This window comes from Carcharodon carcharias, chromosome 8 (genome assembly GCF_017639515.1).
Source record: "Carcharodon carcharias isolate sCarCar2 chromosome 8, sCarCar2.pri, whole genome shotgun sequence".
Lineage (NCBI taxonomy): Eukaryota > Metazoa > Chordata > Chondrichthyes > Lamniformes > Lamnidae > Carcharodon > Carcharodon carcharias.
Window position 1 is genome coordinate 146,917,824 of NC_054474.1, and position 72,089 is coordinate 146,989,912.

The window sequence follows — 72,089 nt, forward strand, 5'->3', positions numbered from 1 at the left end:
CAGCGAAACACCTGAAACTCCGAGACTCTGAAACACTAAGACTGTGAAACACGGAGACAGTGAAACACCTGAAACTCCGAGACTCTGAAAGACTGAGACAGTGAAACACAGAGACAGCGAAACACTGAGACAGCGAAACAATGAGACTCTGCAATACTGAGACAGTGAAACACTGAGACTGCGAAACAGTGAAACACCGAGGCAGCGACACACTGAGACTGCTAAACAGCGAAAAACTGAGACAGCGATACACAAAGACTCTGAAATACTGAGACAGCGAAGCACTGAGACAGCAATACACCGAGACTCTGAAACACTGAGACAGCGAAGCACTGAGACTGCGAAACACTGAGACTCTGAAACACTGAGACAGTGAAACACTGAGACAGTGAAACAAATGGAACAGCGAGACTCTGAAACACTGAGACAGCGAAACATTGAGACAAAGGAACACTGAGACAGCGAAACACCTGAAACTCCGAGACTCTGAAACACTGAGCCTGCGAAACACTGAGACAGTGAAACACCTGAAACTCCGAGACTCTGAAACACTAAGACTGCGAAACACTGAGACAGTGAAACACCTGAAACTCCGCGACTCTGAAACACAGAGACTGTGAAACACTGAGTCAGTGAAACACCTGAATCTCCGAGACTCTGAAACACTGAGACAGTGAAACACTGAGACAGCGCAACAATGAGACTGCGAAACACTGAGAGAGTGAAGCACTGAGACAGCGAAACAATGAGACTCTGAAACACTGAGACAGTGAAACACTGAGACTGCGAAACAGCGAAACACCGAGGCAGCGACACACTGAGACTGCGAAACAGCGAAACACTGAGACAGCGATACACCAAGACTCTGAAACACTCAGACAGCGAAGCACTGAGACAGCGAAACACCTGAAACACCGAGACTCTGAAACACTGAGACAGTGAAACACTGAGACAGCGAAACAATGAGACTCTGAAACACTGAGACAGAGAAACAATGAGACTGTGAAACACTGAGACAGCGAAACACCGAATCTCTGAAACACTGAGTCTGCGAAACACTGAGACTGCGAAACATCGAGACAGCAAAACACCTGAAACTCCGAGACTCTGAAACACTGAGACTGCGAAACACTGAGACAGTGAAACACCTAAAACTCCGAGACTCTGAAACACTGAGACAGTGAAACACTGAGACAGCGAAACACTGAGACTGCGAAACAATGAGAATCTGAAACACTGAGACAGTGAAACACCGAGTCTTTGAAACACTGAGACAGTGAAACACTGAGACAGCGAAACAATGAGACTCTGAAAAACTGAGACAGTAAAACACTGAGACAGCGAAACAATTAGACAGTGAAACAAAGAGAAGTGAGACAGTGAAACACTGAGACAGTGAAACAACGAGACTCTGAAACACTGAGACAGTGAAACACTGAGACAGCGAAACACTGAGACAGTGAAACACCGAGACTCTGAAACAGTGAGACAGTCAGACAGTGAAACACTGAGACAGTGAAACAACGAGACTCTGAAACACTGAGACACTGAAACATTGAGACAGTGAAACACTGGGACAGCGAAACAATGAGACTGCGAAACACTGAGAGAGTGAAACACTGAGACAGCAGAACAGTGAAAAACCGAGACTGTGAGACACTGAGACAGGGAAACAGTGAAACAGAGATACACCGAAACTCTGAAACACTAAGACAGTGAAACACCGAGACTTTGAATCACTGAGACAGTAAAACACTGAGACAGCGAAACAATGAGACTCTGAAACGCTGAGACAGTGAAACACTGAGACAGCGAAACACTGAGACAGCAAAACAATTAGACAGTGAAACACTGAGAAGTGAGACAGTGAAACACTGAGACAGTGAAACATTGAGACAGCGAAACACTGAGACAGTGAAACACCGAGACTCAGAAACACTGAGACAGTGAAACACTGAGACAGCGAAACACTGAGACAGCGAAACACTGAGGCAGTGAAACAATGACACTGCGAAACACTGAGACAGTGAAACACTGAGACAGTGAAACACTGAGACAGCGAAACACTGAGACAGTGAAACACTGAGACTGCAAACACTGAGACAGTGAAACACCTGAAACACCGAGACTCTGAAACACTGAGACAGCGAAACATCGAGACAACGAAACACTGAGACAGTGAAGCCTGAGACTGCGAAACACTGAGACAGCGAAACACTGAGACAGCGAAACACCTGAAAAACAGAGACTCTGAAACACTGAGACAGTGAAACACTGAGACAGCGAAACACCTGAAACTCAGAGGCTCTGAAACACTGAGACTGCGAAACACTGAGACAGTGAAACACCTCAAACTCCGAGACTCTGAAACACTAAGACTGTGAAACACGGAGACAGTGAAACACCTGAAACTCCGAGACTCTGAAAGACTGAGACAGTGAAACACAGAGACAGCGAAACACTGAGACAGCGAAAGAATGACACTCTGAAACACTGAGGCAGCGCAACAATGAGACTGCGAAACACTGAGAGAGTGAAGCACTGAGACAGCGAAACAATGAGACTCTGCAATACTGAGACAGTGAAACACTGAGACTGCGAAACAGCGAAACACCGAGGCAGCGACACACTGAGACTGCTAAACAGCGAAACACTGAGACAGCGATACACCAAGACTCTGAAATACTGCTAAACAGCGAAGCACTGAGACAGCGATACACCGAAACTCTGAAACACTGAGACAGCGAAGCACTGAGACTGCGAAACACCGAGACTCTGAAACACTGAGACAGTGAACCACTGAGACAGTGAAACACATGAAACACCGAGACTCTGAAACACTGAGACAGCGAAACATTGCGAAAAAGAAACACTGAGACAGCGAAACACTGAGACTACGAAACAACGAGAATCTGAAACACTGAGAGAGTGAAACACTGAGACAGCGAAACAATGAGACTCTGCAACACTGAGACAGTAAAACACTGAGACAGCGAAACAATTAGACAGTGAAACAAAGAGAAATGAGACAGTGAAACAATGAGACAGTGAAACAATGAGACTCTGAAACACTGAGACAGTAAAACACTGAGACAGCGAAACAATGAGACTCTGAAACACTGAGACAGTGAAACAATGAGACAGCGAAACACTGAGACAGCGAAACAATTGGACAGTGAAACACTGAGAAGTGAGACAGTGAAACACTGAGACAGTGAAACACCGAGACTCTGAAATACTGAGACAGTGAAACACTGAGACAGCGAAACACTGAGACAGTGAAACACCGAGACTCAGAAACACTGAGACAGTGAAACACTGAGATAGCGAAACACTGAGACAGCGAAACACTGAGGCAGCGAAACAATGACACTGCGAAACACTGAGACAGTGAAACACTGAGACAGTGAAACACTGAGACAGCGAAACACTGAGACAGTGAAACACTGAGACTGCAAACACTGAGACAGTGAAATACCTGAAACACCGAGACTCTGAAACACTGAGACAGCGGAACATCGAGACAACGAAGCACTGAGACAGAGAAGCACTGAGACTGCGAAACACTGAGACAGTGAAGCAGTGAGACAGCGAAACACCTGAAACTCCGAGACTCTGAAACACTGAGCCTGCGAAACACTGAGACAGTGAAACTCCTGAAACTCCGAGACTCTGAAACACTGAGACTGCGAAACACTGAGACAGTGAAACACCTGAAACTCCGCGACTCTGAAACACAGAGACTGTGAAACACTGAGTCAGTGAAACACCTGAATCTCCGAGACTCTGAAACACTGAGACAGTGAAACACTGAGACAGTGAAACAACGAGACTCTGAAACACTGAGACAGTGAAACACTGAGACAGCGAAACACTGAGACAGTGAAACACCGAGACTCTGAAACACTGAGACAATCAGACAGTGAAACACTGAGACACTGAAACATTGAGACAGTGAAACACTGGGACAGCGAAACAATGAGACTGCGAAACACTGAGAGAGTGAAACACTGAGACAGCAGAACAGTGAAAAACCGATACTGTGAGACACTGAGACAGGGATACAGTGAAACAGAGATACACCGAAACTCTGAAACACTAAGACAGTGAAACACCGAGACTTTGAATCACTGAGACAGTAAAACACTGAGACAGCGAAACAATGAGACTCTGAAACACTGAGACAGTGAAACACTGAGACTGCAAACACTGAGACAGTGAAACACCTGAAACACCGAGACTCTGAAACACTGAGACAGTGAAACATCGAGACAACGAAACACTGAGACAGTGAAGCCTGAGACTGCGAAACACTGAGACAGCGAAACACCTGAAACACAGAGACTCTGAAACACTGAGACAGTGAAACATCGAGACAGCGAAACACCTGAAACTCAGAGGCTCTGAAACACTGAGAGTGCGAAACACTGAGACAGTGAAACACCTGAAACTCCGAGACTCTGAAAAACTGAGACTGCGAAACACTGAGACAGTGAAACACCTGAAACTCCGAGACTCTGAAACACTAAGACTGTGAAACACGGAGACAGTGAAACACCTGAAACTCCGAGACTCTGAAAGACTGAGACAGTGAAACACAGAGACAGCGAAACACTGAGACAGCGAAAGAATGACACTCTGAAACACTGAGGCAGCGCAACAATGAGACTGCGAATCACTGAGAGAGTGAAGCACTGAGACAGCGAAACAATGAGACTCTGCAATACTGAGACAGTGAAACACTGAGACTGCGAAACCGCGAAACACCGAGGCAGCGACACACTGAGACTGCTAAACAGCGAAAAACTGAGACAGCGATACACCAAGACTCTGAAATACTGAGACAGCGAAGCACTGAGACAGCGATACAACGAGACTCTGAAACACTGAGACAGCGAAGCACTGAGACTGCGAAACACTGAGACTCTGAAACACTGAGACAGTGAAACACTGAGACAGTGAAACAAATGGAACAGCGAGACTCTGAAACACTGAGACAGCGAAACATTGCGACAAAGGAACACTGAGACAGCTAAACACCTGAAACTCCGAGACTCTGAAACACTGAGCCTGCGAAACACTGAGACAGTGAAAAACCTGAAATTCCGAGACTCTGAAACACTAAGACTGCGAAACACTGAGACAGTGAAACACCTGAAACTCCGAGACTCTGAAACACAGAGACTGTGAAACACTGAGTCAGTGAAACACCTGAATCTCCGAGACTCTGAAACACTGAGACAGTGAAACACTGAGACAGAGAAACAATGAGACTCTGAAACACTGAGACAGCGCAACAATGAGACTGCGAAACACTGAGAGAGTGAAGCACTGAGACAGCGAAACAATGAGACTCTGCAAACTGAGACAGTGAAACACTGAGACTGCGAAACAGCGAAACACCGAGGCAGCGACACACTGAGACTGCTAAACAGCGAAACACTGAGACAGCGATACACCAAGACTCTGAAATACTGCTAAACAGCGAAGCACTGAGACAGCGATACACCGAAACTCTGAAACACTGAGACAGCGAAGCACTGAGACTGCGAAACACCGAGACTCTGAAACACTGAGACAGTGAACCACTGAGACAGTGAAACACATGAAACACCGAGACTCTGAAACACTGAGACAGCGAAACATTGCGAAAAAGAAACACTGAGACAGCGAAATACTGAGACTACGAAACAACGAGAATCTGAAACACTGAGAGAGTGAAACACTGAGACAGCGAAACAATGAGACTCTGAAACACTGAGACAGTAAAACACTGAGACAGCGAAACAATTAGACAGTGAAACAAAGAGAAATGAGACAGTGAAACAATGAGACAGTGAAACAATGAGACTCTGAAACACTGAGACAGTAAAACACTGAGACAGCGAAACAATGAGACTCTGAAACACTGAGACAGTGAAACACTGAGACAGCGAAACACTGAGACAGCGAAACAATTGGACAGTGAAACACTGAGAAGTGAGACAGTGAAACACTGAGACAGTGAAACACCGAGACTCTGAAATACTGAGACAGTGAAACACTGAGACAGTGAAACACTGAGACAGTGAAACACCGAGACTCAGAAACACTGAGACAGTGAAACACTGAGACAGTGAAACACTGAGATAGCGAAACAATGAGACAGCGAAACACTGAGGCAGCGAAACAATGAGACTGCGAAACACTGAGACAGTGAAACACTGAGACAGTGAAACACTGAGACAGCGAAACACTGAGACAGTGAAACACTGAGACTGCAAACACTGAGACAGTGAAATACCTGAAACACCGAGACTCTGAAACGCTGAGACAGCGGAACATCGAGACAACGAAGCACTGAGACAGAGAAGCACTGAGACTGCGAAACACTGAGACAGTGAAGCAGTGAGACAGCGAAACACCTGAAACTCCGAGACTCTGAAACACTGAGCCTGCGAAACACTGAGACAGTGAAACTCCTGAAACTCCGAGACTCTGAAACACTGAGACTGCGAAACACTGAGACAGTGAAACACCTGAAACTCCGCGACTCTGAAACACAGAGACTGTGAAACACTGAGTCAGTGAAACACCTGAATCTCCGAGACTCTGAAACACTGAGACAGTGAAACACTAAGACAGTGAAACAACGAGACTCTGAAACACTGAGACAGTGAAACACTGAGACAGCGAAACACTGAGACAGTGAAACACCGAGACTCTGAAACACTGAGACAATCAGACAGTGAAACACTGAGACACTGAAACATTGAGACAGTGAAACACTGGGACAGCGAAACAATGAGACTGCGAAACACTGAGAGAGTGAAACACTGACACAGCAGAACAGTGAAAAACCGAGACTGTGAGACACTGAGACAGGGAAACAGTGAAACAGAGATACACCGAAACTCTGAAACACTAAGACAGTGAAACACCGAGACTTTGAATCACTGAGACAGTAAAACACTGAGACAGCGAAACAATGAGACTCTGAAACACTGAGACAGTGAAACACTGAGACAGCGAAACACTGAGACAGCAAAACAATTAGACAGTGAAACACTGAGAAGTGAGACAGTGAAACACTGAGACAGTGAAACACTGAGACAGCGAAACACTGAGACAGTGAAACACCGAGACTCAGAAACACTGAGACAGTGAAACACTGAGACAGCGAAACACTGAGACAGCGAAACACTGAGGCAGTGAAACAATGACACTGCGAAACACTGAGACAGTGAAACACTGAGACAGTGAAACACTGAGACAGCGAAACACTGAGACAGTGAAACACTGAGACTGCAAACACTGAGACAGTGAAACACCTGAAACACCGAGACTCTGAAACACTGAGACAGCGAAACATCGAGACAACGAAACACTGAGACAGTGAAGCCTGAGACTGCGAAACACTGAGACAGCGAAACACCTGAAACACAGAGACTCTGAAACACTGAGACAGTGAAACATCGAGACAGCGAAACACCTGAAACTCAGAGGCTCTGAAACACTGAGAGTGCGAAACACTGAGACAGTGAAACACCTGAAACTCCGAGACTCTGAAAAACTGAGACTGCGAAACACTGAGACAGTGAAACACCTGAAACTCCGAGACTCTGAAACACTAAGACTGTGAAACACGGAGACAGTGAAACACCTGAAACTCCGAGACTCTGAAAGACTGAGACAGTGAAACACAGAGACAGCGAAACACTGAGACAGCGAAAGAATGACACTCTGAAACACTGAGGCAGCGCAACAATGAGACTGCGAATCACTGAGAGAGTGAAGCACTGAGACAGCGAAACAATGAGACTCTGCAATACTGAGACAGTGAAACACTGAGACTGCGAAACAGCGAAACACCGAGGCAGCGACACACTGAGACTGCTAAACAGCGAAAAACTGAGACAGCGATACACCAAGACTCTGAAATACTGAGACAGCGAAGCACTGAGACAGCGATACAACGAGACTCTGAAACACTGAGACAGCGAAGCACTGAGACTGCGAAACACTGAGACTCTGAAACACTGAGACAGTGAAACACTGAGACAGTGAAACAAATGGAACAGCGAGACTCTGAAACACTGAGACAGCGAAACATTGCGACAAAGGAACACTGAGACAGCTAAACACCTGAAATTCCGAGACTCTGAAACACTAAGACTGCGAAACACTGAGACAGTGAAACACCTGAAACTCCGAGACTCTGAAACACAGAGACTGTGAAACACTGAGTCAGTGAAACACCTGAATCTCCGAGACTCTGAAACACTGAGACAGTGAAACACTGAGACAGAGAAACAATGAGACTCTGAAACACTGAGACAGCGCAACAATGAGACTGCGAAACACTGAGAGAGTGAAGCACTGAGACAGCGAAACAATGAGACTCTGCAATACTGAGACAGTGAAACACTGAGACTGCGAAACAGCGAAACACCGAGGCAGCGACACACTGAGACTGCTAAACAGCGAAACACTGAGACAGCGATACACCAAGACTCTGAAATACTGCTAAACAGCGAAGCACTGAGACAGCGATACACCGAAACTCTGAAACACTGAGACAGCGAAGCACTGAGACTGCGAAACACAGAGACTCTGAAACACTGAGACAGTGAACCACTGAGACAGTGAAACACATGAAACACCGAGACTCTGAAACACTGAGACAGCGAAACATTGCGAAAAAGAAACACTGAGACAGCGAAATACTGAGACTACGAAACAACGAGAATCTGAAACACTGAGAGAGTGAAACACTGAGACAGCGAAACAATGAGACACTGAAACACTGAGACAGTAAAACACTGAGACAGCGAAACAATTAGACAGTGAAACAAAGAGAAATGAGACAGTGAAACAATGAGACAGTGAAACAATGAGACTCTGAAACACTGAGACAGTAAAACACTGAGACAGCGAAACAATGAGACTCTGAAACACTGAGACAGTGAAACACTGAGACAGCGAAACACTGAGACAGCGAAACAATTGGACAGTGAAACACTGAGAAGTGAGACAGTGAAACACTGAGACAGTGAAACACCGAGACTCTGAAATACTGAGACAGTGAAACACTGAGACAGTGAAACACTGAGACAGTGAAACACCGAGACTCAGAAACACTGAGACAGTGAAACACTGAGACAGTGAAACACTGAGATAGCGAAACAATGAGACAGCGAAACACTGAGGCAGCGAAACAATGAGACTGCGAAACACTGAGACAGTGAAACACTGAGACAGTGAAACACTGAGACAGCGAAACACTGAGACAGTGAAACACTGAGACTGCAAACACTGAGACAGTGAAATACCTGAAACACCGAGACTCTGAAACGCTGAGACAGCGGAACATCGAGACAACGAAGCACTGAGACAGAGAAGCACTGAGACTGCGAAACACTGAGACAGTGAAGCAGTGAGACAGCGAAACACCTGAAACTCCGAGACTCTGAAACACTGAGCCTGCGAAACACTGAGACAGTGAAACTCCTGAAACTCCGAGACTCTGAAACACTGAGACTGCGAAACACTGAGACAGTGAAACACCTGAAACTCCGCGACTCTGAAACACAGAGACTGTGAAACACTGAGTCAGTGAAACACCTGAATCTCCGAGACTCTGAAACACTGAGACAGTGAAACACTAAGACAGTGAAACAACGAGACTCTGAAACACTGAGACAGTGAAACACTGAGACAGCGAAACACTGAGACAGTGAAACACCGAGACTCTGAAACACTGAGACAATCAGACAGTGAAACACTGAGACACTGAAACATTGAGACAGTGAAACACTGGGACAGCGAAACAATGAGACTGCGAAACACTGAGAGAGTGAAACACTGACACAGCAGAACAGTGAAAAACCGAGACTGTGAGACACTGAGACAGGGAAACAGTGAAACAGAGATACACCGAAACTCTGAAACACTAAGACAGTGAAACACCGAGACTTTGAATCACTGAGACAGTAAAACACTGAGACAGCGAAACAATGAGACTCTGAAACACTGAGACAGTGAAACACTGAGACAGCGAAACACTGAGACAGCAAAACAATTAGACAGTGAAACACTGAGAAGTGAGACAGTGAAACACTGAGACAGTGAAACACTGAGACAGCGAAACACTGAGACAGTGAAACACCGAGACTCAGAAACACTGAGACAGTGAAACACTGAGACAGCGAAACACTGAGACAGCGAAACACTGAGGCAGTGAAACAATGACACTGCGAAACACTGAGACAGTGAAACACTGAGACAGTGAAACACTGAGACAGCGAAACACTGAGACAGTGAAACACTGAGACTGCAAACACTGAGACAGTGAAACACCTGAAACACCGAGACTCTGAAACACTGAGACAGCGAAACATCGAGACAACGAAACACTGAGACAGTGAAGCCTGAGACTGCGAAACACTGAGACAGCGAAACACCTGAAACACAGAGACTCTGAAACACTGAGACAGTGAAACACTGAGACAGCGAAACACCTGAAACTCAGAGGCTCTGAAACACTGAGACTGCGAAACACTGAGAGAGTGAAACACTGAGACAGCGAAACACTGAGGCAGCGAAACAATGACACTGCGAAACACTGAGACAGTGAAACACTGAGACTGCAAACACTGAGACAGTGAAACACCTAAAACACCGAGACTCTGAAACACTGAGACAGCGAAACATCGAGACAACGAAACACTGAGACAGTGAAGCCTGAGACTGCGAAACACTGAGACAGCGAAACACTGAGACAGCGAAACACCTGAAACACAGAGACTCTGAAACACTGAGACAGTGAAACACTGAGACAGCGAAACACCTGAAACTCAGAGGCTCTGAAACACTGAGACTGCGAAACACTGAGACAGTGAAACACCTGAAACTCCGAGACTCTGAAACACTAAGACTGTGAAACACGGAGACAGTGAAACACCTGAAACTCCGAGACTCTGAAAGACTGAGACAGTGAAACACAGAGACAGCGAAACACTGAGACAGCGAAAGAATGACACTCTGAAACACTGAGGCAGCGCAACAATGAGACTGCGAAACACTGAGAGAGTGAAGCACTGAGACAGCGAAACAATGAGACTCTGCAATACTGAGACAGTGAAACACTGAGACTGCGAAACAGCGAAACACCGAGGCAGCGACACACTGAGACTGCTAAACAGCGAAACACTGAGACAGCGATACACCAAGACTCTGAAATACTGAGACAGCGAAGCACTGAGACAGCGATACACCGAAACTCTGAAACACTGAGACAGCGAAGCACTGAGACTGCGAAACACCAAGACTCTGAAACACTGAGACAGTGAAACACTGAGACAGTGAAACACATGAAACACCGAGACTCTGAAACACTGAGACAGCGAAACATTGCGAAAAAGAAACACTGAGACAGCGAAACACTGAGACTACGAAACAACGAGAATCTGAAACACTGAGAGAGTGAAACACTGAGACAGCGAAACAATGAGACTCTGAAACACTGAGACAGTAAAACACTGAGACAGCGAAACAATTAGACAGTGAAACAAAGAGAAATGAGACAGTGAAACAATGAGACAGTGAAACAATGAGACTCTGAAACACTGAGACAGTAAAACACTGAGACAGCGAAACAATGAGACTCTGAAACACTGAGACAGTGAAACACTGAGACAGCGAAACACTGAGACAGCGAAACAATTAGACAGTGAAACACTGAGAAGTGAGACAGTGAAACACTGAGACAGTGAAACACCGAGACTCTGAAATACTGAGACAGTGAAACACTGAGACAGCGAAACACTGAGACAGTGAAACACCGAGACTCCGAAACACTGAGACAGTGAAACACTGAGACAGCGAAACACTGAGACAGCGAAACACTGAGGCAGCAAAACAATGAGACTGCGAAACACTGAGACAGTGAAACACTGAGACAGTGAAACACTGAGACAGCGAAACACTGAGACAGTGAAACACTGAGACTGCAAACACTGAGACAGTGAAATACCTGAAACACCGAGACTCTGAAACACTGAGACAGCGAAACATCGAGACAACGAAACACTGAGACAGTGAAGCCTGAGACTGCGCAACACTGAGACAGTGAAACACCTGAAACTCCGAGACTCTGAAACACTAAGACTGTGAAACACGGAGACAGTGAAACACCTGAAACTCCGAGACTCTGAAAGACTGAGACAGTGAAACACAGAGACAGCGAAACACTGAGACAGCGAAAGAATGACACTCTGAAACACTGAGGCAGCGCAACAATGAGACTGTGAAACACTGAGAGAGTGAAGCACTGAGACAGCGACACAATGAGACTCTGCAATACTGAGACAGTGAAACACTGAGACTGCGAAACAGCGAAACACCGAGACAGAGACACACTGATACTGCTAAACAGCGAAGCACTGAGACAGCGATACACCGAGACTCTGAAACACTGAGACAGCGAAGCACTGAGACTGCGGAACACTGAGACTCTGAAACACTGAGACAGTGAAACACTGAGACAGTGAAACACATGAAACACCGAGACTCTGAAACACTGAGACAGCGAAACATTGCGAAAAAGAAACACTGTGACAGCGAAACACCTGAAACTCCGAGACTCTGAAACACTGAGCCTGCGAAACACTGAGACAGTGAAACACCTGAAACTCCGAGACTCTGAAACACTAAGACTGCGAAACACTGAGACAGTGAAACACCTGAAACTCCGCGACTCTGAAACACAGACTGTGAAACACTGAGTCAGTGAAACACCTGAATCTCCGAGACTGAAACTCTGAGACAGTGAAACACTGAGACAGCGAAACACTGAGACAGTGAAACACCGAGACTCCGAAACACTGAGACAGCGAAACACTGAGACAGCGAAACACTGAGACAGCGAAACAATTAGACAGTGAAACACCGAGACTCTGAAACACTGAGACAGTGAAACACTGAGACAGCGAAACATTGAGACAGTGAAACACCGAGACTCCGAAACACTGAGACAGTGAAACACTGAGACAGCGAAACACTGAGAGAGAGAAACACTGAGACAGCGAAACAATGACTCTGCGAAACACTGAGACAGTGAAACACTGAGACAGCGAAAAACTGAGACAGTGAAACACTGAGACTGCAAACACTGAGACAGTGAAAAACGTGAAACACCGAGACTCAGAAACACTGTGACAGCGGAACATCGAGACAACGAAGCACTGAGACAGAGAAGCACTGAGACTGCGAAACACTGAGACAGTGAAACACCGAGACTCCGAAACACTGAGACAGCGAAACACTGAGACAGCGAAACACTGAGACAGCGAAACAATTAGACAGTGAAACACCGAGACTCTGAAACACTGAGACAGTGAAACACTGAGACAGCGAAACATTGAGACAGTGAAACACCGAGACTCCGAAACACTGAGACAGTGAAACACTGAGACAGCGAAACACTGAGAGAGAGAAACACTGAGACAGCGAAACAATGAGTCTGCGAAACACTGAGACAGTGAAACACTGAGACTGCAAACACTGAGACAGTGAAAAACGTGAAACACCGAGACTCTGAAACACTGTGACAGCGGAACATCGAGACAACGAAGCACTGAGACAGAGAAGCACTGAGACTGCGAAACACTGAGACAGTGAAGCAGTGAGACAGCGAAACACCTGAAACTCCGAGACTCTGGAACACTGAGACTGCGAAACACTGAGACAGTGAAACACCTGAAACTCCGAGACTCTGAAACACTGAGACAGTGAAACACTGAGACAGCGAAACACTGAGACTGCGAAACAATGAGAATCTGAAACACTGAGACAGTGAAACACCGAGTCTCTGAAACACTGAGACAGTGAAACACTGAGACAGAGAAACAATGAGACTCTGAAACACTGAGACAGCGCAACAATGAGACTGCGAAACACTGAGAGAGTGAAGCACTGAGACAGCCAAACAATGAGACTCTGAAACACTGAGACAGTGAAACACTGAGACTGCGAAACTGCGAAACACCGAGGCAGCGACACACTGAGACTGCAAAACAGCGAAACACTGAGACAGCGATACACCAAGACTCTGAAACACTGAGACAGCGAAGCACTGAGACAGCGAAACACCTGAAACACCGAGACTCTGAAACACTGAGACAGTGAAACACTGAGACAGCGAAACAATGAGACTCTGAAACACTGAGACAGAGAAACAATGAGACTGTGAAACGCTGAGACAGCGAAACACCGAATCTCTGAAACACTGAGGCAGTGAAACACTGAGACAGTGAAACACCTGAAACACCGAGACTCGGAAACACTGAGACAGTGAAACACTGAGACAGCGAAACAATGAGACTCTGAAACACTGAGACAGAGAAACAATGAGACTGTGAAACACTGAGACAGCGAAACACCGAATCTCTGAAACACTGAGGCAGTGAAACACTGAGACAGTGAAACACCTGAAACACCGAGACTCTGAAACACTGAGACAGAGAAACAATTGCGACAAAGAAACACTGAGATAGTGAAGCACTGAGTCTGCGAAACACTGAGACAGTGAAACAATGAGACAGTGAAACACCTGAAACACCGAGACTCTGAAACACTGAGACTGCGAAACATCGAGACAGCAAAACACCTGAAACTCCGAGAATCTGAAACACTGAGACTGCGAAACACTGAGACAGTGAAACACCTGAAACTCCGAGACTCTGAAACACTGAGACAGTGAAACACTGAGACAGCGAAACACTGAGACTGCGAAACAATGAGAATCTGAAACACTGAGACAGTGAAACACCGAGTCTCTGAAACACTGAGACAGTGAAACACTGAGACAGCGAAACAATGAGACTCTGAAACACTGAGACAGTAAAACACTGAGACAGCGAAACAATTAGACAGTGAAACAAAGAGAAGTGAGACGGTGAAACACTGAGACAGTGAAACAACGAGACTCTGAAACACTGAGACAGTGAAACACTGAGACAGTGAAACAACGAGACTCTGAAACACTGAGACACTAAAACATTGAGACAGCGAAACACTGGGACAGGGAAACAATGAGACTGCGAAACACTGAGAGAGTGAAACACTGAGACTGCAGAACAGTGAAAAACCGAGACTGTGAGACACTGAGACAGGGAAACAGTGAAACAGAGATACACCGAAACTCTGAAACACTAAGACAGTGAAACAACGAGACTTTGAATCACTGAGACAGTAAAACACTGAGACAGCGAAACAATGAGACTCTGAAACACTGAGACAGTGAAACACTGAGACAGCGAAACACTGAGACAGCAAAACAATTAGACAGTGAAACACTGAGAAGTGAGACAGTGAAACACTGAGACAGTGAAACACTGAGACAGCGAAACACTGAGACAGTGAAACACCGAGAATCAGAAACACTGAGACAGTGAAACACTGAGACAGTGAAACACTGAGACAGCGAAACACTGAGACAGTGAAACACTGAGACTGCAAACACTGAGACAGTGTAACACCTGAAACACCGAGACTCTGAAACACTGAGACAGCGAAACATCGAGACAACGAAACACTGAGACAGTGAAGCCTGAGACTGCGAAACACTGAGACAGCGAAACACTGAGACAGCGAAACACCTGAAACACAGAGACTCTGAAACACTGAGACAGCGAAGCACTGAGACTGCGAAACACTGAGACTCTGAAACACTGAGACAGAGAAACACTGAGACAGTGAAACACATGAAACACCGAGACTCTGAAACACTGAGACAGCGAAACATTGCGAAAAAGAAACACTGAGACAGTGAAGCACTGAGTCTGCGAAACACTGAGACAGTGAAACAATGAGACAGTGAAACACCTTAAACACCGAAACACTGAAACACTAAGACAGTGAAGCACTGAGACAGTGAAACACCTGAAACACCGAGACTCTGAAATACTGAGACTGCGAAACATCGAGACAGTGAAACAGCTGAAACTCCGAGACTCTGAAACACTGAGACTGCGAAACACTGAGACAGTGAAACACCCGAAACTCCGAGACTCTGAAACACTGAGACAGTGAAACACTGAGACAGCGAAACACTGAGACTACGAAACAATGAGAATCTGAAACACTGAGACAGTGAAACACTGAGACAGCGAAACAATGAGACTCTGAAACACTGAGACAGTAAAACACTGAGACAGCGAAACAATTAGACAGTGAAACAAAGAGAAGTGAGACAGTGAAACACTGAGACAGTGAAACACTGAGACAGCGAAACACTGAGACAGTGAAACACCGAGACTCTGAAACACTGAGACAGTCAGACAGTGAAACACTGAGACAGTGAAACAACGAGACTCTGAAACACTGAGACACTAAAACATTGAGACAGCGAAACACTGGGACAGCGAAACAATGAGACTGCGAAACACTGAGAGAGTGAAACACTGACACAGCAGAACAGTGAAAAACCGAGACTGTGAGACACTGAGACAGGGAAACAGTGAAACAGAGATACACCGAAACTCTGAAACACTAAGACAGTGAAACAACGAGACTTTGAATCACTGAGACAGTAAAACACTGAGAATGGGAAACAATGAGACTCTGAAACACTGAGACAGTGAAACACTGAGACAGCGAAACACTGAGACAGCAAAACAATTAGACAGTGAAACACTGAGAAGTGAGACAGTGAAACACTGAGACAGTGAAACACTGAGACAGCGAAACACTGAGACAGTGAAACACCGAGACTCAGAAACACTGAGACAGTGAAACACTGAGACAGCGAAACACTGAGACAGTGAAACACTGAGACAGCGAAACACTGAGACAGTGAAACACTGAGACTGCAAACACTGAGACAGTGAAACACCTGAAACACCGAGACTCTGAAACACTGAGACAGCGAAACATCGAGACAACGAAACACTGAGACAGTGAAGCCTGAGACTGCGAAACACTGAGACAGCGAAACACTGAGACAGCGAAACACCTGAAACACAGAGACTCTGAAACACTGAGACAGTGAAACACTGAGACTGCGAAACACCTGAAACTCAGAGGCTCTGAAACACTGAGACTGCGAAACACTGAGACAGTGAAACACCTGAAACTCCGAGACTCTGAAAAACTGAGACTGCGAAACACTGAGACAGTGAAACACCTCAAACTCCGAGACTCTGAAACACTAAGACTGTGAAACACGGAGACAGTGAAACACCTGAAACTCCGAGACTCTGAAAGACTGAGACAGTGAAACACAGAGACAGCGAAACACTGAGACAGCGAAAGAATGACACTCTGAAACACTGAGGCAGCGCAACAATGAGACTGCGAATCACTGAGAGAGTGAAGCACTGAGACAGCGAAACAATGAGACTCTGCAATACTGAGACAGTGAAACACTGAGACTGCGAAACAGCGAAACACCGAGGCAGCGACACACTGAGACTGCTGAACAGCGAAACACTGAGACAGCGATACACCAAGACTCTGAAATACTGAGACAGCGAAGCACTGAGACAGCGATACACCGAGACTCTGAAACACTGAGACAGCCAAGCACTGAGACTGCGAAACACCGAGACTCTGAAACACTGAGACAGTGAAACACTGAGACAGTGAAACACATGAAACACCGAGACTCTGAAACACTGAGACAGCGAAACATTGCGAAAAAGAAACACTGAGACAGTGAAGCACTGAGACAGTGAAACACCTGAAACACCGAGACTCTGAAACACTGAGACAGAGAAACAATTGCGACAAAGAAACACTGAGATAGTGAAGCACTGAGTCTGCGAAACACTGAGACAGTGAAACAATGAGACAGTGAAACACCTGAAACACCGAGACTCTGAAACACTGAGACTGCGAAACATCGAGACAGCAAAATACCTGAAACTCCAAGACTCTGAAACACTGAGACTGCGAAACACTGAGACAGTGAAACACCTGAAACTCCGAGACTCCGAAACACTGAGACAGTGAAACACTGAGACAGCGAAACACTGATACTGCGAAACAATGAGAATCTGAAACACTGAGACAGTGAAACACCGAGTCTCTGAAACACTGAGACAGTGAAACACTGAGACAGCGAAACAATGAGACTCTGAAACACTGAGACAGTAAAACACTGAGACAGCGAAACAATTAGACAGTGAAACAAAGAGAAGTGAGACAGTGAAACACTGAGACAGTGAAACAACGAGACTCTGAAACACTGAGACAGTGAAAGACTGAGACAGCGCAACACTGAGACAGTGAAACACCGAGACTCTGAAACACTGAGACAGTCAGACAGTGAAACACTGAGACAGGGAAACAACGAGACTCTGAAACACTGAGACACTGAAACATTGAGACAGTGAAACACTGGGACAGCGAAACAATGAGACTGCGAAACACTGAGAGAGTGAAACACTGAGACAGCAGAACAGTGAAAAACCGAGACTGTGAGACACTGAGACAGGGAAACAGTGAAACAGAGATACACCGAAACTCTGAAACACTAAGACAGTGAAACACCGAGACTTTGAATCACTGAGACAGTAAAACACTGAGACAGCGAAACAATGAGACTCTGAAACACTGAGACAGTGAAACACTGAGACAGCGAAACACTGAGACAGCAAAACAATTAGACAGTGAAACACTGAGAAGTGAGACAGTGAAACACTGAGACAGTGAAACACTGAGACAGCGAAACACTGAGACAGTGAAACACCGAGACTCAGAAACACTGAGACAGTGAAACACTGAGACAGCGAAACACTGAGACAGCGAAACACTGAGGCAGCGAAACAATGAGACAGCGAAACACTGAGACAGTGAAACACTGAGACAGTGAAACACTGAGACAGCGAAACACTGAGACAGTGAAACACCTGAAACTCCGAGACTCTGAGACACAGAGACAGTGAAACACTGAGACAGCGACACACTGAGACAGTGAAACACCGAGACTCCGAAACACTGAGACAGCGAAACACTGAGACAGCAAAACAATTAGACAGTGAAACACCGAGACTCTGAAACACTGAGACAGTGAAACACTGAGACAGCGAAACATTGAGCCAGTGAAACACCGAGACTCCGAAACACTGAGACAGTGAAACACTGAGACAGCGAAACACTGAGAGAGAGAAACACTGAGACAGTGAAACAATGAGTCTGCGAAACACTGAGAAAGTGAAACACAGAGACAGTGAAACACTGAGACAACGAAAAACTGAGACAGTGAAACACTGAGACTGCAAACACTGAGACAGTGAAAAATGTGAAACACCGAGACTCTGAAACACTGTGACAGCGGAACATCGAGACAACGAAGCACTGAGAAAGAGAAGCACTGAGACTGCGAAACACTGAGACAGTGAAGCAGTGAGACAGCGAAACACCTGAAACTCCGAGACTCTGAAACACTGAGCCTGCGAAACACTGAGACAGTGAAACTCCTGAAACTCCGAGACTCTGAAACACTGAGACTGCGAAACACTGAGACAGTGAAACACTGGGACAGCGAAACAATGAGACAGTGAAACACCTGAAACTCCGAGACTCTGAAGCACTGAGACAGCGAAACAATGAGACTGCGAAACACTGAGAGAGTGAAACACTGAGACAGCAGAACAGTGCAAAACCGAGACTGTGAGACACTGAGACAGGGAAACAGTGAAACAGAGATACACTGAAACTCTGAAACACTAAGACAGTGAAACACCGAGACTTTGAATCACTGAGACAGTAAAACACTGAGACAGCGAAACAATGAGACTCTGAAACACTGAGACAGTGAAACACTGAGACAGCGAAACACTGAGACAGCAAAACAATTAGACAGTGAAACACTGAGAAGTGAGACAGTGAAACACTGAGACAGTGAAACACTGAGACAGCGAAACACTGAGACAGTGAAACACCGAGACTCAGAAACACTGAGACAGTGAAACACTGAGACAGCGAAACACTGAGACAGCGAAACACTGAGGCAGCGAAACAATGAGACAGCGAAACACTGAGACAGTGAAACACTGAGACAGTGAAACACTGAGACAGCGAAACACTGAGACAGTGAAACACCTGAAACTCCGAGACTCTGAGACACAGAGACAGTGAAACACTGAGACAGCGACACACTGAGACAGTGAAACACCGAGACTCCGAAACACTGAGACAGCGAAACACTGAGACAGCAAAACAATTAGACAGTGAAACACCGAGACTCTGAAACACTGAGACAGTGAAACACTGAGACAGCGAAACATTGAGCCAGTGAAACACCGAGACTCCGAAACACTGAGACAGTGAAACACTGAGACAGCGAAACACTGAGAGAGAGAAACACTGAGACAGTGAAACAATGAGTCTGCGAAACACTGAGAAAGTGAAACACAGAGACAGTGAAACACTGAGACAACGAAAAACTGAGACAGTGAAACACTGAGACTGCAAACACTGAGACAGTGAAAAACGTGAAACACCGAGACTCTGAAACACTGAGACTGCGAAACACTGAGACAGTGAAACACTGGGACAGCGAAACAATGAGACAGTGAAACACCTGAAACTCCGAGACTCTGAAGCACTGAGACAGCGAAACAATGAGACTGCGAAACACTGAGAGAGTGAAACACTGAGACAGCAGAACAGTGCAAAACCGAGACTGTGAGACACTGAGACAGGGAAACAGTGAAACAGAGATACACTGAAACTCTGAAACACTAAGACAGTGAAACACCGAGACTTTGAATCACTGAGACAGTAAAACACTGAGACAGCGAAACAATGAGACTCTGAAACACTGAGACAGTGAAACACTGAGACAGCGAAACACTGAGACAGCAAAACAATTAGACAGTGAAACACTGAGAAGTGAGACAGTGAAACACTGAGACAGTGAAACACTGAGACAGCGAAACACTGAGACAGTGAAACACCGAGACTCAGAAACACTGAGACAGTGAAACACTGAGACAGCGAAACACTGAGACAGCGAAACACTGAGGCAGCGAAACAATGAGACAGCGAAACACTGAGACAGTGAAACACTGAGACAGTGAAACACTGAGACAGCGAAACACTGAGACAGTGAAACACCTGAAACTCCGAGACTCTGAGACACAGAGACAGTGAAACACTGAGACAGCGACACACTGAGACAGTGAAACACCGAGACTCCGAAACACTGAGACAGCGAAACACTGAGACAGCAAAACAATTAGACAGTGAAACACCGAGACTCTGAAACACTGAGACAGTGAAACACTGAGACAGCGAAACATTGAGCCAGTGAAACACCGAGACTCCGAAACACTGAGACAGTGAAACACTGAGACAGCGAAACACTGAGAGAGAGAAACACTGAGACAGTGAAACAATGAGTCTGCGAAACACTGAGAAAGTGAAACACAGAGACAGTGAAACACTGAGACAACGAAAAACTGAGACAGTGAAACACTGAGACTGCAAACACTGAGACAGTGAAAAACGTGAAACACCGAGACTCTGAAACACTGTGACAGCGGAACATCGAGACAACGAAGCACTGAGAAAGAGAAGCACTGAGACTGCGAAACACTGAGACAGTGAAGCAGTGAGACAGCGAAACACCTGAAACTCCGAGACTCTGAAACACTGAGCCTGCGAAACACTGAGACAGTGAAACACTGAGACAGCGAAACACTGAGACAGCAAAACAATTAGACAGTGAAACACTGAGAAGTGAGACAGTGAAACACTGAGACAGTGAAACACTGAGACAGCGAAACACTGAGACAGTGAAACACCGAGACTCAGAAACACTGAGACAGTGAAACACTGAGACAGCGAAACACTGAGACAGCGAAACACTGAGGCAGCGAAACAATGAGACAGCGAAACACTGAGACAGTGAAACACTGAGACAGTGAAACACTGAGACAGCGAAACACTGAGACAGTGAAACACCTGAAACTCCGAGACTCTGAGACACAGAGACAGTGAAACACTGAGACAGCGACACACTGAGACAGTGAAACACCGAGACTCCGAAACACTGAGACAGCGAAACACTGAGACAGCAAAACAATTAGACAGTGAAACACCGAGACTCTGAAACACTGAGACAGTGAAACACTGAGACAGCGAAACATTGAGCCAGTGAAACACCGAGACTCCGAAACACTGAGACAGTGAAACACTGAGACAGCGAAACACTGAGAGAGAGAAACACTGAGACAGTGAAACAATGAGTCTGCGAAACACTGAGAAAGTGAAACACAGAGACAGTGAAACACTGAGACAACGAAAAACTGAGACAGTGAAACACTGAGACTGCAAACACTGAGACAGTGAAAAACGTGAAACACCGAGACTCTGAAACACTGTGACAGCGGAACATCGAGACAACGAAGCACTGAGAAAGAGAAGCACTGAGACTGCGAAACACTGAGACAGTGAAGCAGTGAGACAGCGAAACACCTGAAACTCCGAGACTCTGAAACACTGAGCCTGCGAAACACTGAGACAGTGAAACTCCTGAAACTCCGAGACTCTGAAACACTGAGACTGCGAAACACTGAGACAGTGAAACACTGGGACAGCGAAACAATGAGACAGTGAAACACCTGAAACTCCGAGACTCTGAAGCACTGAGACAGCGAAACAATGAGACTGCGAAACACTGAGAGAGTGAAACACTGAGACAGCAGAACAGTGCAAAACCGAGACTGTGAGACACTGAGACAGGGAAACAGTGAAACAGAGATACACTGAAACTCTGAAACACTAAGACAGTGAAACACCGAGACTTTGAATCACTGAGACAGTAAAACACTGAGACAGCGAAACAATGAGACTCTGAAACACTGAGACAGTGAAACACTGAGACAGCGAAACACTGAGACAGCAAAACAATTAGACAGTGAAACACTGAGAAGTGAGACAGTGAAACACTGAGACAGTGAAACACTGAGACAGCGAAACACTGAGACAGTGAAACACCGAGACTCAGAAACACTGAGACAGTGAAACACTGAGACAGCGAAACACTGAGACAGCGAAACACTGAGGCAGCGAAACAATGAGACAGCGAAACACTGAGACAGTGAAACACTGAGACAGTGAAACACTGAGACAGCGAAACACTGAGACAGTGAAACACCTGAAACTCCGAGACTCTGAGACACAGAGACAGTGAAACACTGAGACAGCGACACACTGAGACAGTGAAACACCGAGACTCCGAAACACTGAGACAGCGAAACACTGAGACAGCAAAACAATTAGACAGTGAAACACCGAGACTCTGAAACACTGAGACAGTGAAACACTGAGACAGCGAAACATTGAGCCAGTGAAACACCGAGACTCCGAAACACTGAGACAGTGAAACACTGAGACAGCGAAACACTGAGAGAGAGAAACACTGAGACAGTGAAACAATGAGTCTGCGAAACACTGAGAAAGTGAAACACAGAGACAGTGAAACACTGAGACAACGAAAAACTGAGACAGTGAAACACTGAGACTGCAAACACTGAGACAGTGAAAAACGTGAAACACCGAGACTCTGAAACACTGAGACTGCGAAACACTGAGACAGTGAAACACTGGGACAGCGAAACAATGAGACAGTGAAACACCTGAAACTCCGAGACTCTGAAGCACTGAGACAGCGAAACAATGAGACTGCGAAACACTGAGAGAGTGAAACACTGAGACAGCAGAACAGTGCAAAACCGAGACTGTGAGACACTGAGACAGGGAAACAGTGAAACAGAGATACACTGAAACTCTGAAACACTAAGACAGTGAAACACCGAGACTTTGAATCACTGAGACAGTAAAACACTGAGACAGCGAAACAATGAGACTCTGAAACACTGAGACAGTGAAACACTGAGACAGCGAAACACTGAGACAGCAAAACAATTAGACAGTGAAACACTGAGAAGTGAGACAGTGAAACACTGAGACAGTGAAACACTGAGACAGCGAAACACTGAGACAGTGAAACACCGAGACTCAGAAACACTGAGACAGTGAAACACTGAGACAGCGAAACACTGAGACAGCGAAACACTGAGGCAGCGAAACAATGAGACAGCGAAACACTGAGACAGTGAAACACTGAGACAGTGAAACACTGAGACAGCGAAACACTGAGACAGTGAAACACCTGAAACTCCGAGACTCTGAGACACAGAGACAGTGAAACACTGAGACAGCGACACACTGAGACAGTGAAACACCGAGACTCCGAAACACTGAGACAGCGAAACACTGAGACAGCAAAACAATTAGACAGTGAAACACCGAGACTCTGAAACACTGAGACAGTGAAACACTGAGACAGCGAAACATTGAGCCAGTGAAACACCGAGACTCCGAAACACTGAGACAGTGAAACACTGAGACAGCGAAACACTGAGAGAGAGAAACACTGAGACAGTGAAACAATGAGTCTGCGAAACACTGAGAAAGTGAAACACAGAGACAGTGAAACACTGAGACAACGAAAAACTGAGACAGTGAAACACTGAGACTGCAAACACTGAGACAGTGAAAAACGTGAAACACCGAGACTCTGAAACACTGTGACAGCGGAACATCGAGACAACGAAGCACTGAGAAAGAGAAGCACTGAGACTGCGAAACACTGAGACAGTGAAGCAGTGAGACAGCGAAACACCTGAAACTCCGAGACTCTGAAACACTGAGCCTGCGAAACACTGAGACAGTGAAACTCCTGAAACTCCGAGACTCTGAAACACTGAGACTGCGAAACACTGAGACAGTGAAACACTGGGACAGCGAAACAATGAGACAGTGAAACACCTGAAACTCCGAGACTCTGAAGCACTGAGACAGCGAAACAATGAGACTGCGAAACACTGAGAGAGTGAAACACTGAGACAGCAGAACAGTGAAAAACCGAGACTTTGAGACACTGAGACAGGGAAACAGTGAAACAGAGATACACTGAAACTCTGAAACACTAAGACAGTGAAACACCGAGACTTTGAATCACTGAGACAGTAAAACACTGAGACAGCGAAACAATGAGACTCTGAAACACTGAGACAGTGAAACACTGAGACAGCGAAACACTGAGACAGCAAAACAATTAGACAGTGAAACACTGAGAAGTGAGACAGTGAAACACTGAGACAGTGAAACACTGAGACAGCGAAACACTGAGACAGTGAAACACCGAGACTCAGAAACACTGAGACAGTGAAACACTGAGACAGCGAAACACTGAGACTGCGAAACACTGAGGCAGCGAAACAATGAGACAGCGAAACACTGAGACAGTGAAACACTGAGACAGTGAAACACTGAGACAGCGAAACACTGAGACAGTGAAACACCTGAAACTCCGAGACTCTGAGACACAGAGACAGTGAAACACTGAGACAGCGACACACTGAGACAGTGAAACACCGAGACTCCGAAACACTGAGACAGCGAAACACTGAGACAGCAAAACAATTAGACAGTGAAACACCGAGACTCTGAAACACTGAGACAGTGAAACACTGAGACAGCGAAACATTGAGCCAGTGAAACACCGAGACTCCAAAACACTGAGACAGTGAAACACTGAGACAGCGAAACACTGAGAGAGAGAAACACTGAGACAGTGAAACAATGAGTCTGCGAAACACTGAGAAAGTGAAACACAGAGACAGTGAAACACTGAGACAACGAAAAACTGAGACAGTGAAACACTGAGACTGCAAACACTGAGACAGTGAAAAACGTGAAACACCGAGACTCTGAAACACTGTGACAGCGGAACATCGAGAGAACGAAGCACTGAGAAAGAGAAGCACTGAGACTGCGAAACACTGAGACAGTGAAGCAGTGAGACAGCGAAACACCTGAAACTCCGAGACTCTGAAACACTGAGCCTGCGAAACACTGAGACAGTGAAACTCCTGAAACTCCGAGACTCTGAAACACTGAGACTGCGAAACACTGAGACAGTGAAACACTGGGACAGCGAAACAATGAGACTGCGAAACACGGAGAGAGTGAAACACTGAGACAGCAGAACAGTGAAAAACCGAGACTGTGAGACACTGAGACAGGGAAACAGTGAAACAGAGATACACCGAAACTCTGAAACACTAAGACAGTGAAACACCGAGACTTTGAATCACTGAGACAGTAAAACACTGAGACAGCGAAACAATGAGACTCTGAAACACTGAGACAGTGAAACACTGAGACAGCGAAACACTGAGACAGCAAAACAATTAGACAGTGAAACACTGAGAAGTGAGACAGTGAAACACTGAGACAGTGAAACACTGAGACAGCGAAACACTGAGACAGTGAAACACCGAGACTCAGAAACACTGAGACAGTGAAACACTGAGACAGCGAAACACTGAGACAGTGAAACACTGAGACAGTGAAACACTGAGACAGCGAAACACTGAGACAGTGAAACACTGAGACTGCAAACATTGAGACAGTGAAACACCTGAAACACCGAGACTCTGAAACACTGAGACAGCGAAACATCGAGACAACGAAACACTGAGACAGTGAAGCCTGAGACTGCGAAACACTGAGACAGCGAAACACCTGAAACACAGAGACTCTGAAACACTGAGACAGTGAAACACTGAGACAGCGAAACACCTGAAACTCAGAGGCTCTGAAACACTGAGACTGCGAAACACTGAGACAGTGAAACACCTGAAACTCCGAGACTCTGAAAAACTGAGACTGCGAAACACTGAGACAGTGAAACACCTGAAACTCCGAGACTCTGAAACACTAAGACTGTGAAACACGGAGACAGTGAAACACCTGAAACTCCGAGACTCTGAAAGACTGAGACAGTGAAACACAGAGACAGCGAAACACTGAGACAGCGAAACAATGAGACTCTGCAATACTGAGACAGTGAAACACTGAGACTGCGAAACAGCGAAACACCGAGGCAGCGACACACTGAGACTGCTAAACAGCGAAAAACTGAGACAGCGATACACCAAGACTCTGAAATACTGAGACAGCGAAGCACTGAGACAGCGATACAACGAGACTCTGAAACACTGAGACAGCGAAGCACTGAGACTGCGAAACACTGAGACTCTGAAACACTGAGACAGTGAAACACTGAGACAGTGAAACAAATGGAACAGCGAGACTCTGAAACACTGAGACAGCGAAACATTGCGACAAAGGAACACTGAGACAGCGAAACACCTGAAACTCCGAGACTCTGAAACACTGAGCCTGCGAAACACTGAGACAGTGAAACACCTGAAACTCCGAGACTCTGAAACACTAAGACTGCGAAACACTGAGTCAGTGAAACACCTGAATCTCCGAGACTCTGAAACACTGAGACAGTGAAACACTGAGACAGCGAAACAATGAGACTCTGAAACACTGAGACAGCGCAACAATGAGACTGCGAAACACTGAGAGAGTGAAGCACTGAGACAGCGAAACAATGAGACTCTGAAACACTGAGACAGTGAAACACTGAGACTGCGAAACAGCGAAACACCGAGGCAGCGACACACTGAGACTGCTAAACAGCGAAAAACTGAGACAGCGATACACCAAGACTCTGAAATACTGAGACAGCGAAGCACTGAGACAGCGATACACCGAGACTCTGAAACACTGAGACAGTCAGACAGTGAAACACTGAGACAGTGAAACAACGAGACTCTGAAACACTGAGACACTAAAACATTGAGACAGCGAAACACTGGGACAGCGAAACAATGAGACTGCGAAACACTGAGAGAGTGAAACACTGAGACAGCAGAACAGTGAAAAACCGAGACTGTGAGACACTGAGACAGGGAAACAGTGAAACAGAGATACACCGAAACTCTGAAACACTAAGACAGTGAAACAACGAGACTTTGAATCACTGAGACAGTAAAACACTGAGAATGGGAAACAATGAGACTCTGAAACACTGAGACAGTGAAACACTGAGACAGCGAAACACTGAGACAGCAAAACAATTAGACAGTGAAACACTGAGAAGTGAGACAGTGAAACACTGAGACAGTGAAACACTGAGACAGCGAAACACTGAGACAGTGAAACACCGAGACTCAGAAACACTGAGACAGTGAAACACTGAGACAGCGAAACACTGAGACAGTGAAACACTGAGACAGCGAAACACTGAGACAGTGAAACACTGAGACTGCAAACACTGAGACAGTGAAACACCTGAAACACCGAGACTCTGAAACACTGAGACAGCGAAACATCGAGACAACGAAACACTGAGACAGTGAAGCCTGAGACTGCGAAACACTGAGACAGCGAAACACTGAGACAGCGAAACACCTGAAACACAGAGACTCTGAAACACTGAGACAGTGAAACACTGAGACTGCGAAACACCTGAAACTCAGAGGCTCTGAAACACTGAGACTGCGAAACACTGAGACAGTGAAACACCTGAAACTCCGAGACTCTGAAAAACTGAGACTGCGAAACACTGAGACAGTGAAACACCTGAAACTCCGAGACTCTGAAACACTAAGACTGTGAAACACAGAGACAGTGAAACACCTGAAACTCCGAGACTCTGAAAGACTGAGACAGTGAAACACAGAGACAGCGAAACACTGAGACAGCGAAAGAATGACACTCTGAAACACTGAGGCAGCGCAACAATGAGACTGCGAATCACTGAGAGAGTGAAGCACTGAGACAGCGAAACAATGAGACTCTGCAATACTGAGACAGTGAAACACTGAGACTGCGAAACAGCGAAACACCGAGGCAGCGACACACTGAGACTGCTGAACAGCGAAACACTGAGACAGCGATACACCAAGACTCTGAAATACTGAGACAGCGAAGCACTGAGACAGCGATACACCGAGACTCTGAAACACTGAGACAGCCAAGCACTGAGACTGCGAAACACCGAGACTCTGAAACACTGAGACAGTGAAACACTGAGACAGTGAAACACATGAAACACCGAGACTCTGAAACACTGAGACAGCGAAACATTGCGAAAAAGAAACACTGAGACAGTGAAGCACTGAGACAGTGAAACACCTGAAACACCGAGACTCTGAAACACTGAGACAGAGAAACAATTGCGACAAAGAAACACTGAGATAGTGAAGCACTGAGTCTGCGAAACACTGAGACAGTGAAACAATGAGACAGTGAAACACCTGAAACACCGAGACTCTGAAACACTGAGACTGCGAAACATCGAGACAGCAAAATACCTGAAACTCCAAGACTCTGAAACACTGAGACTGCGAAACACTGAGACAGTGAAACACCTGAAACTCCGAGACTCCGAAACACTGAGACAGTGAAACACTGAGACAGCGAAACACTGAGACTGCGAAACAATGAGAATCTGAAACACTGAGACAGTGAAACACCGAGTCTCTGAAACACTGAGACAGTGAAACACTGAGACAGCGAAACAATGAGACTCTGAAACACTGAGACAGTAAAACACTGAGACAGCGAAACAATTAGACAGTGAAACAAAGAGAAGTGAGACAGTGAAACACTGAGACAGTGAAACAACGAGACTCTGAAACACTGAGACAGTGAAAGACTGAGACAGCGCAACACTGAGACAGTGAAACACCGAGACTCTGAAACACTGAGACAGTCAGACAGTGAAACACTGAGACAGGGAAACAACGAGACTCTGAAACACTGAGACACTGAAACATTGAGACAGTGAAACACTGGGACAGCGAAACAATGAGACTGCGAAACACTGAGAGAGTGAAACACTGAGACAGCAGAACAGTGAAAAACCGAGACTGTGAGACACTGAGACAGGGAAACAGTGAAACAGAGATACACTGAAACTCTGAAACACTAAGACAGTGAAACACCGAGACTTTGAATCACTGAGACAGTAAAACACTGAGACAGCGAAACAATGAGACTCTGAAACACTGAGACAGTGAAACACTGAGACAGCGAAACACTGAGACAGCAAAACAATTAGACAGTGAAACACTGAGAAGTGAGACAGTGAAACACTGAGACAGTGAAACACTGAGACTCTGAACCACTGAGACAGTCAGACAGTGAAACACTGAGACAGGGAAACAACGAGACTCTGAAACACTGAGACACTGAAACATTGAGACAGTGAAACACTGGGACAGCGAAACAATGAGACTGCGAAACACTGAGAGAGTGAAACACTGAGACAGCAGAACAGTGAAAAACCGAGACTGTGAGACACTGAGGCAGGGAAACAGTGAAACAGAGACACACTGAAACTCTGAAACACTAAGACAGTGAAACACCGAGACTTTGAATCACTGAGACAGTAAAACACTGAGACAGCGAAACAATGAGACTCTGAAACACTGAGACAGTGAAACGCTGAGACAGCGAAACACTGAGACAGCAAAACAATTAGACAGTGAAATACTGAGAAGTGAGACAGTGAAACACTGAGACAGTGAAACACTGAGACAGCGAAACACTGAGACAGTGAAACACCGAGACTCAGAAACACTGAGACAGTGAAACACTGAGACAGCGAAACACTGAGACAGCGAAACACTGAGGCAGCGAAACAATGAGACAGCGAAACACTGAGACAGTGAAACACTGAGACAGTGAAACACTGAGACAGCGAAACACTGAGACAGTGAAACACCTGAAACTCCGAGACTCTGAGACACAGAGACAGTGAAACACTGAGACAGCGACACACTGAGACAGTGAAACACCGAGACTCCGAAACACTGAAACAGCGAAACACTGAGACAGCAAAACAATTAGACAGTGAAACACCGAGACTCTGAAACACTGAGACAGTGAAACACTGAGACAGCGAAACATTGAGCCAGTGAAACACCGAGACTCCGAAACACTGAGACAGTGAAACACTGAGACAGCGAAACACTGAGAGAGAGAAACACTGAGACAGTGAAACAATGAGTCTGCGAAACACTGAGAAAGTGAAACACAGAGACAGTGAAACACTGAGACAACGAAAAACTGAGACAGTGAAACACTGAGACTGCAAACACTGAGACAGTGAAAAACGTGAAACACCGAGACTCTGAAACACTGAGACTGCGAAACACTGAGACAGTGAAACACTGGGACAGCGAAACAATGAGACAGTGAAACACCTGAAACTCCGAGACTCTGAAGCACTGAGACAGCGAAACAATGAGACTGCGAAACACTGAGAGAGTGAAACACTGAGACAGCAGAACAGTGCAAAACCGAGACTGTGAGACACTGAGACAGGGAAACAGTGAAACAGAGATACACTGAAACTCTGAAACACTAAGACAGTGAAACACCGAGACTTTGAATCACTGAGACAGTAAAACACTGAGACAGCGAAACAATGAGACTCTGAAACACTGAGACAGTGAAACACTGAGACAGCGAAACACTGAGACAGCAAAACAATTAGACAGTGAAACACTGAGAAGTGAGACAGTGAAACACTGAGACAGTGAAACACTGAGACAGCGAAACACTGAGACAGTGAAACACCGAGACTCAGAAACACTGAGACAGTGAAACACTGAGACAGCGAAACACTGAGACAGCGAAACACTGAGGCAGCGAAACAATGAGACAGCGAAACACTGAGACAGTGAAACACTGAGACAGTGAAACACTGAGACAGCGAAACACTGAGACAGTGAAACACCTGAAACTCCGAGACTCTGAGACACAGAGACAGTGAAACACTGAGACAGCGACACACTGAGACAGTGAAACACCGAGACTCCGAAACACTGAGACAGCGAAACACTGAGACAGCAAAACAATTAGACAGTGAAACACCGAGACTCTGAAACACTGAGACAGTGAAACACTGAGACAGCGAAACATTGAGACAGTGAAACACCGAGACTCCGAAACACTGAGACAGTGAAACACTGAGACAGCGAAACACTGAGAGAGAGAAACACTGAGACAGTGAAACAATGAGTCTGCGAAACACTGAGAAAGTGAAACACAGAGACAGTGAAACACTGAGACAACGAAAAACTGAGACAGTGAAACACTGAGACTGCAAACACTGAGACAGTGAAAAACGTGAAACACCGAGACTCTGAAACACTGTGACAGCGGAACATCGAGACAACGAAGCACTGAGAAAGAGAAGCACTGAGACTGCGAAACACTGAGACAGTGAAGCAGTGAGACAGCGAAACACCTGAAACTCCGAGACTCTGAAACACTGAGCCTGCGAAACACTGAGACAGTGAAACTCCTGAAACTCCGAGACTCTGAAACACTGAGACTGCGAAACACTGAGACAGTGAAACACTGGGACAGCGAAACAATGAGACAGTGAAACACCTGAAACTCCGAGACTCTGAAGCACTGAGACAGCGAAACAATGAGACTGCGAAACACTGAGAGAGTGAAACACTGAGACAGCAGAACAGTGAAAAACCGAGACTGTGAGACACTGAGACAGGGAAACAGTGAAACAGAGATACACTGAAACTCTGAAACACTAAGACAGTGAAACACCGAGACTTTGAATCACTGAGACAGTAAAACACTGAGACAGCGAAACAATGAGACTCTGAAACACTGAGACAGTGAAACACTGAGACAGCGAAACACTGAGACAGCAAAACAATTAGACAGTGAAACACTGAGAAGTGAGACAGTGAAACACTGAGACAGTGAAACACTGAGACAGCGAAACACTGAGACAGTGAAACACCGAGACTCAGAAACACTGAGACAGTGAAACACTGAGACAGCGAAACACTGAGACAGCGAAACACTGAGGCAGCGAAACAATGAGACAGCGAAACACTGAGACAGTGAAACACTGAGACAGTGAAACACTGAGACAGCGAAACACTGAGACAGTGAAACACCTGAAACTCCGAGACTCTGAGACACAGAGACAGTGAAACACTGAGACAGCGACACACTGAGACAGTGAAACACCGAGACTCCGAAACACTGAGACAGCGAAACACTGAGACAGCAAAACAATTAGACAGTGAAACACCGAGACTCTGAAACACTGAGACAGTGAAACACTGAGACAGCGAAACATTGAGCCAGTGAAACACCGAGACTCCAAAACACTGAGACAGTGAAACACTGAGACAGCGAAACACTGAGAGAGAGAAACACTGAGACAGTGAAACAATGAGTCTGCGAAACACTGAGAAAGTGAAACACAGAGACAGTGAAACACTGAGACAACGAAAAACTGAGACAGTGAAACACTGAGACTGCAAACACTGAGACAGTGAAAAACGTGAAACACCGAGACTCTGAAACACTGTGACAGCGGAACATCGAGACAACGAAGCACTGAGAAAGAGAAGCACTGAGACTGCGAAACACTGAGACAGTGAAGCAGTGAGACAGCGAAACACCTGAAACTCCGAGACTCTGAAACACTGAGCCTGCGAAACACTGAGACAGTGAAACTCCTGAAACTCCGAGACTCTGAAACACTGAGACTGCGAAACACTGAGACAGTGAAACACTGGGACAGCGAAACAATGAGACTGCGAAACACGGAGAGAGTGAAACACTGAGACAGCAGAACAGTGAAAAACCGAGACTGTGAGACACTGAGACAGGGAAACAGTGAAACAGAGATACACCGAAACTCTGAAACACTAAGACAGTGAAACACCGAGACTTTGAATCACTGAGACAGTAAAACACTGAGACAGCGAAACAATGAGACTCTGAAACACTGAGACAGTGAAACACTGAGACAGCGAAACACTGAGACAGCAAAACAATTAGACAGTGAAACACTGAGAAGTGAGACAGTGAAACACTGAGACAGTGAAACACTGAGACAGCGAAACAGAGACAGTGAAACACCGAGACTCAGAAACACTGAGACAGTGAAACACTGAGACAGCGAAACACTGAGACAGTGAAACACTGAGACAGTGAAACACTGAGACAGCGAAACACTGAGACAGTGAAACACTGAGACTGCAAACATTGAGACAGTGAAACACCTGAAACACCGAGACTCTGAAACACTGAGACAGCGAAACATCGAGACAACGAAACACTGAGACAGTGAAGCCTGAGACTGCGAAACACTGAGACAGCGAAACACCTGAAACACAGAGACTCTGAAACACTGAGACAGTGAAACACTGAGACAGCGAAACACCTGAAACTCAGAGGCTCTGAAACACTGAGACTGCGAAACACTGAGACAGTGAAACACCTGAAACTCCGAGACTCTGAAAAACTGAGACTGCGAAACACTGAGACAGTGAAACACCTGAAACTCCGAGACTCTGAAACACTAAGACTGTGAAACACGGAGACAGTGAAACACCTGAAACTCCGAGACTCTGAAAGACTGAGACAGTGAAACACAGAGACAGCGAAACACTGAGACAGCGAAACAATGAGACTCTGCAATACTGAGACAGTGAAACACTGAGACTGCGAAACAGCGAAACACCGAGGCAGCGACACACTGAGACTGCTAAACAGCGAAAAACTGAGACAGCGATACACCAAGACTCTGAAATACTGAGACAGCGAAGCACTGAGACAGCGATACAACGAGACTCTGAAACACTGAGACAGCGAAGCACTGAGACTGCGAAACACTGAGACTCTGAAACACTGAGACAGTGAAACACTGAGACAGTGAAACAAATGGAACAGCGAGACTCTGAAACACTGAGACAGCGAAACATTGCGACAAAGGAACACTGAGACAGCGAAACACCTGAAACTCCGAGACTCTGAAACACTGAGCCTGCGAAACACTGAGACAGTGAAACACCTGAAACTCCGAGACTCTGAAACACTAAGACTGCGAAACACTGAGTCAGTGAAACACCTGAATCTCCGAGACTCTGAAACACTGAGACAGTGAAACACTGAGACAGCGAAACAATGAGACTCTGAAACACTGAGACAGCGCAACAATGAGACTGCGAAACACTGAGAGAGTGAAGCACTGAGACAGCGAAACAATGAGACTCTGAAACACTGAGACAGTGAAACACTGAGACTGCGAAACAGCGAAACACCGAGGCAGCGACACACTGAGACTGCTAAACAGCGAAAAACTGAGACAGCGATACACCAAGACTCTGAAATACTGAGACAGCGAAGCACTGAGACAGCGATACACCGAGACTCTGAAACACTGAGACAGCGAAGCACTGAGACTGCGAAACACTGAGACTCTTTAACACTGAGACAGTGAAACACTGAGACAGTGAAACAAATGGAACAGCGAGACTCTGAAACACTGAGACAGCGAAACATTGCGACAAAGGAACACTGAGACAGCGAAACACCTGAAACTCCGAGACTCTGAAACACTGAGCCTGCGAAACACTGAGACAGTGAAACACCTGAAACTCCGAGACTCTGAAACACTAAGACTGCGAAACACTGAGTCAGTGAAACACCTGAATCTCCGAGACTCTGAAACACTGAGACAGTGAAACACTGAGACAGCGAAACAATGAGACTCTGAAACACTGAGACAGCGCAACAATGAGACTGCGAAACACTGAGAGAGTGAAGCACTGAGACAGCGAAACAATGAGACTCTGAAACACTGAGACAGTGAAACACTGAGACTGCGAAACAGCGAAACACCGAGGCAGCGACACACTGAGACTGCAAAACAGCGAAACACTGAAACAGCGATACACCAAGACTCTGAAACACTCAGACAGCGAAGCACTGAGACAGCGAAACACCTGAAACACCGAGACTCTGAAACACTGAGACAGTGAAACACTGAGACAGCGAAACAATGCGACTCTGAAACACTGAGACAGAGAAACAATGAGACTGTGAAACACTGAGACAGCGAAACACCGAATCTCTGAAACACTGAGTCTGCGAAACACTGAGACAATGAAACAATGAGAAAGTGAAACACCTGAAACACCGAGACTCTGAAACACTGAGACTGCGAAACATCGAGACAGCAAAACACCTGAAACTCCGAGACTCTGAAACACTGAGACTGCGAAACACTGAGACAGTGAAACACCTAAAACTCCGAGACTCTGAAACACTGAGACAGTGAAACACTGAGACAGCGAAACACTGAGACTGCGAAACAATGAGAATCTGAAACACTGAGACAGTGAAACACCGAGTCTCTGAAACACTGAGACAGTGAAACACTGAGACAGCGAAACAATGAGACTCTGAAAAACTGAGACAGTAAAACACTGAGACAGCGAAACAATTAGACAGTGAAACAAAGAGAAGTGAGACAGTGAAACACTGAGACAGTGAAACAACGAGACTCTGAAACACTGAGACAGTGAAACACTGAGACAGCGAAACACTGAGACAGTGAAACACCGAGACTGAAACACTGAGACAGTCAGACAGTGAAACACTGAGACAGTGAAACAACGAGACTCTGAAACACTGAGACACTGAAACATTGAGACAGTGAAACACTGGGACAGCGAAACAACGAGACTGCGAAACACTGAGAGAGTGAAACACTGAGACAGCAGAACAGTGAAAAACCGAGACTGTGAGACACTGAGACAGGGAAACAGTGAAACAGAGATACACCGAAACTCTGAAACACTAAGACAGTGAAACACCGAGACTTTGAATCACTGAGACAGTAAAACACTGAGACAGCGAAACAATGAGACTCTGAAACACTGAGACAGTGAAACACTGAGACAGCGAAACACTGAGACAGCAAAACAATTAGACAGTGAAACACTGAGAAGTGAGACAGTGAAACACTGAGACAGTGAAACACTGAGACAGCGAAACACTGAGACAGTGAAACACCGAGACTCAGAAACACTGAGACAGTGAAACACTGAGACAGCGAAACACTGAGACAGCGAAACACTGAGGCAGCGAAACAATGACACTGCGAAACACTGAGACAGTGAAACACTGAGACAGTGAAACACTGAGACAGCGAAACACTGAGACAGTGAAACACTGAGACTGCAAACACTGAGACAGTGAAACACCTGAAACACCGAGACTCTGAAACACTGAGACAGCGAAACATCGAGACAACGAAACACTGAGACAGTGAAGCCTGAGACTGCGAAACACTGAGACAGCGAAACACTGAGACAGCGAAACACCTGAAACACAGAGACTCTGAAACACTGAGACAGTGAAACACTGAGACAGCGAAACACCTGAAACTCAGAGGCTCTGAAACACTGAGACTGCGAAACACTGAGACAGTGAAACACCTGAAACTCCGAGACTCTGAAACACTAAGACTGTGAAACACGGAGACAGTGAAACACCTGAAACTCCGAGACTCTGAAAGACTGAGACAGTGAAACACAGAGACAGCGAAACACTGAGACAGCGAAAGAATGACACTCTGAAACACTGAGGCAGCGCAACAATGAGACTGCGAAACACTGAGAGAGTGAAGCACTGAGACAGCGAAACAATGAGACTCTGCAATACTGAGACAGTGAAACACTGAGACTGCGAAACAGCGAAACACCGAGGCAGCGACACACTGAGACTGCTAAACAGCGAAAAACTGAGACAGCGATACACCAAGACTCTGAAATACTGCTAAACAGCGAAGCACTGAGACAGCGATACACCGAAACTCTGAAACACTGAGACAGCGAAGCACTGAGACTGCGAAACACCGAGACTCTGAAACAGAGACAGTGAACCACTGAGACAGTGAAACACATGAAACACCGAGACTCTGAAACACTGAGACAGCGAAACATTGCGAAAAAGAAACACTGAGACAGCGAAACACTGAGACTACGAAACAACGAGAATCTGAAACACTGAGAGAGTGAAACACTGAGACAGCGAAACAATGAGACTCTGAAACACTGAGACAGTAAAACACTGAGACAGCGAAACAATTAGACAGTGAAACAAAGAGAAATGAGACAGTGAAACAATGAGACAGTGAAACAATGAGACTCTGAAACACTGAGACAGTAAAACACTGAGACAGCGAAACAATGAGACTCTGAAACACTGAGACAGTGAAACACTGAGACAGCGAAACACTGAGACAGCGAAACAATTGGACAGTGAAACACTGAGAAGTGAGACAGTGAAACACTGAGACAGTGAAACACCGAGACTCTGAAATACTGAGACAGTGAAACACTGAGACAGCGAAACACTGAGACAGTGAAACACCGAGACTCAGAAACACTGAGACAGTGAAACACTGAGATAGCGAAACACTGAGACAGCGAAACACTGAGGCAGCGAAACAATGAGACTGCGAAACACTGAGACAGTGAAACACTGAGACAGTGAAACACTGAGACAGCGAAACACTGAGACAGTGAAACACTGAGACTGCAAACACTGAGACAGTGAAATACCTGAAACACCGAGACTCTGAAACACTGAGACAGCGGAACATCGAGACAACGAAGCACTGAGACAGAGAAGCACTGAGACTGCGAAACACTGAGACAGTGAAGCAGTGAGACAGCGAAACACCTGAAACTCCGAGACTCTGAAACACTGAGCCTGCGAAACACTGAGACAGTGAAACTCCTGAAACTCCGAGACTCTGAAACACTGAGACTGCGAAACACTGAGACAGTGAAACACCTGAAACTCCGCGACTCTGAAACACAGGGACTGTGAAACACTGAGTCAGTGAAACACCTGAATCTCCGAGACTCTGAAACACTGAGACAGTGAAACACTGAGACAGTGAAACAACGAGACTCTGAAACACTGAGACAGTGAAACACTGAGACAGCGAAACACTGAGACAGTGAAACACCGAGACTCTGAAACACTGAGACAATCAGACAGTGAAACACTGAGACACCGAAACATTGAGACAGTGAAACACTGGGACAGCGAAACAATGAGACTGCGAAACACTGAGAGAGTGAAACACTGAGACAGCAGAACAGTGAAAAACCGAGACTGTGAGACACTGAGACAGGGAAACAGTGAAACAGAGATACACCGAAACTCTGAAACACTAAGACAGTGAAACACCGAGACTTTGAATCACTGAGACAGTAAAACACTGAGACAGCGAAACAATGAGACTCTGAAACACTGAGACAGTGAAACACTGAGACAGCGAAACACTGAGACAGCAAAACAATTAGACAGTGAAACACTGAGAAGTGAGACAGTGAAACACTGAGACAGTGAAACACTGAGACAGCGAAACACTGAGACAGTGAAACACCGAGACTCAGAAACACTGAGACAGTGAAACACTGAGACAGCGAAACACTGAGACAGCGAAACACTGAGGCAGCGAAACAATGACACTGCGAAACACTGAGACAGTGAAACACTGAGACAGCGAAACACTGAGACAGTGAAACACTGAGACAGCGAAACACTGAGACAGTGAAACACCGAGACTCTGAAACACTGAGACAATCAGACAGTGAAACACTGAGACACCGAAACATTGAGACAGTGAAACACTGGGACAGCGAAACAATGAGACTGCGAAACACTGAGAGAGTGAAACACTGAGACAGCAGAACAGTGAAAAACCGAGACTGTGAGACACTGAGACAGGGAAACAGTGAAACAGAGATACACCGAAACTCTGAAACACTAAGACAGTGAAACACCGAGACTTTGAATCACTGAGACAGTAAAACACTGAGACAGCGAAACAATGAGACTCTGAAACACTGAGACAGTGAAACACTGAGACAGCGAAACACTGAGACAGCAAAACAATTAGACAGTGAAACACTGAGAAGTGAGACAGTGAAACACTGAGACAGTGAAACACTGAGACAGCGAAACACTGAGACAGTGAAACACCGAGACTCAGAAACACTGAGACAGTGAAACACTGAGACAGCGAAACACTGAGACAGCGAAACACTGAGGCAGCGAAACAATGACACTGCGAAACACTGAGACAGTGAAACACTGAGACAGTGAAACACTGAGACAGCGAAACACTGAGACAGTGAAACACTGAGACCGCAAACACTGAGACAGTGAAACACCTGAAACACCGAGACTCTGAAACACTGAGACAGCGAAACATCGAGACAACGAAACACTGAGACAGTGAAGCCTGAGACTGCGAAACACTGAGACAGCGAAACACCTGAAACACAGAGAGTCTGAAACACTGAGACAGTGAAACACTAAGACAGCGAAACACCTGAAACTCAGAGGCTCTGAAACACTGAGAGTGCGAAACACTGAGACAGTGAAACACCTGAAACTCCGAGACTCTGAAAAACTGAGACTGCGAAACACTGAGACAGTGAAACACCTGAAACTCCGAGACTCTGATACACTAAGACTGTGAAACACGGAGACAGTGAAACACCTGAAACTCCGAGACTCTGAAAGACTGAGACAGTGAAACACAGAGACAGCGAAACACTGAGACAGCGAAAGAATGACACTCTGAAACACTGAGGCAGCGCAACAATGAGACTGCGAAACACTGAGAGAGTGAAGCACTGAGACAGCGAAACAATGAGACTCTGCAATACTGAGACAGTGAAACACTGAGACTGCGAAACCGCGAAACACCGAGGCAGCGACACACTGAGACTGCTAAACAGCGAAAAACTGAGACAGCGATACACCAAGACTCTGAAATACTGAGACAGCGAAGCACTGAGACAGCGATACACCGAGACTCTGAAACACTGAGACAGCGAAGCACTGAGACTGCGAAACACTGAGACTCTGAAACACTGAGACAGTGAAACACTGAGACAGTGAAACAAATGGAACAGCGAGACTCTGAAACACTGAGACAGCGAAACATTGCGACAAAGGAACACTGAGACAGCTAAACACCTGAAACTCCGAGACTCTGAAACACTGAGCCTGCGAAACACTGAGACAGTGAAACACCTGAAATTCCGAGACTCTGAAACACTAAGACTGCGAAACACTGAGACAGTGAAACACCTGAAACTCCGAGACTCTGAAACACAGAGACTATGAAACACTGAGTCAGTGAAACACCTGAATCTCCGAGACTCTGAAACACTGAGACAGTGAAACACTGAGACAGAGAAACAATGAGACTCTGAAACACTGAGACAGCGCAACAATGAGACAGTAAAACACTGAGACAGCGAAACAATTAGACAGTGAAACAAAGAGAAATGAGACAGTGAAACAATGAGACAGTGAAACAATGAGACTCTGAAACACTGAGACAGTAAAACACTGAGACAGCGAAACAATGAGACTCTGAAACACTGAGACAGTGAAACACTGAGACAGCGAAACACTGAGACAGCGAAACAATTGGACAGTGAAACACTGAGAAGTGAGACAGTGAAACACTGAGACAGTGAAACACCGAGACTCTGAAATACTGAGACAGTGAAACACTGAGACAGCGAAACACTGAGACAGTGAAACACCGAGACTCAGAAACACTGAGACAGTGAAACACTGAGATAGCGAAACACTGAGACAGCGAAACACTGAGGCAGCGAAACAATGAGACTGCGAAACACTGAGACAGTGAAACACTGAGACAGTGAAACACTGAGACAGCGAAACACTGAGACAGTGAAACACTGAGACTGCAAACACTGAGACAGTGAAATACCTGAAACACCGAGACTCTGAAACACTGAGACAGCGGAACATCGAGACAACGAAGCACTGAGACAGAGAAGCACTGAGACTGCGAAACACTGAGACAGTGAAGCAGTGAGACAGCGAAACACCTGAAACTCCGAGACTCTGAAACACTGAGCCTGCGAAACACTGAGACAGTGAAACTCCTGAAACTCCGAGACTCTGAAACACTGAGACTGCGAAACACTGAGACAGTGAAACACCTGAAACTCCGCGACTCTGAAACACAGAGACTGTGAAACACTGAGTCAGTGAAACACCTGAATCTCCGAGACTCTGAAACACTGAGACAGTGAAACACTGAGACGGTGAAACAACGAGACTCTGAAACACTGAGACAGTGAAACACTGAGACTCTGAAACACTGAGACAATCAGACAGTGAAACACTGAGACACTGAAACATTGAGACAGTGAAACACTGGGACAGCGAAACAATGAGACTGCGAAACACTGAGAGAGTGAAACACTGAGACAGCAGAACAGTGAAAAACCGATACTGTGAGACACTGAGACAGGGATACAGTGAAACAGAGATACACCGAAACTCTGAAACACTAAGACAGTGAAACACCGAGACTTTGAATCACTGAGACAGTAAAACACTGAGACAGCGAAACAATGAGACTCTGAAACACTGAGACAGTGAAACACTGAGACTGCAAACACTGAGACAGTGAAACACCTGAACCACCGAGACTCTGAAACACTGAGACAGTGAAACATCGAGACAACGAAACACTGAGACAGTGAAGCCTGAGACTGCGAAACACTGAGACAGCGAAACACCTGAAACAGAGAGACTCTGAAACACTGAGACAGTGAAACATCGAGACAGCGAAACACCTGAAACTCAGAGGCTCTGAAACACTGAGAGTGCGAAACACTGAGACAGTGAAACACCTGAAACTCCGAGACTCTGAAAAACTGAGACTGCGAAACACTGAGACAGTGAAACACCTGAAACTCCGAGACTCTGAAACACTAAGACTGTGAAACACGGAGACAGTGAAACACCTGAAACTCCGAGACTCTGAAAGACTGAGACAGTGAAACACAGAGACAGCGAAACACTGAGACAGCGAAAGAATGAGACTCTGAAACACTGAGGCAGCGCAACAATGAGACTGCGAATCACTGAGAGAGTGAAGCACTGAGACAGCGAAACAATGAGACTCTGCAATACTGAGACAGTGAAACACTGAGACTGCGAAACAGCGAAACACCGAGGCAGCGACACACTGAGACTGCTAAACAGCGAAAAACTGAGACAGCGATACACCAAGACTCTGAAATACTGAGACAGCGAAGCACTGAGACAGCGATACAACGAGACTCTGAAACACTGAGACAGCGAAGCACTGAGACTGCGAAACACTGAGACTCTGAAACACTGAGACAGTGAAACACTGAGACAGTGAAACAAATGGAACAGCGAGACTCTGAAACACTGAGACAGCGAAACATTGCGACAAAGGAACACTGAGACAGCTAAACACCTGAAACTCCGAGACTCTGAAACACTGAGCCTGCGAAACACTGAGACAGTGAAAAACCTGAAATTCCGAGACTCTGAAACACTAAGACTGCGAAACACTGAGACAGTGAAACACCTGAAACTCCGAGACTCTGAAACACAGAGACTGTGAAACACTGAGTCAGTGAAACACCTGAATCTCCGAGACTCTGAAACACTGAGACAGTGAAACACTGAGACAGAGAAACAATGAGACTCTGAAACACTGAGACAGCGCAACAATGAGACTGCGAAACACTGAGAGAGTGAAGCACTGAGACAGCGAAACAATGAGACTCTGCAACACTGAGACAGTAAAACACTGAGACAGCGAAACAATTAGACAGTGAAACAAAGAGAAATGAGACAGTGAAACAATGAGACAGTGAAACAATGAGACTCTGAAACACTGAGACAGTAAAACACTGAGACAGCGAAACAATGAGACAGCGAAACAATTGGACAGTGAAACACTGAGAAGTGAGACAGTGAAACACTGAGACAGTGAAACACCGAGACTCTGAAATACTGAGACAGTGAAACACTGAGACAGCGAAACACTGAGACAGTGAAACACCGAGACTCAGAAACACTGAGACAGTGAAACACTGAGATAGCGAAACACTGAGACAGCGAAACACTGAGGCAGCGAAACAATGACACTGCGAAACACTGAGACAGTGAAACACTGAGACAGTGAAACACTGAGACAGCGAAACACTGAGACAGTGAAACACTGAGACTGCAAACACTGAGACAGTGAAATACCTGAAACACCGAGACTCTGAAACACTGAGACAGCGGAACATCGAGACAACGAAGCACTGAGAAAGAGAAGCACTGAGACTGCGAAACACTGAGACAGTGAAGCAGTGAGACAGCGAAACACCTGAAACTCCGAGACTCTGAAACACTGAGCCTGCGAAACACTGAGACAGTGAAACTCCTGAAACTCCGAGACTCTGAAACACTGAGACTGCGAAACACTGAGACAGTGAAACACCTGAAACTCCGCGACTCTGAAACACAGAGACTGTGAAACACTGAGTCAGTGAAACACCTGAATCTCCGAGACTCTGAAACACTGAGACAGTGAAACACTGAGACAGTGAAACAACGAGACTCTGAAACACTGAGACAGTGAAACACTGAGACAGCGAAACACTGAGACAGTGAAACACCGAGACTCTGAAACACTGAGACAATCAGACAGTGAAACACTGAGACACTGAAACATTGAGACAGTGAAACACTGGGACAGCGAAACAATGAGACTGCGAAACACTGAGAGAGTGAAACACTGAGACAGCAGAACAGTGAAAAACCGATACTGTGAGACACTGAGACAGGGATACAGTGAAACAGAGATACACCGAAACTCTGAAACACTAAGACAGTGAAACACCGAGACTTTGAATCACTGAGACAGTAAAACACTGAGACAGCGAAACAATGAGACTCTGAAACACTGAGACAGTGAAACACTGAGACTGCAAACACTGAGACAGTGAAACACCTGAAACACCGAGACTCTGAAACACTGAGACAGTGAAACATCGAGACAACGAAACACTGAGACAGTGAAGCCTGAGACTGCGAAACACTGAGACAGCGAAACACCTGAAACACAGAGACTCTGAAACACTGAGACAGTGAAACATCGAGACAGCGAAACACCTGAAACTCAGAGGCTCTGAAACACTGAGAGTGCGAAACACTGAGACAATGAAACACCTGAAACACCGAGACTCTGAAAAACTGAGACTGCGAAACACTGAGACAGTGAAACACCTGAAACTCCGAGACTCTGAAACACTAAGACTGTGAAACACGAAGACAGTGAAACACCTGAAACTCCGAGACTCTGAAAGACTGAGACAGTGAAACACAGAGACAGCGAAACACTGAGACAGCGAAAGAATGAGACTCTGAAACACTGAGGCAGCGCAACAATGAGACTGCGAATCACTGAGAGAGTGAAGCACTGAGACAGCGAAACAATGAGACTCTGCAATACTGAGACAGTGAAACACTGAGACTGCGAAACAGCGAAACACCGAGGCAGCGACACACTGAGACTGCTAAACAGCGAAAAACTGAGACAGCGATACACCAAGACTCTGAAATACTGAGACAGCGAAGCACTGAGACAGCGATACAACGAGACTCTGAAACACTGAGACAGCGAAGCACTGAGACTGCGAAACACTGAGACTCTGAAACACTGAGACAGTGAAACACTGAGACAGTGAAACAAATGGAACAGCGAGACTCTGAAACACTGAGACAGCGAAACATTGCGACAAAGGAACACTGAGACAGCTAAACACCTGAAACTCCGAGACTCTGAAACACTGAGCCTGCGAAACACTGAGACAGTGAAAAACCTGAAATTCCGAGACTCTGAAACACTAAGACTGCGAAACACTGAGACAGTGAAACACCTGAAACTCCGAGACTCTGAAACACAGAGACTGTGAAACACTGAGTCAGTGAAACACCTGAATCTCCGAGACTCTGAAACACTGAGACAGTGAAACACTGAGACAGAGAAACAATGAGACTCTGAAACACTGAGACAGCGCAACAATGAGACTGCGAAACACTGAGAGAGTGAAGCACTGAGACAGCGAAACAATGAGACTCTGCAACACTGAGACAGTAAAACACTGAGACAGCGAAACAATTAGACAGTGAAACAAAGAGAAATGAGACAGTGAAACAATGAGACAGTGAAACAATGAGACTCTGAAACACTGAGACAGTAAAACACTGAGACAGCGAAACAATGAGACTCTGAAACACTGAGACAGTGAAACACTGAGACAGCGAAACACTGAGACAGCGAAACAATTGGACAGTGAAACACTGAGAAGTGAGACAGTGAAACACTGAGACAGTGAAACACCGAGACTCTGAAATACTGAGACAGTGAAACACTGAGACAGCGAAACACTGAGACAGTGAAACACCGAGACTCAGAAACACTGAGACAGTGAAACACTGAGATAGCGAAACACTGAGACAGCGAAACACTGAGGCAGCGAAACAATGAGACTGCGAAACAATGAGACAGTGCAACACTGAGACAGTGAAACACTGAGACAGCGAAACACTGAGACAGTGAAACACTGAGACTGCAAACACTGAGACAGTGAAATACCTGAAACACCGAGACTCTGAAACACTGAGACAGCGGAACATCGAGACAACGAAGCACTGAGACAGAGAAGCACTGAGACTGCGAAACACTGAGACAGTGAAGCAGTGAGACAGCGAAACACCTGAAACTCCGAGACTCTGAAACACTGAGCCTGCGAAACACTGAGACAGTGAAACTCCTGAAACTCCGAGACTCTGAAACACTGAGACTGCGAAACACTGAGACAGTGAAACACCTGAAACTCCGCGACTCTGAAACACAGAGACTGTGAAACACTGAGTCAGTGAAACACCTGAATCTCCGAGACTCTGAAACACTGAGACAGTGAAACACTGAGACAGTGAAACAACGAGACTCTGAAACACTGAGACAATCAGACAGTGAAACACTGAGACACTGAAACATTGAGACAGTGAAACACTGGGACAGCGAAACAATGAGACAGTGAAACACCGAGACTCTGAAACACTGAGACAATCAGACAGTGAAACACTGAGACACTGAAACATTGAGACAGTGAAACACTGGGACAGCGAAACAATGAGACTGCGAAACACTGAGAGAGTGAAACACTGAGACAGCAGAACAGTGAAAAACCGATACTGTGAGACACTGAGACAGGGATACAGTGAAACAGAGATACACCGAAACTCTGAAACACTAAGACAGTGAAACACCGAGACTTTGAATCACTGAGACAGTAAAACACTGAGACAGCGAAACAATGAGACTCTGAAACACTGAGACAGTGAAACACTGAGACTGCAAACACTGAGACAGTGAAACACCTGAAACACCGAGACTCTGAAACACTGAGACAGTGAAACATCGAGACAACGAAACACTGAGACAGTGAAGCCTGAGACTGCGAAACACTGAGACAGCGAAACACCTGAAACACAGAGACTCTGAAACACTGAGACAGTGAAACATCGAGACAGCGAAACACCTGAAACTCAGAGGCTCTGAAACACTGAGAGTGCGAAACACTGAGACAGTGAAACACCTGAAACTCCGAGACTCTGAAAAACTGAGACTGCGAAACACTGAGACAGTGACACACCTGAAACTCCGAGACTCTGAAACACTAAGACTGTGAAACACGGAGACAGTGAAACACCTGAAACTCCGAGACTCTGAAAGACTGAGACAGTGAAACACAGAGACAGCGAAACACTGAGACAGCGAAAGAATGAGACTCTGAAACACTGAGGCAGCGCAACAATGAGACTGCGAATCACTGAGAGAGTGAAGCACTGAGACAGCGAAACAATGAGACTCTGCAATACTGAGACAGTGAAACACTGAGACTGCGAAACAGCGAAACACCGAGGCAGCGACACACTGAGACTGCTAAACAGCGAAAAACTGAGACAGCGATACACCAAGACTCTGAAATACTGAGACAGCGAAGCACTGAGACAGCGATACAACGAGACTCTGAAACACTGAGACAGCGAAGCACTGAGACTGCGAAACACTGAGACTCTGAAACACTGAGACAGTGAAACACTGAGACAGTGAAACAAATGGAACAGCGAGACTCTGAAACACTGAGACAGCGAAACATTGCGACAAAGGAACACTGAGACAGCTAAACACCTGAAACTCCGAGACTCTGAAACACTGAGCCTGCGAAACACTGAGACAGTGAAAAACCTGAAATTCCGAGACTCTGAAACACTAAGACTGCGAAACACTGAGACAGTGAAACACCTGAAACTCCGAGACTCTGAAACACAGAGACTGTGAAACACTGAGTCAGTGAAACACCTGAATCTCCGAGACTCTGAAACACTGAGACAGTGAAACACTGAGACAGAGAAACAATGAGACTCTGAAACACTGAGACAGCGCAACAATGAGACTGCGAAACACTGAGAGAGTGAAGCACTGAGACAGCGAAACAATGAGACTCTGCAATACTGAGACAGTGAAACACTGAGACTGCGAAACAGCGAAACACCGAGGCAGCGACACACTGAGACTGCTAAACAGCGAAACACTGAGACAGCGATACACCAAGACTCTGAAATACTGCTAAACAGCGAAGCACTGAGACAGCGATACACCGAAACTCTGAAACACTGAGACAGCGAAGCACTGAGACTGCGAAACACCGAGACTCTGAAACACTGAGACAGTGAACCACTGAGACAGTGAAACACATGAAACACCGAGACTCTAAAACACTGAGACAGCGAAACATTGCGAAAAAGAAACACTGAGACAGCGAAATACTGAGACTACGAAACAACGAGAATCTGAAACACTGAGAGAGTGAAACACTGAGACAGCGAAACAATGAGACTCTGAAACACTGAGACAGTAAAACACTGAGACAGCGAAACAATTAGACAGTGAAACAAAGAGAAATGAGACAGTGAAACAATGAGACAGTGAAACAATGAGACTCTGAAACACTGAGACAGTAAAACACTGAGACAGCGAAACAATGAGACTCTGAAACACTGAGACAGTGAAACACTGAGACAGCGAAACACTGAGACAGCGAAACAATTGGACAGTGAAACACTGAGAAGTGAGACAGTGAAACACTGAGACAGTGAAACACCGAGACTCTGAAATACTGAGACAGTGAAACACTGAGACAGTGAAACACTGAGACAGTGAAACACCGAGACTCAGAAACACTGAGACAGTGAAACACTGAGACAGTGAAACACTGAGATAGCGAAACACTGAGACAGCGAAACACTGAGGCAGCGAAACAATGACACTGCGAAACACTGAGACAGTGAAACACTGAGACAGTGAAACACTGAGACAGCGAAACACTGAGACAGTGAAACACTGAGACTGCAAACACTGAGACAGTGAAATACCTGAAACACCGAGACTCTGAAACGCTGAGACAGCGGAACATCGAGACAACGAAGCACTGAGACAGAGAAGCACTGAGACTGCGAAACACTGAGACAGTGAAGCAGTGAGACAGCGAAACACCTGAAACTCCGAGACTCTGAAACACTGAGCCTGCGAAACACTGAGACAGTGAAACTCCTGAAACTCCGAGACTCTGAAACACTGAGACTGCGAAACACTGAGACAGTGAAACACCTGAAACTCCGCGACTCTGAAACACAGAGACTGTGAAACACTGAGTCAGTGAAACACCTGAATCTCCGAGACTCTGAAACACTGAGACAGTGAAACACTAAGACAGTGAAACAGCGAGACTCTGAAACACTGAGACAGTGAAACACTGAGACAGCGAAACACTGAGACAGTGAAACACCGAGACTCTGAAACACTGAGACAATCAGACAGTGAAACACTGAGACACTGAAACATTGAGACAGTGAAACACTGAGACAGCGAAACAATGAGACTGCGAAACACTGAGAGAGTGAAACACTGACACAGCAGAACAGTGAAAAACCGAGACTGTGAGACACTGAGACAGGGAAACAGTGAAACAGAGATACACCGAAACTCTGAAACACTAAGACAGTGAAACACCGAGACTTTGAATCACTGAGACAGTAAAACACTGAGACAGCGAAACAATGAGACTCTGAAACACTGAGACAGTGAAACACTGAGACAGCGAAACACTGAGACAGCAAAACAATTAGACAGTGAAACACTGAGAAGTGAGACAGTGAAACACTGAGACAGTGAAACACTGAGACAGCGAAACACTGAGACAGTGAAACACCGAGACTCAGAAACACTGAGACAGTGAAACACTGAGACAGCGAAACACTGAGACAGCGAAACACTGAGGCAGCGAAACAATGACACTGCGAAACACTGAGACAGTGAAACACTGAGACAGTGAAACACTGAGACAGCGAAACACTGAGACAGTGAAACACTGAGACTGCAAACACTGAGACAGTGAAACACCTGAAACACCGAGACTCTGAAACACTGAGACAGCGAAACATCGAGACAACGAAACACTGAGACAGTGAAGCCTGAGACTGCGAAACACTGAGACAGCGAAACACCTGAAACACAGAGACTCTGAAACACTGAGACAGTGAAACACTGAGACAGCGAAACACCTGAAACTCAGAGGCTCTGAAACACTGAGACTGCGAAACACTGAGACAGTGAAACACTGAGACAGCGAAACACTGAGGCAGCGAAACAATGACACTGCGAAACACTGAGACAGTGAAACACTGAGACTGCAAACACTGAGACAGTGAAACACCTAAAACACCGAGACTCTGAAACACTGAGACAGCGAAACATCGAGACAACGAAACACTGAGACAGTGAAGCCTGAGACTGCGAAACACTGAGACAGCGAAACACTGAGACAGCGAAACACCTGAAACACAGAGACTCTGAAACACTGAGACAGTGAAACACTGAGACAGCGAAACACCTGAAACTCAGAGGCTCTGAAACACTGAGACTGCGAAACACTGAGACAGTGAAACACCTGAAACTCCGAGACTCTGAAACACTAAGACTGTGAAACACGGAGACAGTGAAACACCTGAAACTCCGAGACTCTGAAAGACTGAGACAGTGAAACACAGAGACAGCGAAACACTGAGACAGCGAAAGAATGACACTCTGAAACACTGAGGCAGCGCAACAATGAGACTGCGAAACACTGAGAGAGTGAAGCACTGAGACAGCGAAACAATGAGACTCTGCAATACTGAGACAGTGAAACACTGAGACTGCGAAACAGCGAAACACCGAGGCAGCGACACACTGAGACTGCTAAACAGCGAAACACTGAGACAGCGATACACCAAGACTCTGAAATACTGAGACAGCGAAGCACTGAGACAGCGATACACCGAAACTCTGAAACACTGAGACAGCGAAGCACTGAGACTGCGAAACACCAAGACTCTGAAACACTGAGACAGTGAAACACTGAGACAGTGAAACACATGAAACACCGAGACTCTGAAACACTGAGACAGCGAAACATTGCGAAAAAGAAACACTGAGACAGCGAAACACTGAGACTACGAAACAACGAGAATCTGAAACACTGAGAGAGTGAAACACTGAGACAGCGAAACAATGAGACTCTGAAACACTGAGACAGTAAAACACTGAGACAGCGAAACAATTAGACAGTGAAACAAAGAGAAATGAGACAGTGAAACAATGAGACAGTGAAACAATGAGACTCTGAAACACTGAGACAGTAAAACACTGAGACAGCGAAACAATGAGACTCTGAAACACTGAGACAGTGAAACACTGAGACAGCGAAACACTGAGACAGCGAAACAATTAGACAGTGAAACACTGAGAAGTGAGACAGTGAAACACTGAGACAGTGAAACACCGAGACTCTGAAATACTGAGACAGTGAAACACTGAGACAGCGAAACACTGAGACAGTGAAACACCGAGACTCCGAAACACTGAGACAGTGAAACACTGAGACAGCGAAACACTGAGACAGCGAAACACTGAGGCAGCAAAACAATGAGACTGCGAAACACTGAGACAGTGAAACACTGAGACAGTGAAACACTGAGACAGCGAAACACTGAGACAGTGAAACACTGAGACTGCAAACACTGAGACAGTGAAATACCTGAAACACCGAGACTCTGAAACACTGAGACAGCGAAACATCGAGACAACGAAACACTGAGACAGTGAAGCCTGAGACTGCGCAACACTGAGACAGTGAAACACCTGCAACTCCGAGACTCTGAAACACTAAGACTGTGAAACACGGAGACAGTGAAACACCTGAAACTCCGAGACTCTGAAAGACTGAGACAGTGAAACACAGAGACAGCGAAACACTGAGACAGCGAAAGAATGACACTCTGAAACACTGAGGCAGCGCAACAATGAGACTGTGAAACACTGAGAGAGTGAAGCACTGAGACAGCGACACAATGAGACTCTGCAATACTGAGACAGTGAAACACTGAGACTGCGAAACAGCGAAACACCGAGACAGAGACACACTGATACTGCTAAACAGCGAAGCACTGAGACAGCGATACACCGAGACTCTGAAACACTGAGACAGCGAAGCACTGAGACTGCGGAACACTGAGACTCTGAAACACTGAGACAGTGAAACACTGAGACAGTGAAACACATGAAACGCCGAGACTCTGAAACACTGAGACAGCGAAACATTGCGAAAAAGAAACACTGTGACAGCGAAACACCTGAAACTCCGAGACTCTGAAACACTGAGCCTGCGAAACACTGAGACAGTGAAACACCTGAAACTCCGAGACTCTGAAACACTAAGACTGCGAAACACTGAGACAGTGAAACACCTGAAACTCCGCGACTCTGAAACACAGAGACTGTGAAACACTGAGTCAGTGAAACACCTGAATCTCCGAGACTGAAACTCTGAGACAGTGAAACACTGAGACAGCGAAACACTGAGACAGTGAAACACCGAGACTCCGAAACACTGAGACAGCGAAACACTGAGACAGCGAAACACTGAGACAGCGAAACAATTAGACAGTGAAACACCGAGACTCTGAAACACTGAGACAGTGAAACACTGAGACAGCGAAACATTGAGACAGTGAAACACCGAGACTCCGAAACACTGAGACAGTGAAACACTGAGACAGCGAAACACTGAGAGAGAGAAACACTGAGACAGCGAAACAATGAGTCTGCGAAACACTGAGACAGTGAAACACTGAGACAGTGAAAAACTGAGACAGTGAAACACTGAGACTGCAAACACTGAGACAGTGAAAAACGTGAAACACCGAGACTCTGAAACACTGTGACAGCGGAACATCGAGACAACGAAGCACTGAGACAGAGAAGCACTGAGACTGCGAAACACTGAGACAGTGAAACACCGAGACTCCGAAACACTGAGACAGCGAAACACTGAGACAGCGAAACACTGAGACAGCGAAACAATTAGACAGTGAAACACCGAGACTCTGAAACACTGAGACAGTGAAACACTGAGACAGCGAAACATTGAGACAGTGAAACACCGAGACTCCGAAACACTGAGACAGTGAAACACTGAGACAGCGAAACACTGAGACAGCGAAACACTGAGACAGCGAAACAATGAGTCTGCGAAACACTGAGACAGTGAAACACTGAGACAGCGAAAAACTGAGACAGTGAAACACTGAGACTGCAAACACTGAGACAGTGAAAAACGTGAAACACCAAGACTCTGAAACACTGTGACAGCGGAACATCGAGACAACGAAGCACTGAGACAGAGAAGCACTGAGACTGCGAAACACTGAGACAGTGAAGCAGTGAGACAGCGAAACACCTGAAACTCCGAGACTCTGAAACACTGAGACTGCGAAACACTGAGACAGTGAAACACCTGAAACTCCGAGACTCTGAAACACTGAGACAGTGAAACACTGAGACAGCGAAACACTGAGACTGCGAAACAATGAGAATCTGAAACACTGAGACAGCGCAACAATGAGACTGCGAAACACTGAGAGAGTGAAGCATTGAGACAGCCAAACAATGAGACTCTGAAACACTGAGACAGTGAAACACTGAGACTGCGAAACTGCGAAACACCGAGGCAGCGACACACTGAGACTGCAAAACAGCGAAACACTGAGACAGCGATACACCAAGACTCTGAAACACTGAGACAGCGAAGCACTGAGACAGCGAAACACCTGAAACACCGAGACTCTGAAACACTGAGACAGTGAAACACTGAGACAGCGAAACAATGAGACTCTGAAACACTGAGACAGAGAAACAATGAGACTGTGAAACGCTGAGACAGCGAAACACCGAATCTCTGAAACACTGAGGCAGTGAAACACTGAGACAGTGAAACACCTGAAACACCGAGACTCGGAAACACTGAGACAGTGAAACACTGAGACAGCGAAACAATGAGACTCTGAAACACTGAGACAGCGAAACACCGAATCTCTGAAACACTGAGGCAGTGAAACACTGAGACAGTGAAACACCTGAAACACCGAGACTCTGAAACACTGAGACAGAGAAACAATTGCGACAAAGAAACACTGAGATAGTGAAGCACTGAGTCTGCGAAACACTGAGACAGTGAAACAATGAGACAGTGAAACACCTGAAACACCGAGACTCTGAAACACTGAGACTGCGAAACATCGAGACAGCAAAACACCTGAAACTCCGAGAATCTGAAACACTGAGACTGCGAAACACTGAGACAGTAAAACACCTGAAACTCCAAGACTCTGAAACACTGAGACAGTGAAACACTGAGACAGCAAAACACTGAGACTGCGAAACAATGAGAATCTGAAACACTGAGACAGTGAAACACCGAGTCTCTGAAACACTGAGACAGTGAAACACTGAGACAGCGAAACAATGAGACTCTGAAACACTGAGACAGTAAAACACTGAGACAGCGAAACAATTAGACAGTGAAACAAAGAGAAGTGAGACGGTGAAACACTGAGACAGTGAAACAACGAGACTCTGAAACACTGAGACAGTGAAACACTGAGACAGTGAAACAACGAGACTCTGAAACACTGAGACACTAAAACATTGAGACAGTGAAACACTGGGACAGCGAAACAATGAGACTGCGAAACACTGAGAGAGTGAAACACTGAGACTGCAGAACAGTGAAAAACCGAGACTGTGAGACACTGAGACAGGGAAACAGTGAAACAGAGATACACCGAAACTCTGAAACACTAAGACAGTGAAACAACGAGACTTTGAATCACTGAGACAGTAAAACACTGAGACAGCGAAACAATGAGACTCTGAAACACTGAGACAGTGAAACACTGAGACAGCGAAACACTGAGACAGCAAAACAATTAGACAGTGAAACACTGAGAAGTGAGACAGTGAAACACTGAGACAGTGAAACACTGAGACAGCGAAACACTGAGACAGTGAAACACCGAGACTCAGAAACACTGAGACAGTGAAACACTGAGACAGTGAAACACTGAGACAGCGAAACACTGAGACAGTGAAACACTGAGACTGCAAACACTGAGACAGTGAAACACCTGAAACACCGAGACTCTGAAACACTGAGACAGCGAAACATCGAGACAACGAAACACTGAGACAGTGAAGCCTGAGACTGCGAAACACTGAGACAGCGAAACACTGAGACAGCAAAACACCTGAAACACAGAGACTCTGAAACACTGAGACAGCGAAGCACTGAGACTGCGAAACACTGAGACTCTGAAACACTGAGACAGAGAAACACTGAGACAGTGAAACACATGAAACACCGAGACTCTGAAACACTGAGACAGCGAAACATTGCGAAAAAGAAACACTGAGACAGTGAAGCACTGAGTCTGCGAAACACTGAGACAGTGAAACAATGAGACAGTGAAACACCTTAAACACCGAAACACTGAAACACTAAGACAGTGAAGCACTGAGACAGTGAAACACCTGAAACACCGAGACTCTGAAATACTGAGACTGCGAAACATCGAGACAGTGAAACAGCTGAAACTCCGAGACTCTGAAACACTGAGACTGCGAAACACTGAGACAGTGAAACACCCGAAACTCCGAGACTCTGAAACACTGAGACAGTGAAACACTGAGACAGCGAAACACTGAGACTACGAAACAATGAGAATCTGAAACACTGAGACAGTGAAACACTGAGACAGCGAAACAATGAGACTCTGAAACACTGAGACAGTAAAACACTGAGACAGCGAAACAATTAGACAGTGAAACAAAGAGAAGTGAGACAGTGAAACACTGAGACAGTGAAACACTGAGACAGCGAAACACTGAGACAGTGAAACACCGAGACTCTGAAACACTGAGACAGTCAGACAGTGAAACACTGAGACAGTGAAACAACGAGACTCTGAAACACTGAGACACTAAAACATTGAGACAGCGAAACACTGGGACAGCGAAACAATGAGACTGCGAAACACTGAGAGAGTGAAACACTGAGACAGCAGAACAGTGAAAAACCGAGACTGTGAGACACTGAGACAGGGAAACAGTGAAACAGAGATACACCGAAACTCTGAAACACTAAGACAGTGAAACAACGAGACTTTGAATCACTGAGACAGTAAAACACTGAGAATGGGAAACAATGAGACTCTGAAACACTGAGACAGTGAAACACTGAGACAGCGAAACACTGAGACAGCAAAACAATTAGACAGTGAAACACTGAGAAGTGAGACAGTGAAACACTGAGACAGTGAAACACTGAGACAGCGAAACACTGAGACAGTGAAACACCGAGACTCAGAAACACTGAGACAGTGAAACACTGAGACAGCGAAACACTGAGACAGCGAAACACTGAGGCAGCGAAACAATGACACTGCGAAACACTGAGACAGTGAAACACTGAGACAGTGAAACACTGAGACAGCGAAACACTGAGACAGTGAAACACTGAGACTGCAAACACTGAGACAGTGAAACACCTGAAACACCGAGACTCTGAAACACTGAGACAGCGAAACATCGAGACAACGAAACACTGAGACAGTGAAGCCTGAGACTGCGAAACACTGAGACAGCGAAACACTGAGACAGCGAAACACCTGAAACACAGAGACTCTGAAACACTGAGACAGTGAAACACTGAGACTGCGAAACACCTGAAACTCAGAGGCTCTGAAACACTGAGACTGCGAAACACTGAGACAGTGAAACACCTCAAACTCCGAGACTCTGAAAAACTGAGATTGCGAAACACTGAGACAGTGAAACACCTGAAACTCTGAGACTCTGAAAGACTGAGACAGTGAAACACAGAGACAGCGAAACACTGAGACAGCGAAAGAATGACACTCTGAAACACTGAGGCAGCGCAACAATGAGACTGCGAAACACTGAGAGAGTGAAGCACTGAGACAGCGAAACAATGAGACTCTCCAATACTGAGACAGTGAAACACTGAGACTGCGAAACAGCGAAACACCGAGGCAGCGACACACTGAGACTGCTGAACAGCGAAACACTGAGACAGCGATACACCAAGACTCTGAAATACTGAGACAGCGAAGCACTGAGACAGCGATACACCGAGACTCTGAAACACTGAGACAGCGAAGCACTGAGACTGCGAAACACCGAGACTCTGAAACACTGAGACAGTGAAACACTGAGACAGTGAAACACATGAAACACCGAGACTCTGAAACACTGAGACAGCGAAACATTGCGAAAAAGAAACACTGAGACAGTGAAGCACTGAGACAGTGAAACACCTGAAACACCGAGACTCTGAAACACTGAGACAGAGAAACAATTGCGACAAAGAAACACTGAGATAGTGAAGCACTGAGTCTGCGAAACACTGAGACAGTGAAACAATGAGACAGTGAAACACCTGAAACACCGAGACTCTGAAACACTGAGACTGCGAAACATCGAGACAGCAAAATACCTGAAACTCCAAGACTCTGAAACACTGAGACTGCGAAACACTGAGACAGTGAAACACCTGAAACTCCGAGACTCCGAAACACTGAGACAGTGAAACACTGAGACAGCGAAACACTGAGACTGCGAAACAATGAGAATCTGAAACACTGAGACAGTGAAACACCGAGTCTCTGAAACACTGAGACAGTGAAACACTGAGACAGCGAAACAATGAGACTCTGAAACACTGAGACAGTAAAACACTGAGACAGCGAAACAATTAGACAGTGAAACAAAGAGAAGTGAGACAGTGAAACACTGAGACAGTGAAACAACGAGACTCTGAAACACTGAGACAGTGAAAGACTGAGACAGCGCAACACTGAGACAGTGAAACACCGAGACTCTGAAACACTGAGACAGTCAGACAGTGAAACACTGAGACAGGGAAACAACGAGACTCTGAAACACTGAGACACTGAAACATTGAGACAGTGAAACACTGGGACAGCGAAACAATGAGACTGCGAAACACTGAGAGAGTGAAACACTGAGACAGCAGAACAGTGAAAAACCGAGACTGTGAGACACTGAGACAGGGAAACAGTGAAACAGAGATACACTGAAACTCTGAAACACTAAGACAGTGAAACACCGAGACTTTGAATCACTGAGACAGTAAAACACTGAGACAGCGAAACAATGAGACTCTGAAACACTGAGACAGTGAAACACTGAGACAGCGAAACACTGAGACAGCAAAACAATTAGACAGTGAAACACTGAGAAGTGAGACAGTGAAACACTGAGACAGTGAAACACTGAGACAGCGAAACACTGAGACAGTGAAACACCGAGACTCAGAAACACTGAGACAGTGAAACACTGAGACAGCGAAACACTGAGACAGCGAAACACTGAGGCAGCGAAACAATGAGACAGCGAAACACTGAGACAGTGAAACACTGAGACTGCAGAACAGTGAAAAACCGAGACTGGGGGACACTGAGACAGGGAAACAGTGAAACAGAGATACACCGAAACTCTGAAACACTAAGACAGTGAAACAACGAGACTTTGAATCACTGAGACAGTAAAACACTGAGACAGCGAAACAATGAGACTCTGAAACACTGAGACAGTGAAACACTGAGACAGCGAAACACTGAGACAGCAAAACAATTAGACAGTGAAACACTGAGAAGTGAGACAGTGAAACACTGAGACAGTGAAACACTGAGACAGCGAAACACTGAGGCAGTGAAACACCGAGACTCAGAAACACTGAGACAGTGAAACACTGAGACAGTGAAACACTGAGACAGCGAAACACTGAGACAGTGAAACACTGAGACTGCAAACACTGAGACAGTGAAACACCTGAAACACCGAGACTCTGAAACACTGAGACAGCGAAACATCGAGACAACGAAACACTGAGACAGTGAAGCCTGAGACTGCGAAACACTGAGACAGCGAAACACTGAGACAGCAAAACACCTGAAAAACAGAGACTCTGAAACACTGAGACAGCGAAGCACTGAGACTGCGAAACACTGAGACTCTGAAACACTGAGACAGAGAAACACTGAGACAGTGAAACACATGAAACACCGAGACTCTGAAACACTGAGACAGCGAAACATTGCGAAAAAGAAACACTGAGACAGTGAAGCACTGAGTCTGCGAAACACTGAGACAGTGAAACAATGAGACAGTGAAACACCTTAAACACCGAAACACTGAAACACTAAGACAGTGAAGCACTGAGACAGTGAAACACCTGAAACACCGAGACTCTGAAATACTGAGACTGCGAAACATCGAGACAGTGAAACAGCTGAAACTCCGAGACTCTGAAACACTGAGACTGCGAAACACTGAGACAGTGAAACACCCGAAACTCCGAGACTCTGAAACACTGAGACAGTGAAACACTGAGACAGCGAAACACTGAGACTACGAAACAATGAGAATCTGAAACACTGAGACAGTGAAACACTGAGACAGCGAAACAATGAGACTCTGAAACACTGAGACAGTAAAACACTGAGACAGCGAAACAATTAGACAGTGAAACAAAGAGAAGTGAGACAGTGAAACACTGAGACAGTGAAACACTGAGACAGCGAAACACTGAGACAGTGAAACACCGAGACTCTGAAACACTGAGACAGTCAGACAGTGAAACACTGAGACAGTGAAACAACGAGACTCTGAAACACTGAGACACTAAAACATTGAGACAGCGAAACACTGGGACAGCGAAACAATGAGACTGCGAAACACTGTGAGAGTGAAACACTGAGACAGCAGAACAGTGAAAAACCGAGACTGTGAGACACTGAGACAGGGAAACAGTGAAACAGAGATACACCGAAACTCTGAAACACTAAGACAGTGAAACAACGAGACTTTGAATCACTGAGACAGTAAAACACTGAGAATGGGAAACAATGAGACTCTGAAACACTGAGACAGTGAAACACTGAGACAGCGAAACACTGAGACAGCAAAACAATTAGACAGTGAAACACTGAGAAGTGAGACAGTGAAACACTGAGACAGTGAAACACTGAGACAGTGAAACACTGAGACAGTGAAACACCGAGACTCAGAAACACTGAGACAGTGAAACACTGAGACAGCGAAACACTGAGACAGCGAAACACTGAGGCAGCGAAACAATGACACTGCGAAACACTGAGACAGTGAAACACTGAGACAGTGAAACACTGAGACAGCGAAACACTGAGACAGTGAAACACTGAGACTGCAAACACTGAGACAGTGAAACACCTGAAACACCGAGACTCTGAAACACTGAGACAGCGAAACATCGAGACAACGAAACACTGAGACAGTGAAGCCTGAGACTGCGAAACACTGAGACAGCGAAACACTGAGACAGCGAAACACCTGAAACACAGAGACTCTGAAACACTGAGACAGTGAAACACTGAGACTGCGAAACACCTGAAACTCAGAGGCTCTGAAACACTGAGACTGCGAAACACTGAGACAGTGAAACACCTGAAACTCCGAGACTCTGAAAAACTGAGACTGCGAAACACTGAGACAGTGAAACACCTGAAACTCCGAGACTCTGAAAGACTGAGACAGTGAAACACAGAGACAGCGAAACACTGAGACAGCGAAAGAATGACACTCTGAAACACTGAGGCAGCGCAACAATGAGACTGCGAAACACTGAGAGAGTGAAGCACTGAGACAGCGAAACAATGAGACTCTGCAATACTGAGACAGTGAAACACTGAGACTGCGAAACAGCGAAACACCGAGGCAGCGACACACTGAGACTGCTGAACAGCGAAACACTGAGACAGCGATACACCAAGACTCTGAAATACTGAGACAGCGAAGCACTGAGACAGCGATACACCAAGACTCTGAAACACTGAGACAGCGAAGCACTGAGACTGCGAAACACCGAGACTCTGAAACACTGAGACAGTGAAACACTGAGACAGTGAAACACATGAAACACCGAGACTCTGAAACACTGAGACAGCGAAACATTGCGAAAAAGAAACACTGAGACAGTGAAGCACTGAGACAGTGAAACACCTGAAACACCGAGACTCTGAAACACTGAGACAGAGAAACAATTGCGACAAAGAAACACTGAGATAGTGAAGCACTGAGTCTGCGAAACACTGAGACAGTGAAACAATGAGACAGTGAAACACCTGAAACACCGAGACTCTGAAACACTGAGACTGCGAAACATCGAGACAGCAAAATACCTGAAACTCCAAGACTCTGAAACACTGAGACTGCGAAACACTGAGACAGTGAAACACCTGAAACTCCGAGACTCCGAAACACTGAGACAGTGAAACACTGAGACAGCGAAACACTGAGACTGCGAAACAATGAGAATCTGAAACACTGAGACAGTGAAACACCGAGTCTCTGAAACACTGAGACAGTGAAACACTGAGACAGCGAAACAATGAGACTCTGAAACACTGAGACAGTAAAACACTGAGACAGCGAAACAATTAGACAGTGAAACAAAGAGAAGTGAGACAGTGAAACACTGAGACAGTGAAACAACGAGACTCTGAAACACTGAGACAGTGAAAGACTGAGACAGCGCAACACTGAGACAGTGAAACACCGAGACTCTGAAACACTGAGACACTCAGACAGTGAAACACTGAGACAGGGAAACAACGAGACTCTGAAACACTGAGACACTGAAACATTGAGACAGTGAAACACTGGGACAGCGAAACAATGAGACTGCGAAACACTGAGAGAGTGAAACACTGAGACAGCAGAACAGTGAAAAACCGAGACTGTGAGACACTGAGACAGGGAAACAGTGAAACAGAGATACACTGAAACTCTGAAACACTAAGACAGTGAAACACCGAGACTTTGAATCACTGAGACAGTAAAACACTGAGACAGCGAAACAATGAGACTCTGAAACACTGAGACAGTGAAACACTGAGACAGCGAAACACTGAGACAGCAAAACAATTAGACAGTGAAACACTGAGAAGTGAGACAGTGAAACACTGAGACAGTGAAACACTGAGACAGCGAAACACTGAGACAGTGAAACACCGAGACTCAGAAACACTGAGACAGTGAAACACTGAGACAGCGAAACACTGAGACAGCGAAACACTGAGGCAGCGAAACAATGAGACAGCGAAACACTGAGACAGTGAAACACTGAGACAGTGAAACACTGAGACAGCGAAACACTGAGACAGTGAAACACCTGAAACTCCGAGACTCTGAGACACAGAGACAGTGAAACACTGAGACAGCGACACACTGAGACAGTGAAACACCGAGACTCCGAAACACTGAGACAGCGAAACACTGAGACAGCAAAACAATTAGACAGTGAAACACCGAGACTCTGAAACACTGAGACAGTGAAACACTGAGACAGCGAAACATTGAGCCAGTGAAAGACCGAGACTCCGAAACACTGAGACAGTGAAACACTGAGACAGCGAAACACTGAGAGAGAGAAACACTGAGACAGTGAAACAATGAGTCTGCGAAACACTGAGAAAGTGAAACACAGAGACAGTGAAACACTGAGACAACGAAAAACTGAGACAGTGAAACACTGAGACTGCAAACACTGAGACAGTGAAAAACGTGAAACACCGAGACTCTGAAACACTGTGACAGCGGAACATCGAGACAACGAAGCACTGAGAAAGAGAAGCACTGAGACTCTGAAACACTGAGACACTGAAACATTGAGACAGTGAAACACTGGGACAGCGAAACAATGAGACTGCGAAACACTGAGAGAGTGAAACACTGAGACAGCAGAACAGTGAAAAACCGAGACTGTGAGACACTGAGACAGGGAAACAGTGAAACAGAGATACACTGAAACTCTGAAACACTAAGACAGTGAAACACCGAGACTTTGAATCACTGAGACAGTAAAACACTGAGACAGCGAAACAATGAGACTCTGAAACACTGAGACAGTGAAACACTGAGACAGCGAAACACTGAGACAGCAAAACAATTAGACAGTGAAACACTGAGAAGTGAGACAGTGAAACACTGAGACAGTGAAACACTGAGACAGCGAAACACTGAGACAGTGAAACACCGAGACTCAGAAACACTGAGACAGTGAAACACTGAGACAGCGAAACACTGAGACAGCGAAACACTGAGGCAGCGAAACAATGAGACAGCGAAACACTGAGACAGTGAAACACTGAGACTGCAGAACAGTGAAAAACCGAGACTGGGGGACACTGAGACAGGGAAACAGTGAAACAGAGATACACCGAAACTCTGAAACACTAAGACAGTGAAACAACGAGACTTTGAATCACTGAGACAGTAAAACACTGAGACAGCGAAACAATGAGACTCTGAAACACTGAGACAGTGAAACACTGAGACAGCGAAACACTGAGACAGCAAAACAATTAGACAGTGAAACACTGAGAAGTGAGACAGTGAAACACTGAGACAGTGAAACACTGAGACAGCGAAACACTGAGGCAGTGAAACACCGAGACTCAGAAACACTGAGACAGTGAAACACTGAGACAGTGAAACACTGAGACAGCGAAACACTGAGACAGTGAAACACTGAGACTGCAAACACTGAGACAGTGAAACACCTGAAACACCGAGACTCTGAAACACTGAGACAGCGAAACATCGAGACAACGAAACACTGAGACAGTGAAGCCTGAGACTGCGAAACACTGAGACAGCGAAACACTGAGACAGCAAAACACCTGAAAAACAGAGACTCTGAAACACTGAGACAGCGAAGCACTGAGACTGCGAAACACTGAGACTCTGAAACACTGAGACAGAGAAACACTGAGACAGTGAAACACATGAAACACCGAGACTCTGAAACACTGAGACAGCGAAACATTGCGAAAAAGAAACACTGAGACAGTGAAGCACTGAGTCTGCGAAACACTGAGACAGTGAAACAATGAGACAGTGAAACACCTTAAACACCGAAACACTGAAACACTAAGACAGTGAAGCACTGAGACAGTGAAACACCTGAAACACCGAGACTCTGAAATACTGAGACTGCGAAACATCGAGACAGTGAAACAGCTGAAACTCCGAGACTCTGAAACACTGAGACTGCGAAACACTGAGACAGTGAAACACCCGAAACTCCGAGACTCTGAAACACTGAGACAGTGAAACACTGAGACAGCGAAACACTGAGACTACGAAACAATGAGAATCTGAAACACTGAGACAGTGAAACACTGAGACAGCGAAACAATGAGACTCTGAAACACTGAGACAGTAAAACACTGAGACAGCGAAACAATTAGACAGTGAAACAAAGAGAAGTGAGACAGTGAAACACTGAGACAGTGAAACACTGAGACAGCGAAACACTGAGACAGTGAAACACCGAGACTCTGAAACACTGAGACAGTCAGACAGTGAAACACTGAGACAGTGAAACAACGAGACTCTGAAACACTGAGACACTAAAACATTGAGACAGCGAAACACTGGGACAGCGAAACAATGAGACTGCGAAACACTGTGAGAGTGAAACACTGAGACAGCAGAACAGTGAAAAACCGAGACTGTGAGACACTGAGACAGGGAAACAGTGAAACAGAGATACACCGAAACTCTGAAACACTAAGACAGTGAAACAACGAGACTTTGAATCACTGAGACAGTAAAACACTGAGAATGGGAAACAATGAGACTCTGAAACACTGAGACAGTGAAACACTGAGACAGCGAAACACTGAGACAGCAAAACAATTAGACAGTGAAACACTGAGAAGTGAGACAGTGAAACACTGAGACAGTGAAACACTGAGACAGTGAAACACTGAGACAGTGAAACACCGAGACTCAGAAACACTGAGACAGTGAAACACTGAGACAGCGAAACACTGAGACAGCGAAACACTGAGGCAGCGAAACAATGACACTGCGAAACACTGAGACAGTGAAACACTGAGACAGTGAAACACTGAGACAGCGAAACACTGAGACAGTGAAACACTGAGACTGCAAACACTGAGACAGTGAAACACCTGAAACACCGAGACTCTGAAACACTGAGACAGCGAAACATCGAGACAACGAAACACTGAGACAGTGAAGCCTGAGACTGCGAAACACTGAGACAGCGAAACACTGAGACAGCGAAACACCTGAAACACAGAGACTCTGAAACACTGAGACAGTGAAACACTGAGACTGCGAAACACCTGAAACTCAGAGGCTCTGAAACACTGAGACTGCGAAACACTGAGACAGTGAAACACCTGAAACTCCGAGACTCTGAAAAACTGAGACTGCGAAACACTGAGACAGTGAAACACCTGAAACTCCGAGACTCTGAAAGACTGAGACAGTGAAACACAGAGACAGCGAAACACTGAGACAGCGAAAGAATGACACTCTGAAACACTGAGGCAGCGCAACAATGAGACTGCGAAACACTGAGAGAGTGAAGCACTGAGACAGCGAAACAATGAGACTCTGCAATACTGAGACAGTGAAACACTGAGACTGCGAAACAGCGAAACACCGAGGCAGCGACACACTGAGACTGCTGAACAGCGAAACACTGAGACAGCGATACACCAAGACTCTGAAATACTGAGACAGCGAAGCACTGAGACAGCGATACACCAAGACTCTGAAACACTGAGACAGCGAAGCACTGAGACTGCGAAACACCGAGACTCTGAAACACTGAGACAGTGAAACACTGAGACAGTGAAACACATGAAACACCGAGACTCTGAAACACTGAGACAGCGAAACATTGCGAAAAAGAAACACTGAGACAGTGAAGCACTGAGACAGTGAAACACCTGAAACACCGAGACTCTGAAACACTGAGACAGAGAAACAATTGCGACAAAGAAACACTGAGATAGTGAAGCACTGAGTCTGCGAAACACTGAGACAGTGAAACAATGAGACAGTGAAACACCTGAAACACCGAGACTCTGAAACACTGAGACTGCGAAACATCGAGACAGCAAAATACCTGAAACTCCAAGACTCTGAAACACTGAGACTGCGAAACACTGAGACAGTGAAACACCTGAAACTCCGAGACTCCGAAACACTGAGACAGTGAAACACTGAGACAGCGAAACACTGAGACTGCGAAACAATGAGAATCTGAAACACTGAGACAGTGAAACACCGAGTCTCTGAAACACTGAGACAGTGAAACACTGAGACAGCGAAACAATGAGACTCTGAAACACTGAGACAGTAAAACACTGAGACAGCGAAACAATTAGACAGTGAAACAAAGAGAAGTGAGACAGTGAAACACTGAGACAGTGAAACAACGAGACTCTGAAACACTGAGACAGTGAAAGACTGAGACAGCGCAACACTGAGACAGTGAAACACCGAGACTCTGAAACACTGAGACACTCAGACAGTGAAACACTGAGACAGGGAAACAACGAGACTCTGAAACACTGAGACACTGAAACATTGAGACAGTGAAACACTGGGACAGCGAAACAATGAGACTGCGAAACACTGAGAGAGTGAAACACTGAGACAGCAGAACAGTGAAAAACCGAGACTGTGAGACACTGAGACAGGGAAACAGTGAAACAGAGATACACTGAAACTCTGAAACACTAAGACAGTGAAACACCGAGACTTTGAATCACTGAGACAGTAAAACACTGAGACAGCGAAACAATGAGACTCTGAAACACTGAGACAGTGAAACACTGAGACAGCGAAACACTGAGACAGCAAAACAATTAGACAGTGAAACACTGAGAAGTGAGACAGTGAAACACTGAGACAGTGAAACACTGAGACAGCGAAACACTGAGACAGTGAAACACCGAGACTCAGAAACACTGAGACAGTGAAACACTGAGACAGCGAAACACTGAGACAGCGAAACACTGAGGCAGCGAAACAATGAGACAGCGAAACACTGAGACAGTGAAACACTGAGACAGTGAAACACTGAGACAGCGAAACACTGAGACAGTGAAACACCTGAAACTCCGAGACTCTGAGACACAGAGACAGTGAAACACTGAGACAGCGACACACTGAGACAGTGAAACACCGAGACTCCGAAACACTGAGACAGCGAAACACTGAGACAGCAAAACAATTAGACAGTGAAACACCGAGACTCTGAAACACTGAGACAGTGAAACACTGAGACAGCGAAACATTGAGCCAGTGAAAGACCGAGACTCCGAAACACTGAGACAGTGAAACACTGAGACAGCGAAACACTGAGAGAGAGAAACACTGAGACAGTGAAACAATGAGTCTGCGAAACACTGAGAAAGTGAAACACAGAGACAGTGAAACACTGAGACAACGAAAAACTGAGACAGTGAAACACTGAGACTGCAAACACTGAGACAGTGAAAAACGTGAAACACCGAGACTCTGAAACACTGTGACAGCGGAACATCGAGACAACGAAGCACTGAGAAAGAGAAGCACTGAGACTCTGAAACACTGAGACACTGAAACATTGAGACAGTGAAACACTGGGACAGCGAAACAATGAGACTGCGAAACACTGAGAGAGTGAAACACTGAGACAGCAGAACAGTGAAAAACCGAGACTGTGAGACACTGAGACAGGGAAACAGTGAAACAGAGATACACTGAAACTCTGAAACACTAAGACAGTGAAACACCGAGACTTTGAATCACTGAGACAGTAAAACACTGAGACAGCGAAACAATGAGACTCTGAAACACTGAGACAGTGAAACACTGAGACAGCGAAACACTGAGACAGCAAAACAATTAGACAGTGAAACACTGAGAAGTGAGACAGTGAAACACTGAGACAGTGAAACACTGAGACAGCGAAACACTGAGACAGTGAAACACCGAGACTCAGAAACACTGAGACAGTGAAACACTGAGACAGCGAAACACTGAGACAGCGAAACACTGAGGCAGCGAAACAATGAGACAGCGAAACACTGAGACAGTGAAACACTGAGACTGCAGAACAGTGAAAAACCGAGACTGGGGGACACTGAGACAGGGAAACAGTGAAACAGAGATACACCGAAACTCTGAAACACTAAGACAGTGAAACAACGAGACTTTGAATCACTGAGACAGTAAAACACTGAGACAGCGAAACAATGAGACTCTGAAACACTGAGACAGTGAAACACTGAGACAGCGAAACACTGAGACAGCAAAACAATTAGACAGTGAAACACTGAGAAGTGAGACAGTGAAACACTGAGACAGTGAAACACTGAGACAGCGAAACACTGAGGCAGTGAAACACCGAGACTCAGAAACACTGAGACAGTGAAACACTGAGACAGTGAAACACTGAGACAGCGAAACACTGAGACAGTGAAACACTGAGACTGCAAACACTGAGACAGTGAAACACCTGAAACACCGAGACTCTGAAACACTGAGACAGCGAAACATCGAGACAACGAAACACTGAGACAGTGAAGCCTGAGACTGCGAAACACTGAGACAGCGAAACACTGAGACAGCAAAACACCTGAAAAACAGAGACTCTGAAACACTGAGACAGCGAAGCACTGAGACTGCGAAACACTGAGACTCTGAAACACTGAGACAGAGAAACACTGAGACAGTGAAACACATGAAACACCGAGACTCTGAAACACTGAGACAGCGAAACATTGCGAAAAAGAAACACTGAGACAGTGAAGCACTGAGTCTGCGAAACACTGAGACAGTGAAACAATGAGACAGTGAAACACCTTAAACACCGAAACACTGAAACACTAAGACAGTGAAGCACTGAGACAGTGAAACACCTGAAACACCGAGACTCTGAAATACTGAGACTGCGAAACATCGAGACAGTGAAACAGCTGAAACTCCGAGACTCTGAAACACTGAGACTGCGAAACACTGAGACAGTGAAACACCCGAAACTCCGAGACTCTGAAACACTGAGACAGTGAAACACTGAGACAGCGAAACACTGAGACTACGAAACAATGAGAATCTGAAACACTGAGACAGTGAAACACTGAGACAGCGAAACAATGAGACTCTGAAACACTGAGACAGTAAAACACTGAGACAGCGAAACAATTAGACAGTGAAACAAAGAGAAGTGAGACAGTGAAACACTGAGACAGTGAAACACTGAGACAGCGAAACACTGAGACAGTGAAACACCGAGACTCTGAAACACTGAGACAGTCAGACAGTGAAACACTGAGACAGTGAAACAACGAGACTCTGAAACACTGAGACACTAAAACATTGAGACAGCGAAACACTGGGACAGCGAAACAATGAGACTGCGAAACACTGTGAGAGTGAAACACTGAGACAGCAGAACAGTGAAAAACCGAGACTGTGAGACACTGAGACAGGGAAACAGTGAAACAGAGATACACCGAAACTCTGAAACACTAAGACAGTGAAACAACGAGACTTTGAATCACTGAGACAGTAAAACACTGAGAATGGGAAACAATGAGACTCTGAAACACTGAGACAGTGAAACACTGAGACAGCGAAACACTGAGACAGCAAAACAATTAGACAGTGAAACACTGAGAAGTGAGACAGTGAAACACTGAGACAGTGAAACACTGAGACAGTGAAACACTGAGACAGTGAAACACCGAGACTCAGAAACACTGAGACAGTGAAACACTGAGACAGCGAAACACTGAGACAGCGAAACACTGAGGCAGCGAAACAATGACACTGCGAAACACTGAGACAGTGAAACACTGAGACAGTGAAACACTGAGACAGCGAAACACTGAGACAGTGAAACACTGAGACTGCAAACACTGAGACAGTGAAACACCTGAAACACCGAGACTCTGAAACACTGAGACAGCGAAACATCGAGACAACGAAACACTGAGACAGTGAAGCCTGAGACTGCGAAACACTGAGACAGCGAAACACTGAGACAGCGAAACACCTGAAACACAGAGACTCTGAAACACTGAGACAGTGAAACACTGAGACTGCGAAACACCTGAAACTCAGAGGCTCTGAAACACTGAGACTGCGAAACACTGAGACAGTGAAACACCTGAAACTCCGAGACTCTGAAAAACTGAGACTGCGAAACACTGAGACAGTGAAACACCTGAAACTCCGAGACTCTGAAAGACTGAGACAGTGAAACACAGAGACAGCGAAACACTGAGACAGCGAAAGAATGACACTCTGAAACACTGAGGCAGCGCAACAATGAGACTGCGAAACACTGAGAGAGTGAAGCACTGAGACAGCGAAACAATGAGACTCTGCAATACTGAGACAGTGAAACACTGAGACTGCGAAACAGCGAAACACCGAGGCAGCGACACACTGAGACTGCTGAACAGCGAAACACTGAGACAGCGATACACCAAGACTCTGAAATACTGAGACAGCGAAGCACTGAGACAGCGATACACCAAGACTCTGAAACACTGAGACAGCGAAGCACTGAGACTGCGAAACACCGAGACTCTGAAACACTGAGACAGTGAAACACTGAGACAGTGAAACACATGAAACACCGAGACTCTGAAACACTGAGACAGCGAAACATTGCGAAAAAGAAACACTGAGACAGTGAAGCACTGAGACAGTGAAACACCTGAAACACCGAGACTCTGAAACACTGAGACAGAGAAACAATTGCGACAAAGAAACACTGAGATAGTGAAGCACTGAGTCTGCGAAACACTGAGACAGTGAAACAATGAGACAGTGAAACACCTGAAACACCGAGACTCTGAAACACTGAGACTGCGAAACATCGAGACAGCAAAATACCTGAAACTCCAAGACTCTGAAACACTGAGACTGCGAAACACTGAGACAGTGAAACACCTGAAACTCCGAGACTCCGAAACACTGAGACAGTGAAACACTGAGACAGCGAAACACTGAGACTGCGAAACAATGAGAATCTGAAACACTGAGACAGTGAAACACCGAGTCTCTGAAACACTGAGACAGTGAAACACTGAGACAGCGAAACAATGAGACTCTGAAACACTGAGACAGTAAAACACTGAGACAGCGAAACAATTAGACAGTGAAACAAAGAGAAGTGAGACAGTGAAACACTGAGACAGTGAAACAACGAGACTCTGAAACACTGAGACAGTGAAAGACTGAGACAGCGCAACACTGAGACAGTGAAACACCGAGACTCTGAAACACTGAGACACTCAGACAGTGAAACACTGAGACAGGGAAACAACGAGACTCTGAAACACTGAGACACTGAAACATTGAGACAGTGAAACACTGGGACAGCGAAACAATGAGACTGCGAAACACTGAGAGAGTGAAACACTGAGACAGCAGAACAGTGAAAAACCGAGACTGTGAGACACTGAGACAGGGAAACAGTGAAACAGAGATACACTGAAACTCTGAAACACTAAGACAGTGAAACACCGAGACTTTGAATCACTGAGACAGTAAAACACTGAGACAGCGAAACAATGAGACTCTGAAACACTGAGACAGTGAAACACTGAGACAGCGAAACACTGAGACAGCAAAACAATTAGACAGTGAAACACTGAGAAGTGAGACAGTGAAACACTGAGACAGTGAAACACTGAGACAGCGAAACACTGAGACAGTGAAACACCGAGACTCAGAAACACTGAGACAGTGAAACACTGAGACAGCGAAACACTGAGACAGCGAAACACTGAGGCAGCGAAACAATGAGACAGCGAAACACTGAGACAGTGAAACACTGAGACAGTGAAACACTGAGACAGCGAAACACTGAGACAGTGAAACACCTGAAACTCCGAGACTCTGAGACACAGAGACAGTGAAACACTGAGACAGCGACACACTGAGACAGTGAAACACCGAGACTCCGAAACACTGAGACAGCGAAACACTGAGACAGCAAAACAATTAGACAGTGAAACACCGAGACTCTGAAACACTGAGACAGTGAAACACTGAGACAGCGAAACATTGAGCCAGTGAAAGACCGAGA